Here is a 72,089-nt window from a genome sequence, read left to right as displayed (position 1 = left end):
CTAATGAAGTTATTAGACATCGGATTCATTAGACCTATAGACTATGTTGAATGGATTTGAAACATTGTACTAGTTTCAAAATCGGATGGAAGCATCAGAATATAATCGGATTTTAGAGATGACAACAAAGCCTGTCCAAAGGATGACTTTCCTTTGCCCAACATCGACATAATTGTGGACCTAACAACAGGCCATGCAATGCTATCATTAATGGACGGTTTCTCTGGCTATAATCAAATCAAGATAGCTCTAGAGGATCAAGATAAAATTGTGTTCACCTGTCCTTGGGGAGTGTATTGTTGGAACATCATGCCTTTTGGCTTGAAGAATGTTGGGGCAACTTATCAAAGAGAAATGACGATAATCTTTCATGATATGATGCATAACTTCATGGAGGACTATGTGGATGATTTACTGGCTAAGTCATTCACCCGGGTAGAACATCTGGGCGTATTAGATAAAATATTTCAAAGATTGGAGCAATTCCAAGTCAGGCTAAACCCTAAGAAGTGTGTCTTCGGGGTGAGATTAGGTAAACTATTAGGCTACATTGTGTCTGCAAAAGGCATTGAAGTAGATCCACCGAAGGTACAGGCCATCATGGAGATGCCACCTCCCAAGAACATTAGTCAACTCAAATCTCTACAAGGATGGCTACAATATATCAGGCGATTCATAGCCCAACTAGTAGATAAAAGTCTACCATTCAACCATTTGCTACATAAGAACATACCATTCCAATGGGAAGCCAAGTGTGCGGAATCATTCTATCAGCTCAAACAATATCTAACGAATCCACCAGTTCTAGTACCACCAATAGCAGGGAAGCCACTCATTCTCTACATATCAACAACATAAGTATCATTGGGGGCATTGTTAGCACAAGAAGATCAAGAGGGCAAGGAACGAGTTGTATATTACATCAACGGGACATTAAACATCTATGAGCTAAATTATACATTCATTGAGAAGGCTTGTTTAGCTGTGGTATTTTCCTCTCAAAGTTTCGTCATTGAATGCTAGCACAATCAAGCTAGTAGCAAAAATTGATCCTCTCAAGTAGTTACTCAACAAAGTAGCTCGTACAGTCCGACTGGCTAAATGGGTCATGATTCTCAGTGAATTTGATATTCAATACACAGAGCATCAGGCTATCAAGGGACGTGTAAATGCAGATCAATTAGTTGAAGCACCACTACCAGATAAACAACCAATGCAGGTGGAATTTCTAGACATGGATGTCCTTACTGTTGCACTCAAGCAATGGGCCCTTTGCTTTGATGGTTCCTATACCCAACATGGATCGGGTGTTGGTGTAGTACCCCTACTAGTTTGAACTCATTAGACTCATATTTTATTATTGGTTGTTTTTCAGTGGATACATTACCATGATATATTATTCAGATTTTTATAACATTATGTTTTAACTGGAGATGAGATGTATAATTTATTTGCAATATTTCAGTACTTGTGATTTATGGCATTTTATGGATTATTGCTATGTACTGACATTTTACTTTATCTATGCAACGTGTAATTATATGTTGTGTGTTTCCGAGTGTCTTGGATGCAAGGGGACGATTTTCCTTCACTCATTTCGGTGAGACAGGGAACGTCGCGACTCTCCTTCATCGGTGTGTATGTTGTGTTTTATATATTGTATATATATGCATGTGTGGTTCGGTGATGCAGGATATTGCAGGTACAAGTACTGGGTAGGTACGGGGTATCGTCTCCACCTGGCTTCACAGGTCTGAGTGTGCCTTATATTTTTCGATGGAAGTGGAGGAGATAGTAGTTGACCCTATTTTACTCAGTTACACTCGTATGAGTGTCGTCAGTTGGTCGTATTGTTAGTTTGTCCGGTCTTCGTATTTTGTCGTTTGATCTTTTTATGAGTATTTGCTTGAGTTTTGTTTAATTTAAGTGTTTTAGTGGATTTAATTAATTAATTAATTAAGTTTATGGAATTATCTCATAGTTGTATTGTTTATGCATTGAGATTATAAATTTAAAAAATTAAAAGAGATTATAAAATTAAGTTGCAAGCTGCATGCTATTAGAAATATATTTGTATTTAAATAAATAAAAAATTAGATTAATTGTATTTATTATTTTCTAAAAATTGTAATTAAATAAATGAATAAAAGGATTAATTGGAATTAAAATATTGTTTTAATTCTTTATTTAGAAAATTAATTAATGTGCATGAGAAAAGAAAAGAAAGAATAATGTTTTTTTTAATTATTGCATGTTAGCTTATCTTTTGTGATAAATTTAGAAAATAAAATAAAAATTACTATTATTCTAAATTTAGGTTTTTTGTGAAAAAGCTATTGAACTTAGAATTTTAGTTTAAATAGGGGAATAGGTCTTTATTTTAGTTACACAGGAACAGGTCAAGAATTTAGGTGAAGAAATTTATTGGAAGTTATTGAAGGGATTAGGGCTCTTCTACAGATTTCTTCCAGGGAAGCTATACCAGGTTGGATGAATTCTTAGTTGTGGGTTCTTAGTAAATATTTCTATTTTTTTTCTCTGATTGATGTGTGTGTGTAAAGTTATTGTTAAATACAAACCCTCTTCTGGTGAATTCAAGTTTTTGTTTTAAAATCCATGCCTGATGTGTATTTCTAATTTATGGGAAGTATGTAATTTTGAGAAAATTAAGAGAAATTATTATAGAAAATTTGTCAAGATTTTAGGATGCATGGAAATTGCAAGATTTTTGAGAAAGGGTATTTTCCTGAGAAATTATCCTCTCTTGTTTGATTTGTTTTGATATTTTTTCAAATAATGGTACCTATGTGGGAATTGTTGATCACTTTAGGAATAAATTTAATTTTGAATTAAATTTATGAGAGTATCTAATTTTAAAAATGTTTGAATAAAATTCTGTAAAAGAATTTTATTGAATTTGGGAATTTATTTTTATGCTGTTGAAATGGGTTTGATAAACTGTAATTTTATTTCTTTTTTTGGTTTAAAAAAAAAAATTAATAGAAAAAAAATTTATTTATAACAAAGTGGGGAGGCTATGCCTCTACCCACGTAGCTCTACCTTCAATAGTGGCTGCTGCCATAGGGCAGCAGCACTACCCAAGGGTAGCGGTTGCTGCCTTAGGACAACAGCACTACCCAAAGGTAGCGGTTGTTGCCATAGGACAACAGTGCTACCTAAGGGTAGCGTTCGCTGCCTATGGTAGCATTGCTACCTTGGGTAGCCTATCACATAGTTTAAACAAAACAAATAATTTAATTTTAATTTTTAATTTTATTTATTATTTAGTTTTTTTTAAATAAAAATAAATAATAATAAAATGATTATAATGTGTTAATATATATATATATGTATATATGTATGTATATATATATATATATATATATATATATATATATATATATATATATATATATATATATATATATATATATATATATATATATATATATATATATATATATATATATATATAGTTGTTTTATTTTTAATTGTCAATTTAAAGACTTTTGTTATATGAATAAAGAATTAGAATTTAGTAATTTTAGAAAAAAGCTTATAATTTTAAATTCAATATACATATTGGAAATACATTAGGAGATTAATACATATGTGAATTTATTTTACTTTATTGGACAAATGTCAAGTTTATGTATTAAATAGTTGTAAATTCTTGTTATCTGGAAATTCTTAAATTGCATGTTATTTATGCTTTTGGCTATTTTTAAGGAAAGATTGCCTGTAATAGGGTCTTGCGTATATTGTGTTCTCAGTCAAGCTTAATTTCATTGCAATTTTGGTTGATTTGTCATTGTGTCCTATGTTATTATTTCTCCTTGGTCAAGTGTTGTTGTAAAACCTTATTTGATATGAGTCATTGTGTGTTTTTGTCTAAATGGTCAATCTTGGGTTGGTATTTGTATCTTTCACCTATGCTTGTCAGGATTGTTTATGGTTGTCTATTTCACCATAGAGTTCTCGTAGAGAGAAACATTTCCTGTTAGTGTTCTATGAGAGAGTGGCTTTCGAGTGGGGGTCGTGCCCAAAGTGGATGACAGGATAACCCGTCGAAAGTTAGTTAAAAAGTGATAACCTAATAATTGATTAGGGGGTGGGTAGATTAAATATTAATTAAGATAAATGTACCTCGTGCATAGGTGAGTGCTAGTATAGGGCTCATAATGTTACGAGAAGGCCTGGAATGGCAAACTTACCACCTTGTCTTCACGAAAGGATTGGTAGGTTCCACATGAGACTTAGTTGGAACCGGAGGCTCAGGAGAGGTTACCAGGAGAAACCCAAGGATGGGGGCTAGGACCTATAGAGGTTGTACCATGGTAACCATCAAGCTATGCAATGACACTCTCTTCTTAGAGTCACTAGTGTTTTGTGAGTTGAGTCACATGGATGTTTGCATAGTCTTGTAGTCCTTTCGTACTTGTCTTACTTTGCTTGCTTGAGGGTTTTCTACTATCTCCTAGCATGGTGGGGTGGTTCCATTTTGGGATCACATGGTTGGGTGGTAGTGCCACTTCCCATCAGATGTTCTAGATTGTATCTTCAGGTGAGGAAAGGCTTCGCTAGTGTTTCTTGGTTTGTGGTTTATGTACCAGCTCTTGTTCGAGATCATTGTTCAGTTGAGACCTTGTGGTCATTGTATCAGACTTTTATGTAACCTTGATATTGTATCTTTGTAATTAGTGGCATTATTGGAAGCCATGTATTTATGGATATTGTAATATTATTATGTCAGTATAATGAATGTTATTATTGTGATCTTATGTTTAAATGGTTTATGGAAATTGGATACATTGGAATACTTTAATTTCTTTATTATGAAATTTGGATGTATGTGTAGTTTTAAACTTAAGCATTCAATTTATTTAATTAAATGGATTAACTGTGGTGTTAATATAATCTATGAATTAATCTTCATTGGTTACCCTTAGGAAAACATATGTTAGACTTCCATTGTGTTATTAAATGTGCAATGGTTATAGTTAGTGCACTTAATCTTTAAAAATAAAAAATAAAAATTGTTTCACCTTTTAGTTGCCTAGTTGTGTTGTTTTCCTTTAGGGTTCCTGGTGGGGCATTACAGTTGGCATCTTGTTCGTCACTTCCGAAGGACACACTATTCCAAGATCATATAGGCTCATGTTTCCATGCACCAATAACATCGCTAAGTATGAAGCCCTGGTCACAAGAATCAATATGGCAATGGAATGGAGAATTACGGAATTAAGAGTCTATGGAGATTCTCAACTGGTTATAAATCAAATCAACAATGAATATCAGACAAAGGATGACAAGTTGTTTCCATACAAAAGAATGGTGGATGACTTCAAACAGTACTTTGTACACATCACCTTCAAGAAAATACCAAGGTTGGACAACAGAGCGGCCGATGCAATGGCCACTATCGCTTCACTACTACAAATTCCAGAGAAATAGAGTCGTTATGAGTTCTTGGTAGAGCAACTGTTTTCCCCGGCCTGTGACAATTTTTCATCCCACGTCATCTATGCCTTAACGGGTTCAAACTCTCCTCTATACGAGACAATCTATGAATATCTTAAAACCAATACCCTACCACTTGACCTATCTTGTAATAAAAAACATAGCTTTATCCGGCAAGCCACTCGTTATACCTTAACCGTTGACACACTTTACCATCGAGGTCTAGATGGCACTCTTCTTCGTTGCCTTGATCATAATGAATCTGAATCTTCTTTACACGAGCTTCACGAGGGTATCTGTGGCATGCATTCAAGTGGTCCTACTCTCGCTAAAAAACTTCTGAGAACGGGATATATTGGCCGACAATGGAGAAAGACTCTTATCAATTTGCAAAGAAATGTCCTAAGTGCCAAATTCATGGCAATCTTATCCATACACCAGCAATCTTGGCCTTTCTGTCAGTGGGGACTTGATTTAGTAGGAAAAATCCATCTTTCCTCTTCAAATGGACACAAGTTCATTATCACTACAACAGAGTATTTCACAAAATGGATTGAAGCAGTCCCCTTGATCATAGTAACTGGAAAACAAATTGCCTCATTTATTCTCAATTATCTAATTTGCCGATATGGCATTCCAAGTTCGATCATCATAGACAACATCCCTTCAAAGATCAGGATGTGCGAGAACTATGTGAGCAATTCAAAATCCAACATCGCTTCTCTACACCTTACTACCCATAGGGGAATGGTCAAGCAGAAGCATCAAATAAAACAATCTTGAAAATCCTAAAGAAAACAGTAAATGATGCAGGTAAGGATTGGCATGTACAACTCAATCTGGCACTCTGGGCATACAGGACTAGCATTTGGACACCTATAGGGGCTACGCCATATTCATTGGTGTACAAATCAAAAGCAATTCTACCTCTTGAGGTATAAATTCCCTCACTAAGAGTATCTTTGAAAGACCTCATACCGGATGAGAAGTATCAAGTAAATAGACTGCATGAACTAGAGCTCCTAGATGAAAAACGACAACATGCCTATGATCATCTCAAAGCATACCAGAAGCGTATGTGCAAAAGCTACAACCATAGAGTCATCCCTAGGATTTTTAAAGTCGTTGATCTTGTACTCAAAGAAAATCCCAGAAATCAACAGGATCGCGAAAAGAAGGGGAAGTTTGAACCTAATTGGTTAGGTCCCTATGTCATCATATCAAACTATGGATCAAGCACCTATCAGCTAACAACTTCAGAAGGAGATGTGCTTGATGAACCAACCAACAAAATCCATTTCAAGAAATTCTACACTTGAGTGGTCTAATGCACAGAAAAAGTGAAAAAAAATTTTGAAAAATAAAAAATTCAAAAAAATACAAAAACAAAACAAAAAAAGTGCAATAAAAACAAGTGGTGAAAACCTAGCAACATACGCTATTTGTGAGATAAAAGATCCTCTATCTATCACTACTCATATCTTTTACATCCATCCAAAGTCAAAGCTAATGGCCATCGCCCAACACTTTTCACGCATTATCCCAGACATGCTTAGCATAGTCACTGTCCTTGATTATCTGAAGATTACTTCATCATATCCCACCATGGCTTGGTGATCACTATGTATATCCACATCAATAGATATCTATAGCTAGGGGCAGAATTCCTCTCAAATTTAACCATTCCAAACAACAAACAAACAAAGATCACAACACACTAAGGAAATCCTGTCAACAACAACTCATTAGGCAAGAAAACAAGACCATTATCCAAATACAACTTTAACATACACATGATGGATGATTTTATGAATTATAATTTGCTTACATCTAGCATGAAGTTTTGATTATTTTGTATCTTAAAATCTTTGAATCATTAGATCTCCTGAATTTCTCAACGATGCATCGAGCTAGAGAAAGGTAAGGGGGGAATCTGATATTTTTTTGGTTTTCTGTCTATGAGGCGATCACTTGTATGGTGCAAATTTGTCTTGAGACATGATTGAAAATATATCATTGAAGACATTGTTCCACTTTGCGCATACAAATGGTTAACTCTTGTTTGTTTTACGCAAGCAACACTGTGGTCGTCTTGGTTCAATTATACCTCGACGCTTGTGTTGTCTTGCAATATCAAAATCCATGTAAGTGTTACTCAGGTCATTATGGTTCAATTATACCATTATGCTTGTATAAACTTCCAACATATCAAAAGCTCAATGATGACAAACCAAAACAGAGCAAAAACGATTGACTAAATAGGAATGACAACGACAGAATGAAGGTGATAATTTAGTTGCATATCATCTTAATCTTGCATTTAATTGCATATCATCTTAAACTTGCATTTTAGTTGCATATCATTTTAAATTAGTATAATTTCATCATCAACATATCATACATCTCATTTTCAAGATACTTCTCACATCATTAGCATATCATACATCTCATTTTCAAGATACATCTCACATCATTATCATATCATACATCAAAGCAATCAAGATAACAAAGCATCATCATATTCTCATTTCATCATGGCTCATACATCATAATCAAAATCAAAAGCATTACTATCTAAGTATTATATCATCATCATAGAAACATCATATCAATGCATATCATAAATCATCATCCATAACACATCACATGTGAATCAGAGAAATCAGTGCCATATATATATCTCAAAAATGGTCGAAATGTACAAAGGGTCTCATGTCTGTCAAAATATAACAAAATGATCAAAATACAACAGAAACATGTCTCTCAGGTATGACTATCTCCTGAGGCTGACGGTCTTGAAGCATATGTCCCAGCTCTCGGATCTCCACCAAGTGGATCATGTCGAGGAGGCCCCGTAACACCTTTTCTCTTTGTCCTCATCTAACTACGAGCAGATCGACTGGCTACATAACTAGGAGCTCTATGCTCTCTAGGGACTAGCTCCTCATATAATTACCTGTAGTACTCAGCCTCCTTGGTTGTCTACCGTATCTCCCTTAGTGTATCCCACATTGGGGCACCACCTATCGCTCTCTCCAATCTCTCTGCAAGCTCATATGCCTCCATCCCCTCCTCATCCTCTATCTTTTCCTCTATCTCTCTCACCATCACCCCATCATCCTCTATCTCTCCCTCCACCTCCTCTATCTCCTCCTCCACCTCCTCCTCCATCACCTCCTCCATCATCCCCACCTCCATCTCCTACCTCCTTTCCCTCCTCGTCTCTCTGTCTAACTCCCCCTCACCTCTCTAGTTGCTCATCCTCATCATCATCAAAAGCAGGTAACATCTTTGTTGGATCTGATATCTATGCCATTGCATGTGCCATGAAGTATGTAAAGAACTCCTCTGTCATCCCAACATCAACAACCCCAGCTCCATAATCCCATATCTGGTCTGCCAATGTCATGTACTCCTCTACCGCCGCTACACTATACACCATGGGTCCCCACTCGGGCACATCTTGTCTTTGGTGAGCATATAAACATGCTCCCTGTGGCATCCACTGATGTCTCCCATATTGTCGATGAACACGGCTATGCAAAAATTGTTCAATGATAAAGGGTGTCCGCCCAATCAAATATCTCAACATATACACATAGGGCATCTCTAGCTTGTCCTCAGCCCACACCTCACAATCCATATATGGTTTCCAAATGATCGTATCAATATCATCCAATGCTCTCTATCAATGCTCTAGTTTTCCCAGCTTACACTAGACAACTATACATGTGTACCCATATGCATATGCTCGACCAACTAGCCCATCCCTATCTGCAAGTGGTATTGACACAAGAATGTGCTCCCAGGCCCACACCTGTAATAACGTCACCCCCGCTGACAAACTATTGTATCCTAGATACACCACCTGGTGAAGCTCTCTGTAAAGGTGGGATAACATATAGGACCCCCATGCAAACCTACGTCCCTATGTCACCATATCCTCCAAAATCAATCCCCATCCCACAACTAGTCCCTTCGACCTATGGTCGGGACACAAGAATCCACCAATAAAACCTGCTAGTACCGAAGGCAAGGGAGCATAATCTAGATCCATAAACTCCTGCCATGGGATCTCATATCCATATATCTGATCATCTTGGAAGATGCGATGGAGAGCCTCTGTCCCACCCTCAGTCTGCTCATACGACAACAAGGCCCCCACAATCGGAATCTGTAGAATGTGATAACAGTCCTCAAGTGTGACTATTATCTTGCCAGTAGCCAAATGGAAGGTGTTTGTGTCATTGTGCCACCTCTCTGCCAAAGCTGTCAACAAACCTTGGTTAACGATATACCGAGGCATGTCTTATAAGGACGATAAACCACATCTCTCAATCACATCCCTATCATCCTGTGACAATCACAGAAATCGCTCTCGTGATTGAAGTACACCAAGTTGTGCCTACAAAATAATAAGTGTCCATCATCAATTCCCACATCTATCCAATATATCCAATCAAAACAAAATCAACTTGAAACAACAAAGCATCAAATCAAGACCCATATCAAAAATCCAAGACCCATATCGAAAATCAAAGACCCATATCAAAAATCAAAGACCCATATCGACAATCTGACTCATATCGAGAAATCATATCAAAGACCCATAACGCAAGCAATTCAAAATCCATAATGCAAGCATCACATTAGGAATCATATCAGAAATCAAGAATTGGAGCTCATATCGAACATCAAATTCATATCGCAAGGCAAAAATCAAAGATCCACATCAAAAGAAAATCAGGATCCTCATTCAAACAATCAATCAGCTTGGCACTCCATATCGAAAGCAATTTCAGCAGACTCCAAATCATCATATCAAGACTCAGACATCATCACAACAGGGAAAACATTGGCTCGCAACCCATCTTGAGACCCTACGCGCTGACTTGTCTATCCTATGCGCTAAAACACCCTACGCGCTACACTAACTTACGGACGCGCTGCAAAATGCAACTTAAATGCTAACCTAGCTAGCTTAACCCTACGTGCTATTGTTCCTATCGTATGAGCTATAAAAAGACCCGTACGTGCTAAAATGACAAATTTCAAACTAAAAAATGAAAAATGTGATCAAAAAAAGAAAAATCAATAAAAAAATGTGGCAAAAATTAGATGACTTACAAGTGGGCCATACACGGCGGGCCTTCGGTATCGATGAACGTGCTCGAATCGATGCGAAGCATAGGGAACCGTCATTTTCGTCAGAGCTCAAGTGCCACAATCACAAGGAGACAAATGTGCAAATGATCAAAATAAAATCAATTTTTACCTTTTTATAGGGTAAAAGTCAACAAGGTTAGTAAGTGGGGCATGTCTTTTCCTCATTTTTCTCACTTTTAACCTTATCAACATCATATTCAGGAGATGAATCAATTCTTGCATTCAACATAGTCAAATAATTAAAAATGCAATTAATTCAAAAACGCTCATCAAATCAACAAAAAATTCAAAATCTTTGATTCATCTCCGGAGGGGGCATCATCAATATCGTTCATTAAATCTGGGGCATCATATCAACATCTCGACACATGACATCATATCGATCAAATTTTGACAGCATATTCGACAAATTTTCTTTGAATCAACATGTGCACACACCTCACTTCAAAGAGGGGCAAAATGTAGACGTATAAAAATGACCACTTTCCTAAGTGAATATTTAATATTCATTTCCACACCATTCCTCCATTTAATTAAATTCTTTACATTCATCTATTTGATTAAATGAATTACTCAATTTATTTAATTAAGTTCACCTAGGCCTTTTCATAACCTTTGATTAAATAATTCACTTTATTTAATTAATTCCCCTTTCTCCCCTTTTAATTAAATTTACATTTAATTAAATTGATTCTTGCAAGTAAATAAATCTAATTTATTTATTTAAATCCCTCACTTGTATTTATGCAAGTTGCATCTATTTTTGTTGAAATAAAGTAATTTATTTTAATTAAAATTCCCCTCCATCCACTTGCAAAATCCTACATCTTCCACTTGTCTCCTAAACCCCTTCTAGATTCTTCTAATCACTTCTAATTTAGCCTAATCCATCTCGTAAATATTGTCACATCCCTAAGCAAAGGGAAGTCTTTTCTCAAACCCTCAAAGTCTTCAATAACCATTAAAGGCTTTATGTCCTCAACAAATTAACCCTCAAAGTCTTCATAACTATTAATGGTTAACTCAACCTTCTTGAATGATTAGAGACTTTCTCTCTAACTCAACTCCATTTTAACCCAAGGGTCTCATCAAGCATTCATGGCTTTAACCTTGGTTATTCCTCTAACCCTTGCACAAGAGTTTACCCCTTGGGTAAAAGCTTTATCCAATGGATAACCCTAACCCTTACTTCCTAGGGTAACCATCATGTCTTCTAAAGCATTTAATGCTTCTTTCATCTCCTCTCAAGCAACCTCTTGTTGACAATTGTCACTATTTCATTGGTGAGAATTATGAACATGGATTGATTAACTTTCAATCCTAGCCCTTGTTAATATTATCCAATCTTGACCATCCATTGCCCTATTTTTCCTATAAATAGAGCTCTCATTCTCTCATTTTCAGATATCCAAGTTTCATGCATCTAATCTATAGTCATTTTATTAATCATTTAGCCTCTCTTTGATAAGGGTGAACTCACAATACTGGTTCCCACTTTTTGACCAACTTTGACACTTAGATGAACATTTTACGAAAAACCTTCACTTTTCGACACCTATAACTTTTAAACCCTTAAGAATTTGAAGATGAAGTAAACTATTGATTTGTAACATCTTTTTTGCAAATTCTAAATACAATTTTTTCAAATTTTTTTGAATAAAATTTTATTGATTTTTCCATCTCCCTCAAAAGTAGTTTTTTACAGCAAACAACATTTTTTAAGAACGATGTGCATCCCGGAACATATAAATTTTTTTCTATAAATGATAAAAACTTATCTCTTTTAAATTTTGGTTTGTAACATCAATACCCAGGGCATGCAGTTGGTTTGATAGTGATATGTTGAATATTTTTTATTTTGTTAAGTTTTGAAGTCTGACTAATTATAATTTAGATATAGGTGTAGGTTTGAACACATAACTTGTTCTATATATATCAAAATTCAGTTTTATTTTTTTTGTTAGAAAGAAGATATCAATACCTAGTGCATAGATATTTTTCAGATTTTTTTGAATTAGTTTACTATTTTTCCCAATGCATTGAACAAAGAAGTTCATGTTCGGTGAAAAACCTACATTCATAAAAAATAAAATAAAAATATATTAATGAAATTAAATATATAAAAAATTATACTATTTGGAAAGCTTATAATAAGGACTAAATCCTTAAGAAAAGAAAACTTCTAAATGAATTCATTTGACCCCTTAAAAGCTAATGTAAAATTGGTTTTTTATCAGCATTTGATAGATGCAAAGGAGACTCCATTGCAAGTATGATTTAGAAGTAGAGAGGTTCTATCCAAGAAATTTTGATCTAAGAGTCTTTGATCTAACTCTCTTCAATTAATTACTTCAAAGGGAACCTCTTAAATCTTAAATAATTATATTTTCTAAAAAATGTATGATTTCAACAAAAATTAGAATGTACCAAAAAGTGGGAACCAGCTTTGTGAGTTCACCCATAAAAATCATCTTAATAGCATTTAGAAGTAATTTTAAATATCATAGCATATCCATGTTAGACTAGTATATATTGTTAGGATAGGATTACTAATTTTTATCATAATATCATATTTATGCTAGTATAAATCATCATATATCATACAAATCTAGGAATGCATTCATGCTAAATTAATCAAACATCACTCATTCTTGGACTTGTCATTCCTAAGTCACATTTCTCAGTGATCTGAGAGCAAAGGAATTGACCTGAGGGATCCTGTGAGATAGAGAACAATGGAACACCCCTTGGGATGTTGAGCTATTCAATATATCTCCATAACTTGCACCAAGAGTCCCATTGGTGTGTGGATCTTTTTGAAACTGAATTTTACGTTTCTGTACCCCACATTTCCCGCACATAGTTTTGATTATTTGCAAGTATGATATGCCCCTTAGCAGGGAATGATCTCTTGGGAGGTATGTATCCTTTCCTTGAGAGGATTTGTTCCATTAGGACAACATATTTCTTGAAACTAATCACCATCAAAAAATATGTAATATTTCTCCTTGTTCTCCTCACTTGGGGGAAAGGATTTTCGTTCCTTTCCCTTGTATCATTATTTCCTTTAGGGGTTGCATTTTTCATATGTGATTACGATTTCTTACAATGGTATGCTTTTATGATTAATCCCCCTTGGGGAATGTATGATGCTTTTTCTCTCTTCCTTTCGAAGATTACCACTTCTTGAGACATGTATTTTACATTTACTAATGTCTTTTCTTGCATGTGTTCATGTAAGTTCATTGCACATTTGCTTATGTTTAATCTCTCTCTAGTAGATTGTGTAAGCTCTTCTCATTGTCCCTTAACTGGGGGGCAATGATCCTTCTCTCTCTTTCTCTAGGGATCCACTTTTTCCTATTAAGTGGATGGTGTGAGTTCTATTACTTGATGTCATTCCTTGTGCAAAATTGTTGGTTATTGGCTTAAGGATTCTCTCTTATACAAGGGTGAATTCACAAAGCTGGTTCCCACTTTTGCCAACAAATAAATTTGGTGAAAGTGGGAACTTTGATTTTCTAGGTGTTCGAGTGAAATAGTGGTATTCGCTCGAACTACCCCTGGGAGTTTGAGCAAACCACGTTGTGGACCTAGGTTCGCTCGAACCGTGGGTGACTTTGTACAGGCTGAAATCAAGCCTATTGGTTCGAATGAATGGGGGTTCGCTCGAACCATAAGGGGTTCGAGCGAACCCCATTCGCTCGAAGTACTGTTCATTCGAACCCTCCAATTTGAGGTTTCTCCCAAAAATTTTTAGAATTATGAAGAATTAATGACTTCGGAGCTCTGGTTCAAAGCACGAATGAAATAATCTTGATAACCCAAAAATATTAAATGGTATTACTCAGAGCAAGCTTTCCAACGAGTATAATTTTGTTATATTTTGAATTTATTATGTTCTTGTTTTTTTAATTTTATGGAAAATTGGTTTTTCATCGAACATGAACTTCTCTGTTCAACGCATTGGGAAAAATAAGAAACTAATTCAAAAAAATCTGAAAAATATCTATGCCCCTGGTATTGATGTCTTCTTTCTAACAAAAAAAAAAAAATTGAATTTCGATTTATATAGAACAAGTTATGTGTTCAAACGTAAACCTATGTCTGAATTATGACTAGTCAGACTTCAAAACTTTATAAAATGAAAAATATTGAACATATCACTATAAAACCAAATGCAAGCCCTGGATATTGATGTTACAAACCAAAATTCGAAAGAATTGAGTTTTTATCATTTATAGAAAAAATGTTATACGTTTTGGGAGGCACCTCACTCTTAAAAAATGTAGTTTGTTGTAAAAAACTACTTTTCGAGGGAGATGGAAAATTTAAAAAAAAATCCTTCAAAAAAATTTGAAAAAAATGTATATAGAATCTACAAACAAAATGCTAGAAATCACTAATTTACATCATCTTCAAATTTTTGATAGTTTAAAAGTTATAGTTCTTGAAAGTTGAAGATTATTTTAAAAATGTATATCTCAGTGTCAAAAGTGGCAAAAAAGTGGGAACCATTATTGTGAGTTCACCCACAAGAAGTGTTAATCCTTGAATACGACCTCTTTTACACTTGGTAATGTACATCTATAATAAATTCAACCATCCCTCTGGGGGATAAAAGTGATTCATCCCTCATCAAGAATCCCTTTCACCTAGAAATAGGAGGAAGGATCGCATTCTTGTTCTTTCCTTTTCTTGTTCTAGAAGATGTTATATTTGTCTAAGACAACACCTCTTGGGGGTAGATGTCTTTTTGAACAAATATCTCTTCTCCTCCAAGGATCACCTTTACACTTACATCAAGATATCTCTTTTAAACTATCTTATCCTTGCTTGAAGAGTATTCCCTCTCTTTCTTGGATTTATGACATTGTTGCATGGTGGATATCTTCTTTGTGATGAAGGTAGGTATCCTTGTTTTACTTTTCTTAAGATATCAACATTAGACTATGTTGACATCTTAAGGGGGGGCACCCACACTGCTCTTGTGTACTATACTCCTCTCATGCATTGAACAGTGGGACATTCTTGGAACCAAAGGGAAACCTCTTAGAGAAAGATGTCGTCACTTTTGTTACAGTGGGTCATTCTCAGAACCAAAGGGAAACCTCTTAGAGAAAGATGTCATCACTTTTTGTACAGTGGTTCATTCTCAGAACCAGAGCATGGTCCCTTAGAGTGAGATGTATTCACTTCTTCTTGTCTTGTACAATGAGACATTATTGGAACTAGGGGGAAACCTCTTAGAGAAAGATGTCATCACTTTTCTCTTGTACAGTGGGTCATTCTCAGAACCAGAGCATGGTCCCTTAGAGCGAGATGACGCCACTTTTCTCTTATGCAAGGTGATTATTCTCGGAACCAGAGCATGGTCTCTTAGAGTGAGATATCACACCTTTCTTGAAACTTGTACTATATATTCTATACAGGTTGTAGCATACTCGGGCATAGACTCCTATGAGGCACTTCAAACCTCACTTGCACACACGTGCATGAGGTTGAGTGAAACTAACGGAGTTCTCACTCTCTCTCTTTACATGGATCACCTAGGCAAGTTCTAGGGGCAAGATTTTCCATGTCCTTCTCTCCATGGATCACCTAGGCAGACTCTAGGGGCGAGATGTCCATGGTTTCTTTCTTCTCACCAATCACCAAAGTGTGTATTCATATTCTCTCTCTTCTTCCTCTCATGAACTCATAGTTTTACTATTGATAGTTCATGGATGATGTCAGCTTTTCTCTTTTATGTGGTCGCTCGTGTTCATGTGATGGCATTGGTTTTTGTATGTCCTGATTAATTGTTGAGACATCTGAGCTCAAGATCTCTTTGGCTAGTTAGTTTTTCGTCTTGTGTCTTGTTCTTGTTGTGTGTCTTTTTGTGCTTTGTTTTTGTTTTGTGTGCCTTGTGCCTTTTTGTTTTGTGTGCTCTTGCATATGTTGGCGTGAGTTAACACCCTAAGATTGGGGGATTTTTTCTCCTCAATGTTAGTGTAGTCACACAAATCTGTCCAGTTTAATTAAATGAATATTTGCTATTTATTTGATTAAAAATCCACTAGCCATCAGTTAATTAAATTAATATTTAATTAATTCATCTTCAAACATTCTCCTATTAATTAAATAAATTAATCAATTTATTTTAATTAATTCATTAAACCAAATTCACAATCAATTAAATGAATAAATCATATTTATTTCATTTAATCCCCTATTCCTCTTTTAAATAAGTTAAATCAAACATTTATTTAAATCATTATCCCCCCACTTGCATTTTCCTACAAATGCAACTTGCACACATTTATTGAAATAAATTAATTTATTTTAATTAAAAATCCTATTTTCCCTCACCCACCAAATCCACTTGCAAGCCTAAACTCCTTCTAGATTCTTCTAAACCCCTTCCTAATTAGCCTAATCCATCCCCTAATTATTGTCACATTCCTAAGTAACTTAGAGTCACTTCTCAAAGACTTCAAAGTCTTTGAAAAGCATTTAATGCTTTGTGTGTTCAACAATTTAACCTCCAAAGTCTTCCAAAACCACTAATGACTCTTACATGACCATTAATGGCTCTTACATAACCATTTATGGTTATTTCAACTTGCACTCATATGTCTCCTCAAGCATTTATTGTTGTGACCATATTTATCCCTCTTGCCTTTGCACAAGAGTTTATCCATTGGATAAAAGCTTTATTCTTTGAATAAAGAATTTATTCACTCAACCTAACCTTGACCTTAACTCCCAAAATCATGTCAAGCATTTAATGCTTATTCCCTCTCCTCTCAACCTATCTCACATTGACACTTGTCATCTCGGGATTGGGTTGAAAGCCTTCACATGGATTGAATATCATTCAATCCTGACCGTTGTTGAGATTAGTCAATCTCAACCATCCATTGCTCCATTTTTCTTATAAATAGAGCCCATTTCTTCATAATCCAGATCTTGAAAACTTGTATGCATTTAAGCTATAGGCATTTTGAGAGAGCATTTTAGCATAATCAACTAATAATATTGTCATTTTGGTTAAAATAAATCATTTTAGTATCAATAGCTTAGTATTAGCTTCTTTATTTACATTTAGAGCAAATACTTCAATCTCAAACCTCCATAAGCATCCATAGTGCAAAAAGCTGCTGAGAGCTACACTATTTTGGAACCTGGAGAGGAGAGGAACAAGGGAGAAGAAACTAAGAGCATGTTAGGAGGCATTTGAAGATACCTCATCATATTTACCTTCTTAGTTAGATATTTTATCATGCTTTTGATATCTCTTTTGATATGCTTGTGTAGGAAAGAATTTTGTTTGTGATTTCTGACACTAACAGTTTGCCTTTTCTTCTTGTTTGTGTCTTGATATCATGGACTAACCTTCCCTTTTTGCAGAGCATCAGTTAGTGATGTCTTATACTCCTTGTGGTTTGGCTCTGCATCTTCCATCTTCATCTCTATTTTCTTCTACTTTACCGGCAGTAGTGGTGTAATCCATACTCACGCTAAAGTGGGGGCTAAATGTAGTGTCCTAAAATTGTGACCCCTCCAATTTTAACTACATTTGGGGTCCTCACCTTGGCGAAAACATCTCCTTAACCAGGACCTACTTCTGCATTTCTAACCCTTCTCCTTTTCTCCTTTATGTCTTGTGGTTGCTCTGTACCCTGTCTGGGGCCCAAAATAGGGAAGGAAAGGGGTGTGGTGCCCCTATCCCTCCTAGGACAAGGGTGTGGCACCCCTGTCCCCATCTCCTAGGGTGATCCTATTTGTGGGTTGCTTGATCTCCTATGCACTTCTTGTCTTCGAGGTTTGTTATTCCTGTTTGTCGACCTTCGGTGGTTGAAAGTTAATCCTTGAGGCATGTATAAAAGGGAATTCAATACCCTCATTCAAAGAGTGGGGACAATAGAGTGATAGCGCATAGATGGATAGAGAGCATAAGGAGAAGATACAAGATTTCAAGGTCATCATCAAGCATTCAAATCTTCTTCATTCATCCATGGGAGCAACATTACAATATTAATTTGCAAGCATGTGTGTGCTAGGGTTTTATCATGTTACATGCCATTTCATACAACATTTGTGGTTACATTCAAGAAGCAAATCAATCATCAACAACAAGTTGCAGATCTACAAGGTATACATCTCCATTGTTTACATTCAAGCATTTGCAATTACTTTCTTTCTAGGTTGATTCCTCAACCAGAGTTTGACTGAGGCAAACCCCTATCCTCAACCCCCCTTTCTTCTCTTTTATGTATGTAGGTTGCAGGTGTGCAGCTATAATTGCAGGTTTGGGCTTCATTTGCAGAGACAAAAGAACCCTTTTCGTTTCACAAATTTTGTGGCAAATCATGTACATTCTTGCCACGGTCTCGACGAATTTTCTCCAAATTTGCAGGGCAGATCCGCATCAGTTTAATTAGCTCAGATCCAAATTTACAACATGATCACGAACTGGTAGCACCTCATTTCACTCATTTCCTCTCTCTTTTCCACATAGTCAACAAGTCAAGTTTCTCATTTACAAAAGAGGGTAAATTGCATTCCAACCACTTGCAATCCACTTAGTATTTAGATCCTTGCCTCTCTTGGATTTGGATCTAGTGGATTCAACCCCTCTTTTGAATGCAAATTTCTTCCCAAGTGAAAATCATCCTAGTGGCTTCCTTTCTCTCTCCTAGGTGGGGAGTCGCTAGGATCCAATTTTCCACTTTACACAGTGTAACGCCATTTGTTCGTACATCACCAAGACCTGAGTGACATGTTGTTGATGGGGGATGTTATTTGGTCGTCTTCCTTTGATTCGGGCTAACAACTAGTGGTCTTGCCAATTCGCTTGGTGACCTTACATTTTGGTAGGTTTTGCTCACTGGGGAAACTTTCTCTGATCCCTTCTATCTCTTGGATTTCGCTCCCTTATGGTTATCACTGAGAGTTACAGTGATAAAATATCATTGATGGGACAATAGCTGTCAGAATTACAAAAGAAGGATGAAGGTTATTGCCTTTCCAATTTACTTGACCCTTCTTGCTATTCACATTGGTGTGGCTTAACCCGATACACCTTCATGTAGCTTTGTCGGTGTGATTTCTACTCTCGGGATAACTTCTGGGATCTCACCCAAGCTTTATAACTCCTATTAATGTCAAACTCATCGGCCAAACTCTTCTCGATAGTCTTCCACTAGTGGATGTGTATCAACATTACATATAAAATCGGGTTGACCGCTTCACGCTCACTCTAACGAGGCTTATTACACCGATACAATTTGTCCGCCTATTTATCGGTATGTCTCTCTTTGATGACACTACAAGTTCTTTTTTCACAACATGATCTCCTATTGGTGTAACATGATGACATCTTCCTGAAAGGTGCCTATGATGCCAACTTGAAGAATAGTAGTTTGATCGGTATAACTTTGTGGGGTCTTGCCAACATATTGTTTTGAGGTGTTTTGCCAAAATGAAATGTTGGGCTTCGTTTATTGGACAAGTTGCTTGTATTTTTATAATTTTAAATGTATCTAGGTAGTACTACAAAGGTCTATGGGGACCAAAATGCATAATAATGGGGATTCTAAGCCTATATGACAACCTTACATAGGAAGATCATTTCATTTTTTCTAGGTGCTAACACAACCAATTTACATATATCCCATAGAATCAATCACATGTATACAACATAGAATGACATAAATGCCAAAAAAACACTAATGTACACAAGCACTCTAAGCATATTATACAAATTTGTTTGATTCACATTTGATGCAACACCAACATAAAAATATTATGTGCATATATTCATTGGCCACCCAATACAAGCTTAATATGAATAATCTTTATGTATATGTCATACAAATCAATCATATATATAACTTAATAATATAAATATCATTCTATTTACCACACAAGGTACACCATTCAAATTCAATTCACACATGATGTAAGCATAACATATTTCATATAAGCAAGGATGTGCATATAATTCAATTGCATACACAAGGTATAATTCACATTACTACACCAAACACACCATTCAACTTTAATAAGAATTAGTCCTAAGTATGCACTATGGAGAGTACTATTCTCAAAGCTCAATAACATACATATTATTCAACCAATTTACATTCCATAGAATCAATCACGTGTATAATATAAAATGACATAAATGCCAATACCAAAATTGTGCACACAAACATTTTAAGCACACCCTATATGTTTGATTCACACTTGATGTAGCACCAACATAAAAGCATTATGCACATATGCATATTGGGCATACAATACAACTTAAATTTGAATTATCCTCATGTATATGAGATACAAATCAATTTAATTAACTCAATGATAAATCTCATTCAATCCAAATGCACACAAGCGCGTGTTGTACACCATACAAATTTAATTCACATATGTGATGTAATAAAAAGTATGTTTATACAAATCAATTGCATACATGTCAACGCCTAATTCATATTATCTCACCATACAACTTCCATAATTTTATTTTTTTATTTTTTGTGTGTAAACAGCATGGATAGTTTGTCGACTTGAATTTCATCATTAGTATACTACCTGCAACATATTAGTTTCACAAAATACAAAGGAAATGCTACGGGAAATCCAAACTCAACCAATGAAACTATATGGAATTGATATTAAAATAAAAACCATATTACCTTCATGATTTAAGTCTCATTGTGTCCTAACTCCATTGTTCTTGGTTGCAGATGATTTGCTCTCAGACAAGCACTCGTAGCTTCCAAGATGGCATATGAAGAATGGACTGATAATTGATACTATGATATGTAATGCAAATGAATTAAAATTAAATGATTATGCTAAATGAGAAATGCTAAATTTCTAATTGCTTCAAGATAAAAATCATGGATGCATAAGTTTTACTCAAATTGTTAACTTGAAGACTAACGCTTTCTTAACTCAAACTCCTACTTTTATAGACCTTTGAGAGGATAAGATGATGTGTCTGAGATCAACGGTCATGATCAGATCTGCAAATTTGGATGGTTGTGAGCAAAGGTGAAGGTTGAGAGAAAGGGGGAAGGAGAAGACAAGTGTCACTCATCTCACCTTGACTCAGTTGCAGACTGAGGGAATCTAGGGATGGTTGGAGAAGATTTAGGCATGAGAGGACAAGTGGACTCAAGTCCTTCCTAAGATATAGGGATGTTAGAGAGAATATAGAAGAAAGTTAATAAATATGTGTACGTACACAATATTTCATTTATTTTGGAAGTTGGAGATAAGTGGCTAATAAATGTTTTATTTATTTTTAATTTTGTTGAATTAATTTAGCCACATGATGGATGCATTGGCAAAGAAAAGATGAAGTGGAGATGGACGGTGAGTTGGAAAAGAGATTAAATAATTGAAGAAATTATTTAATATTTGAGACTATAGGATAGAAGAATAACCATTAAATATTAGATATTTAATTGATTGATTTTAAGAATAATTAAATATTAGATATTTAATTAATTGATTAGAAGAAAAGGATAAATGAATTAATTAATAAAATATTTCATTTAAATTAATTAATATAAAGACATGAAATTAATTAAATAAATTAATCTTTTTAAATTAACTATTTAATAGAAGAATAATTATTAAATAAATATAAAATATTTATTTAATTGCTCATAGTCATTTTTATGTGTATACAGATAGTATTATGCATGAAACTCAAAGAAATACATAACATTCAACCATAATATAAGCTAGACCAATTACATTTCATAAGACATAATCACATGTATACCACTTAATGAGACAGATGCCACCAATACTAATGCACAAAAACACTCTAAGCACACCATACAATTTTGATTCATAATTAATACAATACCAACACAAAGCCTTGTGCACACATACATTTTAGGCACAAAATAAATTTTTAATATGAATTATCCTCACATGGCATACAAATCAATCACACATATTGAGTAAAAAATACAACCTTATTATGAATTATTGTTATTGTCATGTACATGACATACAAATTAATCACATATAGTAATGGCATAAAAAAAAATTCAGTCCTATTTCACATAAGCACTCTATGCGCACCATTCAAATTTGATTCACACTCAATGCAACACCAATACAAGACCTTATACACATATATGCATTAGGCACACAATAGTGCCTAATGTGAAAGTCATTATATGACTTGTTCTAATGTACATGACATACAAAGCATCAATTGTATATACTCATTAAAACTCAATGGCATACATAATATTCAACCACTTTACATTCCATAGAATCAATCTTATGTGTATGACTTAAAATGATAAATGTCGATACCAAAACTAATGCAACAAACATTCTAAGCACACCTTATAATTTTGATTCACACTCGATGCAACACCAACATAAAAGCATTAAGCACATATGCACATTGTGCATACAATACAACTTAAATTTGAATGATCATCATGTATATGGGATACAAATCAATCTAATTAAAACAATGTTATAAATTCCATTAAATCTTAATGCACATAAGCACACAATGTACACCATACAAATTTCATTCACATATATGATGCAATCAAAAGCATGTGTATACAAATCAATTATATGCATGCCAAAGCCTAATTAATATTAGCTCACTATATGTAACTTTAATAAAAAAATAGCTTTACATTCACACCATGGATTATTATGCATAAAACTCAAAGAAATACATTCAACAAAAATACAAACTAGACCAATTACATTTCATAAGAAATAATAAGTATACAAATTGTCATAACCCTCTTTTCTGACCTTGATTAGACTTGTTGTTATTATTAACATCATCATCTTCATCATCATCATCATCATCATCATCATCATCATCATCATTATTATTAATCTTATGAGTAATGTTTTTGAATAAGGGAAAATGGGTTTTGAAGGGACCCAAAACCCTGTACAAAGTAGGTTAAATAGGGGAACCTGAAACCCACATCTAAAGATATTCAGGAAAAAACACTAAACGAAACATAGCAAGGACAAGATAGAACATAGCCATGAAAGGGCATCGAAAAAGATTGACCCCTCCCAAAAAGAAAATTTGTCTGACAAATAATAAAGGCATATCAATAACCAAAAGGAGAAACAAACTAGGATTTCCCTTTGGATCCCTTCTTTTGGGATCTAAGGGTCATGTCAAAAGAGGGCGAAGACCTTTTAGAATGTTTTCTTTTAATTGAAATCCATCCGTCTTCAACCTTAGAAGCCTCAGCTTGCCATTCTAGTGAATCCAACGTACGAAACCCAGCGCCCAAGGAGGGGCCAACAAACATCAAAGAACCAGTAGGACCAATTGATCCAGGGCTAGGCACATCCCTGGAAGAAAAAAGGACAGCTCCAGCAGATGCATTTGAAGCTGAAACAAAACTAGAAACAAAAATAGGTATAGGGGCAACACCAATAGATGTACCATCCAGAATCCTATCACCCCCAGGTACAGGGGCAGAACCAACAATTTGTTAAATATCAGGGCCACCAGATGGCTCAGAAGGAATCATAGAAGGAACACCATTTGAAACATCAGTAGAAGGGGCATCACCATCAACAACATCCACTGAAGGAGTATCAGATCCCGTCCTAGGGACCAATAGGACAAATCCAACAGAAATCCACCGCATGCTCTTTAGAGCCATTGAAAGGAAGATCTTGCCCAACCGTCTAAGAAGAGCTCTTGAGTACCATATAATATTAAGAAGAGGCACCTTTCCACCATGAAGAGGGATTATTTACTTTAACTTTCTCTAAATCACATTTGGCCGCGAAATGCCCAGTCTGGAAGCATCTTCTACATCTGAAGGGAATCCCTTCATAATCCAAAGGTCGAATCCAGAAACCCTTGGTTGTTGAAAGTTTGATCTTTGCTGGTAGCCCCTTAGAAGCATCAATATCTACCAAAACATGAGCATAGGTGGAATGAAGGATATCGAACGACTCCACATCTACCATAAGAAAAACTCCCAAAGCCTCACCCATTTCCTCAAGGAGTTGGTCCACCCAAAGATGAAGTGGGAGGTTGGGGAGTCTAACCCAAATCAACATTTTACAAAAGGATTCAGATGAGGGATTAAAATCCTCATGCCAGGGTTTAATCATCAAAGGGAAACGATTCTCCCAAAAAAAGTGATCACATAGAATAATCTTTTTATCCATCATGTTATCAAACTTGGCGAAAAAAAACCCTTTGTCAAAGGAAAAATCTGAACTGAATCTAAAATGATGGGTTCCCAATGCTTAGAGATCCATTCATGGAGTCAAGGGAGACTGGGCCAAAAACCCCTAAACCGACATATAACTGCAGTAGAAGAAAGATCAGAGGCAACTTGATCAATCTCTTCAACCATCTTATCTTCTAGATTAATAGCAATAGACTGACAAAGAAGAAAAGGCTTAGTCTCAACATGAGTAGATCCCTTACCCCTTCAAAAAGCCATACGATCCGCATAAGATCCCCTAGAGACCCCAAAAGTTGAGCAATCTACACCCGAGACACATGTGGTTGAGTCAACGCAACAAGCAGATGTCAATGGAGGCACAACAGGCACATCATCACTAGCATGGGCCATTCCATTAGAGCTGCCAGAAACATCAATACCCCCCACCGAAGTGGAGGCACCTAGAGCAGGCACCTGCAAAGAGGCTGAGGGTATTGAGCAGGAAGACATGAAATTCTCCTTACCCAATTGATCCACATACAATCTCTTAGCAGCCCCACACTTAGCAGCCCCACTAATAGCACCGTTTGCATCCAATACCCCAGAAACTGTAGCAACACCACCACCATCAATCATAGGGCATGACACATCACCTAGCGCAGGACCAGGGACAACGCAGGCCGAAGGGCTTCCTCCAGGCGTCGTCCCTAGAATGCACGCCTCTGGGTGGGAGTTTACGAGCGACACCATTGTTGATCCACAAAATCGCTATCTTATGAGTAATGTTAGTTAGAGATGAAAAAAATTGAATAAGGATGGAATTAATTTAAAAAGAAGAATTAATAAGTGGTGACTTGCACGTGAGGCCATAAATTATTTGGGAAAATTATTTACTCTCTCAATATTCTAATTGAGCACATGGTATAGGAGAAAAGAGAAGATTCTAGAAACGAATTCAAATTCAAATTTTAAATGCATGGTCAAATGTAACCGCCACTATGACAAGTTGTAAGAAAAATGCCTTGCATGAAAGAATTTCAAAATTCAAATTTAATATGCATGTAACCCCCACTATGACAATTAATCATTTTGCATGGAATTATTTTGGGAAAATAGTATGAAAAACAATTAATTCTTTTGGTAGTGGAAATGGTTCTCTTTTTCTATATATTGACTACTAGATTTTCAAAAAGGGGGAGCTCATTGTTTTTTGTAAAATAGTCTTTGAATTCTTATGAAGTTAGTTTTCAATACTATGTTGTAGGTAGGAGAAAATTTTGTAGTGGTATTGCAGGATTTTAGAGGTCTTGGAGAAGATTTCTTTCACCGGGTTACAGGAAGGAGAATGAAAAAGGTTAGCTCGAGAAATGAGAGTTGATTTGAGAACAAGGATTTCACACATCTTGCAGATCCAGGTTCTCATATTCCTTTCTTTCTAGTTTGGTTTCAAAATGGGAAAAGAAGAGGATTTTTATTGTCATGCATGATGTTTTTAGGAAAGGGATTTTGATTTGTTTTATTAGAAAGAGGGTGGGATTAACAAAGTGGGAATTGCATTTCTCATACCTCTTCGAAAAGAAATTTGCTTCTCTATTCTACAGTTTGATTGAGAAAATATGTATGCATGTATTCTACTTGTTTCAAATTTATTTTCTATTTTCATGTGTGTGTGTGTGTCTATCTATATATATGTATCTATGTATGTATATCTATGTATCTATCTATATATGTATGTATGTATGTACATACATACATACATACATACATACATATATATATATATACACACACATACACAGACACACATACATGTATACATATATATGTGTGTGTGTGTGTCTTTGTATTTGTATGTATGTATATGTATATATACAAATACAATACATACATACATACAAATATATATATATATATATGTGTATGTATATATATGTGTATTCTTAAAGTTTAAAAAAGGAGGTGTATGAATATTTTTTTATATATACATTAAATAAAAAGTAAGTTTTAAATCTTTTAAATTCAAATTTTAAAAAGAGAATGGGCGGTACTGCCAGAATAGCTGCGGTTGTGGCTGCAGGGGTGGGGTAAAGGGACCCGTGAGATGTGGGGCCCGTCCCTCTTTTTATTATCCTTCTTTAATGCAAAAGGGAGTTCAATAATGAATTTATTTTTTGTTTAATAAATTTTGTTTCTAAAATTAATTAAATTTAATTATATTTTGGGGTTATTAGTTAAAAATCATTTTCTTTAAAATTAAAGTCCGGTTTCTAATTAAAATTTATTTACATTGTTTAAAACTAATTTACATTTAAACTATTAAAATAGTTGAAATAATTTATATCATTTATTTTCATTTTTTTTTTTTTTTTAAATTGATTATAGAGTTATCAACAGAAATTACAGTACGAAAAGGAATCTCAAGTTTTTCAACTCCGGAGGCATGCCTCACACGGAGAGAAAACAAAAACCGAGTATGCTAAGCAAAAGTTACATCAATACACCATACAGAGACAGTATTACAAAATGATAATTAACATATACAAAGGTTTAATGTAACAGGTCTTCATATTGTTCCATCCAAGCGGTCCATCCAAGCGATGCTTTTGTTGGCTTGAATTTGGGCTATCATTTTTATCTGATCATCGGTCGCATTCTTATTCTTGACGATTTCTTTGTGTAGTTTTTTCACTGTTTTGTTGAATAGGACCATATTGTTCATGTGGTTACGATAGTTGTAACCGTCTTTCATTTCAAAAACGAACATAGCGGAGTGACCCATCTTGAGGAATCTGCTCAATTTCTCCTTCTCGATCATCATAGTGATACAGACCTGCGAAGAAATTTTCAAAAGGGTGAGTTTTAAGAATAACTCAGTAAGAGATCTATGCACGCCTTGAAACCTTTCTTCATTCCTGCACTTCCATAATTGCCACAAGATGTTAGACGAGATAATAAACCATAAAATATTAGAATCATTTTTGAGACCATGAATATATCCAGTCAATATTTCTAAAATATCAATGTACTTGGGAAAAGTTACTCCACACAGAGCCCACACCTTCTGAGCAAATTTACATTCAAAGAAAATATGCCTGTAAGATTCCTGTCTGTTACAAAGCTTACAGAGATCATTAGGGACCAAGTAACTGCTGATAGGAAGCCTATTGATCAAAATAAGCCATTTAAAACATTTGATCTTGGGATCGATGTAGGATTTCCAGTTTCGATAAAAAAATTTATTCCATTGCTTCGTATCCAGTGAGGTATACCAGCAAGTATTGACATGCTTAATAATCTCCTGATTGTTATTCATGGTATTGTACACATTTTTAGCTTTTGTTTTCCACAGCACAGTTCCATCCGGCCATTTACTGTTTATAAATCTATGCGAGTCTATGAGACATATTGAAGGTATATTGGTGCAAGCTCTAGTAATCATGTTATATGTTTTTTTATGAGCAGCAGGAAGATTGTACTTGATTCTTAATTCATCCCACTTAATCAGACAGTCATTCTCAAATAAATCGATGAAGGTGGAAATACCTAATCTATTCCAAATTTTAGCCGAGCATCCTTGAGTCAGGGCAAGCGGCTTCCCCTGGAGAAACAGATTCCACCAGATGGACCTCTCACCATGAAGAAGGTTACCTGTGTAGAAGAGGTTATCCGTAATATAATGTCTCGAATCCTCCCAAGCTTTCCATATGGTTTTAAAAACAGCAGATCCATGTACAATAGAGGTAAATTTACCGAATAAAATATCAGCAAATGGGAGATTTTTCCAAGATTTAGCCTTCTTGGGGTAGCCTCTTAAAATATTGTTTCGGATAAGCACCTTCCATGGTTCTTCACCATCAACACAGTGAGAGACCCATTTGGTGGCCAGAGCGATGCCTTGGAGTTTGAGGTCCTTCAGACCTAATCCCCCAAAATTTTTATCAGTTCTGCACCAATCCCATTTTACCGCGTGAAGTTTTTTGTTGCCTTTACCATCAGACCATAGGAAGTTCCTAATGGCCTTCTGAATTTCCACAATTTGGTAATTGTTAAACATCCATGCCGAGGCATAGTAAATGTTATAAGATGATAGAATTTTTTGACAAACTTGGAGTCTACCAGCGAGCGACAGAGTTTTGTTGTACCAGCTATTGAGTTTTTTTGTGATTTTTGACTTGATCCAGAGCCACATGTCCTTAAGCGAAGGTTCAACAGCAAAGGGGATACCCAGGTAACAGACTATATTGTTGGGGCCTCCCCACAGAAAACCATATTGCATAAACCAATCCGGAGGATGTTCGACCCAGCCAAGATAGATACACTTGGCCTGAGACAGTTTAGCTCCGGAGATTGAGCAAAAGAGATCAAGTTTTTTTTTAAGGTGACAAAAGTTTAAATCTTCCAATTTAACAAATAAACTGGTATCATCGGCGAATTGACATATGTTCAGCTCTTCATTATTGGGCAATGTGATACCTTTGACAGCCGGGGAGAGAGTATTGTCAGTGATGATGAAAGATAAAGCTTCAGAGGCAATCACAAAGAGAGCAGGGGCAAGTGGACAGCCCTATCTTATAGATCTGGTCAAGGACAAGGGATCAAAGAGAGACCCATTTATATCAATTTGAGCCATAGCATCTTTTAGTAGAATCTTGATAAAATTGCAGAACAGGACAGGGAAACCAAAAGCCATAAGCATAATGTCAATAAAGCTCCATTCTATTCTATCATACGCTTTCTCGAAATCTAGGAGAAGTATCACAGCATCCTGATTGGAAGACTTCGCCCAGTTCATAGCTTCCCAACTGGTTATAAGGTTTTCCAGGATATATCTTCATATTTGACGATTAAAATTTATTTTATTAGTTAAAAATAATAAAAATTTGTTATAAAAAAAATTATTCATATTTTGAAGTTATTAATAATTAAAAATTGTTTTAATTAAAGTGAAAATATATTTTAGGGTCTAAAGGTTTTTTTGTACAGAAATAAGAAATAATAATAAAATGAGATAGAAATAATATATGCAGCAAACAAATTAGAACAAAAACAAAAAAACAGAAGAACAGGCAATGACGGTGATCAGTAGGATTTTGGTATCTAGTTTATACAGAATATGACTCCATAATGGAGGATTAACGTGTGGCAGGATAGGTTTATTTTAGTGGAGATTTATTTTGTTAAGCTATTTCTGTGATATGGAAGGTAGATGCATAGTTGCAAAGGAAGGAAATTTCAGTATTATATAAGATAATAATTATGCAGTTCCAAAAAGTCATAGAATAAGAAAGAAAGAAACAACCCAAATATACAATAAAAATGTACAGCTATTCAAATTGAGATTTAATAAATATTTAAACGGTTTATAATGTAAATTTGAAATTATCTATGCTAGATGAAAAAAAAAATATACAAATTGACTATTAATTAAATAACGAGAAGAAATAGTTACAGCATAAGATGCATCTGTACAAGGTGAAATAAGTTTCCATATAATATTGAATTTCTATATAACATAAAAAGGATTTTATATTGCTGCAATAAAAGAAATCGGTAAAATTTCACTTGAGAAAATTAGTGGTATTATGATTCAAAATAAAGAAATATGTGTATTGTTTGGAAATTATTTTGGAGAATAAATGAATTTAATTATTTATTTTAAATATAATAGTTATATAGATTGTGTAAATTAGGGAAATAATAAAAAATAATCATATAAGAAAATTGAGTGTATTAGTTGGATTATTAGTAGTTGCCATCATGTTTAAATGGTTATTAAAAAAAAAAAAAATTAGACCAATGAAAACAAAATATTTTCTTTTGTTTTATATTTTTCAACTTTTTTCTATAATATAGATGCATGTTTTTTAACTTTAAATTATTTTTCTTGTAAATGATCGGATTTTTGGAAACATGACTCGGTTAGGATATCAGCTATTGATTTTTATGTTTGTTTTTTATCACAAGTTTTCTTTGTTATACACAGGTTTTGGGGTTACCTCTGTTATTTTCCAGAGCAGTTCTATTTTTGTACCTCTACAGGGAATACAAAATGTAAGCATTACATTAGCATTTTCATTTTTTGTTATACCTTCTTTGAAGCTTGCAAGAATCTGAACATTGTTTAGGGTTTCTTCCAATGTCAACCTTTCTTATTACCGCCCAGTTGTTTAGGGTTTCTTCCAATGTCAACCTTTCTTATTACCACCCAGTTGTTTAGGGTTTCTCCAAACCAGATAAAGGAACAATACAATACTATCCGCTTCAAGCATTGAGATTTTAAAAATAGGAGTTCAAATTGAGAGCTTGACACTTTAAGGCTCCAGCATTGAGGAGGTTTATGTGAAATAATACTGTTTTTCCATATGTTTTTCTTTTTAATTTGGTAATTCTAGTTCTTACTATTAATGTTATATCATATGATCTTCATCCTTTTTCCTAGTTTTAACTAATTTACAATTTCAAATTCTAGTTATAATTAATAAATATTGTTAATAAATGCATCTAATTGAAATTTAATTGATATGTTTACATTTATATATTTTAATTACATAATTCTTATGTTCACTATTTTGTATACAAATTAATAATGCATCACCTCAAATGAGTATTAGTTACATTAAACAAATACAAATTTTGTTAAAACCCAAATTAAAACTTTTGCCTTACCAATATTTCACTAAATTTCAAACAATAAAATAAAACATACTAGTTACAATAAATAAATATTTCTAATGGTTATAACAAATATTATTATTAAACTAAAAATTATTAAGGCAAGTACTCACCATTATGTGGCACTTGTTTCTATTGTGTAGAAAAGGTTGTTTTATTATTTTGATCAAAGTAATATTAGTGCTACTATTAAAAAAATAAAAATATAAGTTAAATAAAAATATTAGAGGACTTGATATGAGGTTTAATTTTCTTTTTTCTTTATTATAATGTAGATACTAATATTTATTTCATGAAATTAAGAGAATATTAACATAGATATAGAGCAATAATATTTTTAGAGTGTTAATAATAATTTTCATGGTTAAAATCGTACCTAAGTAAATAAATTAACATAGAATGGATTATCTAATAAGTTTTATGTTAGTATGTGGATTATTAAATGTTTATGCAAGATATTTTATAGGATTGTTCTTTATATTTGAGTAATCACGTCTCAATGTGTAATTATATTATTTAAATGATTAATACAAATTGCATATTGTTTGGAGAATGATATTTGATTTAATTAACATGTAAGTACCCTGAAGTAGGGGGGTTGTAGTGTAGCATCTAGTGTAACATAAAATAGAAAATTGTAAAAGGCTGATTTTATTTTGTAAAAGGGATTAATAATAAATTCAATTCAAGTAAATTTGGGAGAAAAATGCTCAATTCTAAGAATTTGAAAATTGATATGGTTATCATTTACAGGGAAATATCTAAAAAGTAAAGTTAATGTTACTTCAAGTGGAAGGAATAGTTAGTTTATCTCCTTATAATCTTGCAAAGGATTTGGCATTACTTAAAGAGCAACTAGAGGTAGATTGATTAGAATTATTAGGGAGCCTTATTTATATTGGTTAATTAACAAGTAATTAGACTCTCTTCTAATCTTATCTTCAAATAATTAGTAATTAGAAATATTGTGGTTATCAAGCTTATTGTTAAATAGTTCTTTTCCCTTTCAAACAAGTAAGTATTGAATTCATTTCTAAAGTATTGTTGTTTGATAATTTAATGTTCTTCAAGCCATTAGTATCTTTCAAGTAAATAGTTTTTATTTCAAAGCAAATAGTACCTTACAAGTAATTCAAATCATTTTTATAAGCTATTTCTTACAAGTAATCTTTCAAGAAATTAGTATTTTCATGTATTTAGTTCAAATTTTAGAGTTTCAGTTATTATCTTAGTTTTCTTTCAAGATAATACTATTCCAAAAATAGTTGATTCATGTATTTAGTTCAAATTTTAGAGTTTTAATTATTATCTTAGTTTTCTTTCAAGATAACACTATTCCAAAAATAGTTGATTCATGTATTTAGTTCAAATTTTAGAGTTTTAATTATTATCTTAGTTTTCTTTCAAGATAATACTATTCCAAAAATAGTTGATATGTTCCTTTCAATTTCATACAATTTATACCTTAGTTTTAAATTTCAAGCAATAATTTCATGTATATAACAATTTCTTTTTCATAGTTGTATCAGTATATTGCTTGGCTTAAGATTCATGAATTCAAAGTTAAATTCCTAGTTAGACAACTAAACAAGGATTTGAAACCAAAAACCTTAGCAGTGTTCGATATCTATGGTGCCTCTAAGTCACGCTTACGAGTAATGTCATCGTGTTGAACTACTGCACTTAACACCTAATAAAGTTGCAACAACGACGTTTGTGGCATCATCCCTGTAAACCGACAAGGAGAAATAAGGGTCATTTGGAAGTAAAATCCAAGGGGTAGGTAATCCCTCTTGGATCGATAATCTAAAAAGATAAAGTTTAAAATGAATTTTACATCCACTTAGTTAAACCTTAGAAAAACCCCATTAGGGTTGGGTTGTGTATGATGTTTTAGAATTTATTTATCTTGATGAATTTTTTGGCGGATGATAATGGGTCAAGGGTGACACATATGATATGAAATAGGACTTAGATGTTTTAGGCCACAAGCAAAGGGCCACCTTGAGCCTTTTTGCTATAAAGCTACCATCGTGGGTAGCAACAGCAGAGAAACTGTCAGGGACATTGACCCTAGAAAGGGTTGCATACTCACCAGGCACTTTACATTAAACCATAGTTAGAAACCAGAACTAAATACTTTACGCCTTGATCTTGTGCCAAAACAAGTATGTGGGCAATTTAGGGATGGAGTTGTCCCTTGTACTCAGGCGTTCGGGGATGGGGATTAGGATTTGGTTATGGGTGAGTAGTTGGTTCTCGAAGCTCCTTGATCTTTTAATCAAATGGTGCAAATACTAATTGAGATGTTAAAATTAATTCAATGCATACTCAGAAGGAATCTCGTATGGATTCGCTTGACTTCTCGAAACTTAAGGTCGAATTTTGAGGTGGAACTCAAGCTTGTTTATGTAATTATTTTTTTACTCCTAAGGACAACGACCTTGGTGCACTGCTAGTAGGGGAGTGTAGTCTTTAGAGAGTGGCTCAAGACATGGATGGTCCTGATGAGCCTAAAGTCTCTGGCCAAAGAATATCCTATTCTTATGAATAGATGCCTATCCCAGATTGGATAGATGGAACCTCTTGTCCCGTATGAACAAATTCCTAACCCGTATGGATAGATGCCTAACTCGTATGGTTAGATGCCTAGTCCCACATGGATAGATGCCTAAACCATATCGTTAGATGCCCATTCCAGTTGGATGGATGCCCATCCCATTTGGATAGATGTTCCTGAGTATGTGATTGAATAAAACACAATTAAAAATAAGTAAGAATAAGAAATCCATATTTATATATCAAAAAAATAAAAATCAGTTGGGATTTTTGGATTAAGTTAAGTGGGTTATCACACAAATCAACTGCATACATGTCAAATCATAATTCATATTAGCTCACCATACAAATCAACTTAATGACACAAATGCCACCAATACTAATGCATAAAAACAATCTAAGCACACCATACAATTTTGATTCATAATTAATACAACACCAACGCAAAGCCTTATGCACATACATGTTAGGCAAGCAATAAAAATTTAATACAAATTATCTCCATGTACATGGCATACAAATCAATCACATATGTTGAAAAAACGATCCAACCTTAATATGAATTATTGTCATGTACATGGCATACAAATCAATCACATATAACTTAATGGCATGACAAACGTTTAATCCTATTGCACACAAATACTAGTGCACAAAAGCAATCTACATACATCATACAAGATTGATTCACACTCAATGCAACACCAACACAAGGCCTTATGCACATATATAAATTAAGAAGAAGTATCCTCATGTACAAGGCATAAAAGTCAATCAATGATACAAATACCATTCAATCCTAATGCACATAAGCACACAAGGTGCACCATATAAATCAAATTCATAGATGTAAAGTAATTTAACATAAATTGCATACAATGATGTGTATACAAATCAATTGCATACATGTCAACGCTTAATTCACATTCGCACACTATACAACTTTAATAAAAAAATGTCTCTATGCATGCACCATGGAGAGTAATGTGTACAAAATGATATTCAACCATAATATGAACTAGTGTGAATCAATCACAAGTATACAACTTAGTAACATAAATGCCACCAATATTGATGTGTACAAGCACTCTAAGCACACCATACAATTTTGAATCACACATATGGATCAATAAAGTTTGCATTTATAACATAATCATACTAAATAATGTATATAGAAGCCTCTTACCCACTTCAAGCCTCTTACCCACTTCAAATCCAATATTCACACAAAATACCAACACATAAAATACAACTAACACATTAAATTCTACCAATGGTCTAAGCACACTATACAATCTTTCTTCAAATATTCACATAAAATGCTACCAACACATAAACTAGAACTAAGATATTAAATTCTACCAATGCTCTATATAATCACACCATAAGTATTTTCTCAAATTTCACTTCAAATCCAATACTCACATAAAATACTACCAATACATAATAACAAGGCCATAAATAATACCAATACTCTAAACACACCATAAATATTTCTTCAAAACTTACTTCAAATCCAATATTCATGTAAAATACTATCAATAAATATTACAAAATTCATTAATTACTACCAACACAAAATATTCACAAGATCATTAATGCTATACCAACACATTCAATATTTACATCATAAATGCTACCAATAATCTAAACACACCAAATACAAATTTTCCTCAAAACTCACTTTATATCCACTTAAAAGGATTAAAAATAAAAAATTAATTAATTATTCGAATCGTGTCATCTATTTTCCTAATTATTCATTTTTTTAACATATCTTATTATATTAGAAGGAATGGAACTATTTCCAAATATGAGTAGTTTATGGTGTAGTTCGAAATTTTACTTTCATTTGACAATTAGAAAAATAATAATAATAATAATAAAGTTGACAATATATTAATTAATTAACTTTTAAAAAAATTGAAATAATATTAAAAATATGAACTAATTATGAAATAAAAATGATGTGAAATTTGATGGGTATTTTAATGTTTAAGTAATAATTTTCATTGGAAATAAATAAATTGTTTTTATTCATTTTTATCACGTGCATTTAATGAACATAAAACTTATTGTTATTTAAATAAACTCCAACAATTATATATTTGATAAATTTTTTAAAAATGAAAAAATGTAAGTTAATATAAGTTAAGAGATGGAAATCTTCTCAAGTCTAAAATTAACTTTGTACAACTCAAGTAGAATCTTACATATTGTACCAATTTTCATAACCCAAATAAACCTCTAACGTTTCTCACTACTCCAAGCTCATATTCATTTTTTAAATAGATAAATATAGATTTCAGAGATGGAAAACTTAAAAAGATTAAGTTTTTACTTATATAATCTAGATAAATTTGTACACATTGAAAATAATCTTTCATTTAAACAATGCTATGCTATCTTCATGTTGCTGGACTGGAATTCCAAAGGAAATAATTTTCTTGTTGGTATACAGCTGAGCTCTATTCGTCTTTCAATTGCATGTCCACAATATGAAAGATATTGTCAGATTAGATTTTAAGTGTGGCATTACAAGTGAGAAGAACAACTTACAATCAATCTAAATGGGAATTTATTTGCAGAAATTAGTTGAAGAAGAACAACTTACAATCAATCTAAATGGGAATTTATTTGCAGAAATTAGTTGAAGAGGCTTCTTGAGTAAATAGAAAAGTGAAATTCCCAAGACTTTGGCAAATGTTTCAAATTTCATTTAGTGAATGACTGGACAAGCATCTAAAGGAAACAAAGCATGGTATAGCGAGTGAGAATTTGGAGGTTGCACAAGAAAAACTAGGCATTGATCCTTACAATTATGTTTTTGTAGTGTATGCTATTTTATTGGATTTATTAAGTTGAAAAAGATTTTGATTTACAAAGTTTACAAAACGGAAACTACAGCCACAACAAGAGCTACACATTAAAGGTTGTTTTGCGAAATGTTTAAAAGAAACCAATTAAAAACAATTACGCTACCAGAACTGAAACAACACTTAGTCAAACACAGCAAAACAGGGCACAAAGGCCTGTAGTACCAAAGGTGGACAAAAATCTCCATATAATGATAACTGGACGCTAATGTTTGTGAAGAATATGCAACAATTTATGTTTCGAATCTAGGAGTATGATTATTTCCACAATTTATTTGTTATCATTGTAGGTCTTGGTCAGGACCTTTCAACATTATTCAAAGTCAAAAAAATAGACAGTTTTGTATGTAGGAGATCTTTCATATGCAGATTAACTATCCATTGCTCGACAAGAGGAGATGGAGGAAGTTGGGGATAAATTTGTATAAAAAAAGAAAAAAGTGCAGCTTACTAATCTTGGATATAGACAATAGGAAATATGATATTGATTTTGCTCCTGAAATTGAAAATATACTCCCCTGTATCAGTGGCTTAAGGAAGAGCCTCCAGAAGTTAACAAATCAGAAACTTCGTTACACGGGCCATGGTACGATAGAGATAATTACCACTCCATGGAAGAAAAAACCATGCAAGCCCAATTTGAATTGTTGTTTACATGATAACAAGTTGACATTATTTTTGCAGATCATATTTATGCCAATGAAAAATTTAAGGTGGGTATCAAATGTACCTTAATATAACGAATGGGGAGTGCACATCTGTGATTATTACATCTTCTCTAGAGTACATTATATAAGTGATGAAGATACTAGATATCACCTTCGTCTTATAAGAAGAGAATGTAGTAACAATCAAAGATTGATTCCTCACTTCAGACTGGAGCAAGTCAACTTTTCAAAAACACAAAGATCGGTGTAAATTTTCTAAAGAATCAACGCTTTTCCATGACAAAAAAACTTAGTGGGTGGGCTTTGAATGTGCTTGGTTCGACATGCTTGAACCCAGTCAGCCATTCACAAGCTGTAATTTTTAGAGAAAAGAAAACTCATATGCAAGACAATCCTAAAGATACCATTTGCTGATCTGAACGATAATTAATCTCTACCTGAAATTGTTGATGAGGAGGTTGATTGATGCCTATATAGTGAGGAAAAAGTTCATTTCAAAAGTATAATCTGGAGAAAAATGAATGAGGAGTATCTTGAGGAATAGGCAACAAACCAAGGAAAAGATATACAAAATCAATTAGCAGCTGGAAATATGAAGAGAACCTGTTCTATGTTGTGGGTGGATGAGGATTCTACTGACTTCCAAAAATTCAAAAAGACAAGCCTTTCAAGGTGATAGTGAGTGAAGGAAATGCAATCGATTTCCAAGAAGTGAGAATTGACCCAAACATGGAAGATGAGTTGAAAGGTGATGAATTTGACATTGAAGGGCCTCATGGATTGGATAATGAACACTTCCAACCATACAAGCTGCAGTATGAGTATGAAACTGAATATAAACATGGAAGATGAGTTGAAAGGTGATGAATTTGACATTGAAGGGCCTCATGGATTGGATAATGAACACTTCCAACCATACAAGCTGCAGTATGAGTATGAAACTGAATATAAACATGATAGTAAAGGGTATTGATTGTATGTCACTAGTTGAAAATTCAATTTAAATCTTAGATGGCCTTTATAGTCTCTGTACAGGAAAAACAGTCCATTTTCCTTTGACACAGGTTTGTTCCGAAATTCAGTAGGAAAGCATCCAGATTTATGGTTTTACATCTCTATATAATTTATTCTAAAATGTCTAGTTAAGGTGTACCATAGTCCTTGCTAGATTTAAATGAAATATGTTTATTGAGAAAACCTTCAAGGTTTTGAATAAATGCAAGTGACAAGTGTGAGCTGAATTCCATTGCCCTTGCTAACATTCTCACGACCTATAAAGGTTTACCACTAATAATGAGTAAGGAGAACATTGTATACTAGACACAAGAGGCCACAAGCTGTGGCAGTATTCGCGTTTCCAAGTCCGTTGGCATCAACACCATATACTCAGATTCCAAGGGATGAGGGAGAACACACCATTGTAGAGTACCTTTCATAGATTGCCTTGGGCCTTGGGGAAATCTATATATGTACTCTCATTATGTTATCAATGAGTATTTATTGGAGGCATATATGCAAGTCATGCTCGCAAGCTACTAAACAGGATTGTTAAGTGCATATTTGTTTATAAAATTATAAGCTGAATGAGGAAGGGAAATGAGAAGAAGAAAATGACCTCTTGAACCAAAAAGTAAACAAAAGTATTTTAGTTTAATTACTTCACATGCAATCCTGTTATTTTTTTTTTACTACAAGAGAGGTCGTATGGGTAATGCCTGGAAGCTTGTAACAAGATGTTGCATATTGGGATATCTCTTGATATGTTTACTTAAATGTTCTTATCCAAGAATTTTGCAAGCCTGGGGATTGTATGAAGCAAAGTAGAACTTGATTGAAAAAATGGTAAAAGGCTTCCCTACTCAACAGAAGAATTGGTGGTATCTCTTTTGACAAACCAGAAATGTTATCAGTAGTATTACTAAACCCATATTTGGATTTATGTTGTCTCGGTGTTCATGCCAAATTCTAGTGCAGCCATTGGATATTTTCAAGTTCTAACATGCAAGATAATGATGGAGGGATTTCGAAGCTGCATGAAAAATTTGAAGATACACACATTTATGAAGATATTTATCTCTGTAGTAGCATCTTTGCAGGATTATAAAAGCAAGACAAACTTAAAGTGCCCAGAAAGAACAACATAAGAAATTGGAAAAAAATACAAATCAATTATATCTAGTGGGATTTTTTTAAAGCTTTCTGGTCTAGGATAGAAGAGAAGGATCTAGCTAAAGATTATCTAGACAGGATGCATTTTAGTCCTGCAGTGAAATCAAGATTTAAAGGGTAGTGATAAAGCAGGTAATGCAAATTGTTCTTTTGTTACATTTAGTGAACCAAACTTAAAACATATTAAAGATGGAGATGACTCTAGCCCAATGGACTAGTCTTAACTAAAGATTCTAGAGTCCTTTGCATTCGGCTAGGGAATGCAACCCCATCAAAGCTAGTTGTTGTCCACTAATTTGAGCATGAGAATTTTTAAACATTTTCCCCATTTCTCACACTCCCAACTTGAGATTTCTAGGTAAAGAAGCTACCAGAGGCACCAAATCTTTGGTAGAACACATAAAAGTAGCCATTATATAGAGTACAACATTTGGACAATTAGCTGTAAAGGCAATGTCTACGGGTCTATACTGTTTGAGCACAAGATTGACTAAGGAATGGTCCAAAAAACATAAACTCTATATGTACATGGATGGGTGGAATCACAATCCTAAACTCATGGATAAAAGATTATATCATTTCTATGTGCTATCAGATAATGTGCCTGCAATCTCTACGGTGGTGAACTCAAAAGTTGAGAATACTGAATATCTTGAGCAGCTTGTCTTCCATGTGGTCACCTATGAAGTCAATCATGGTGCCATGTAGGCTTGGTTTGCTATGAACAACTAAAAGGGAAAAACAACATAAGTGCAGTATGTAGATGAATTTACTTGTCTCAAATTTCAATGCATCATATAATAACAGATGTGAAGAATGTAGACGAATTTACTTGGCTCAATACATCATTAGCTCTCCTGTGCTGAAGCAACTATGAGATGTGGAAAGTAATAGTTATTAATTTTAAGGTTCTCGGGATATGAAGAGTGTTGTTAAGTTTTAGAACCAAAGTACCTTTCAATGTTGAACCATTTAAGTTTCTACATTCGTGAAGCATACCCTACTCTTGGAAAAGCGGTCTTCCTAGATGATGATGTTATGAGTCAAAAAGACTCCACAAGACTTTTCTCCATAGACTTGCATGGAAGTGGGACTGGTGTAGTTGAAACCTGCCTTGAGACATTTCACTGGTGCCATAAATATCTCAATTTCTCTGGCACCAAAATTCATTCTCACTTCAATGCAGATGTTTCTAGGTGGGCCTTTGGGATATGCAAGAAAGTTAATGTTACAATCTAATATCAATATTGGAAGCAACAGAAAGTTGATTGAATTCTCTGGAGGTTAGGCACTTTTCCTTCAGGCTTGATTACATTCTACGGTCTAACTGAACCACTTAATCCACGGTGGCATCTACTAAGATTAGGCTATTATTCAAACATTGATATGTAGCTGATAGACAATGAAATTGTTGTGCATTACAATGGGAATATGAAACCATGGTTAAAATTAGCAATGAACTGGTACAAACCTATCTAGGAAAAGTAGAAAATTATTCAAATCGAGCCATGGCAACAATTTTGTCTAGTCCATGAAGATGGAGTTCAAGAGTTCAAGAATTCAGAAGCTTCCCAGATAATGAAAATTCTATATAAATTAACACAGAGTTTCTAGTGCAAGCAGAAGCAAGCATGCACCATAGTCTTAGCGGTGGAAGACCACTAAATCCTACATGACTATGTTAGGTTTCATTCATTGCTAGGAGTTTGATTCCACTCATACCTAATTATCAAGGTTATCGGGAGACAGAGGTACTTGGAGACGCTGGAGACTGGTACCGGTACTGGTATGACTAAATTTCAAAAATACGAAATGGGGATACTTTGAGACACCAATTTTTTAAAATAAAATTTAATATTTCTAGAAAATATCATGACATAGAACTTTGAAAACAAGAACAGTGGTAAAGTTTAACGTTAAATTTAAAATTGAACATAAAATGAAATTAAAATTGCTTATAATAATGGTACCATAGCCAATCTAACTGGCCTGTGCATCGGGGAGTTTCCAGAGACGCATCTGATACGCATCTCAGGGGGTAGGAGACCAGTCTCCTGATAACATTGCTATTTATACTTATTCAATAAGTCCTCACAAAACCCAATAGTACTATGAGATTAAATAAGTTACAACTCCCCATATACACAGACAATGCCAAGGAACAGAAAAATACAGAGGCAGTAATGAAAAGAAGTTAAAACTGAGAGGATATGAGCAACACAGATATGGTATACAATGTCTCTAAGACCTTATGAAAACCAATAGTATCTATGAGATTGAATAGGTTAAATACAATTTCACAAGACTTCTGCAGTTTAAATGCCATTTACAGTAATTCTCTCTCTATATTGTTGCTTGCATATATTATCTACCATTACCCAATCACAGGAAAGAAAAAATTCTAAAATAATTGTCGATCACAAGAAAGAAAAAATATCAAATAATTTTGAAGTTAGGAATCATACTCAACTACAGGAAAGAAAAAATGTCAATAACTTTCAACTTAGGAATCATACGCACACACAGACATAATGTGGATTGGCGAGGTAGAAAGGGACCATAGCATTTGAAAAAAGCTACGGCCAATCTTTGATTTGAACCCAAAATGATGTGCAGCATATAGACCATAACAAGTGAGACAAAGCATATGAATTGTTTGACAAAATGTCATAATGAGTGCATGAGGGATTTAAAAGAAAAACTACAAAATGAAAGTTTACGTAGGATTGTAATGATCTGCACATTGGAGCTCATGGATTCTTTTAGCGTCAAAATCTGACCCTCACTCCAATTAGGTCCAATATTAAGAAGAGAATACACAGAATATTATAACGCAATAAATTCTAGGCAACGGCAAGAGACTCAACCTACCATTCTTAATCTCAATTTCAATTCATTTAGAAAATGAGATCAAGATAAAAGAAGACAACTAGAATATGCGACTAAGATAAAACACAGTTTTTAATGTAAAGAATGGCTAGTCAGTGAAAAGAAAATAATAGCAGATAGACGTACCTGACTGAAGACCAAGCGCAGAGCCTTCCCCGCTGGTCTTTTCATTCAAACCAAAATCCATTGCTCTGTCTCTGCCTTTTGTTTTCCCTCTTCCTCTGTTCTGCATCTTCCTATGTAAAATAAAAAACTAACCAAAAAAAAGGAAACAAATCATCTGACTGACCAAACCAGCATGCATGTGTACAAAACCCTTATCAGAAAACATGAAAACAAACATAAAACCCCAATAAAAGACCAAAAAAGAAAAACAATGGCAGAAGAGGAAGTGATGAGAGCGCCCGACTGGGAGTCTACCATTTATAAGAGCTAGAAAAAATGTGTTTTTATAAACGGTCATGTGTTTTTTAAAACGGCCATGCTTTTTTTTAATAGTCATGCTTTATTTAACAGAAACTTTTATGCTAACGGATAGCCATTTCCTCCTGGAGTGTAGTATCAGAGCCGTTGCAACACACTCCATACATGGATGAACCCAAAAAATACGAAGGGTAAAATTTATCGGAAATTTTTCATTTACTATTTTATATGAATAAGATTTTATTATATAAATTGAAAATTAATTTTAAATATAATTTAGGTTAACTTCAAATAAATAGCATACAACATAAACTATTTTGGATAAAATTAATGATAGTTCATATTAATAATTTAAAAATAAAAGCTAGTTTTAAGAAAACAATTGAAAAAGAATGGTGTTGATAGCTAATAATCTAATGGTGATGTTATCTAGTAGAATCAATTTGTTACATTATTTGAAAAATGATAAATTTGGCATGGTCATTATTCTTAAGTTTGCACAAATCTAGAAAATATATTTTGGTGGATCTCATGGATCTAGGATATGCCACTGTAATTGATTACATCTACAAGATTGAAGAAAAATGAAAAAAATATGAGAGAAAAATGGAAAATGGAGAGAAGGCCGATTAAAATATGAATGTACCATGAGTGAGAGTGTTACGGACAACATAGGAAGTTACCTCTATAGGCAAAGAATCACAAAGAGAAAGTTTAATAATGTTTGAGAAATCTAAAGAATGATGATGGCATAAAAGAAAATCAATAATAGATAGTTTGAGGAGCCTAAACCAATGAATTGGTATTAAATTTGCCAAACCTTGTGAAGCACCATCCTCATGATGATTTTTGCGTAAAATTGATCCTAAGTGATATAGTGGATGGCTATATTGTAAGACATGCATAAAAGTTATGTTGACATCTATAATCTAATTCATATATGTTGAATAAATCAAAATTCATTAATGATGATGCTCATCATTTGTGTCACCTCCCCCATGTCAACCACTTCAATAGTAGATGACTATGCGAAAAATTGACAAACAAACAAAAAGAATCGATTTGAAAAAAAAATGAAATAGGGCAAAAAGAGGATAAAGAGTCGTGGTGTAGGTACGGGTGTCATGGAAGGGGAATGATGAAGCTTATTATGCCTTTATTGAGTATGGTGTCATCATATCCTCATTAAAGATGTTTTTAGGATACAAACAAGAATGAGAGGAGAGAGGGAATCATTGTGATTACCCTAGTAGACACATATGTAGAAGTGTCATAGTAGGGAGAGTGCACAAAGGTTGGATGAAAAGGGGATCAAATAAATGCAATTTAATGGAATCCCATGAGGGGATGATAGCTTGAAATGGATTTGTTGAAAATGCTTTAGAAAATTTAAAGCAAAACACAAGTAGAAGGTGTAAAAAGACCAAACTACATAGTTTTTTGCTATGTCCTCTTTTCTACACCACAGTGAGAGCTTCTAAAAAAATTATAGACATTCATCAAGCCAAAAGGATGGAGAAATTTTAGGAGATGGCATAGAGAGGGAGGATGGGAAATGCAAAGGAGAAATCATACTCTCCTATGAGGAAAGTTCAATGTTTAAGGAAGACAAGATAGACACAAAATGGATTCATTAAAAAGGCTTTAGGAAATTTTGAGCAAATGTCATTGACCTAGGTGTAAATACAAATTTCAAAGCCATTGCTAAGCATCCTCCTCCCTTTTTCTTCAACTAGATCTCATGAACAAGCTATGGGCTTCCATCTCTTGAGAAATTTGTCATGTAGGGAACAAAGAATCTCCATTGCTAAGGCAATGTATATGATAGTCACCATTATTCCCCATTTTATGAATGGGTGGTTCTATGACTGCATTGCATCCATGGTGAAGGTCATGTTTATGCCCTTGCAATATCATTCACCAACAACTTACTATATAGTTGTAAAGCGGAAAAATAGAACCCTAGTCGTTCTCCCCTCCCCAACTCCAAAGAGAGAGAAGGGAGAGTCACTAGGGTTGATGGTTTTCACTTAGGGGAGACTTTACATTCAAAAGAGGGGTTGAAACCCACAAGATCCAATCCCACGCAATGCAAGATTGGATTCTATATGAGTTTCAAGGGTTGTGATAGCAAGGATACCCTCTTTTGTAAAGAATGTGGATAGAATGATTAAGCTAGGAATGCATAGAAAGTAAGAAAGATTCGCTTATAAGATGAGATAGGGATATGATATGAAGCTGCGGACCTGGAATTAGCAGTAAAATGTCGAGACGGTGCTGTCCTACAAATTTGAGCAAAAGTTGACGGGACGATGGCGCCCGGCGTGCACACGGTCCTCCGAAAAATCGGCGAAACGAAGGGGGATCTGTTCGTCTCTGCACAAGGATTCCAGATCTTCAATTTCAGTCGCGTACCTGCAACCTACACACAGAAAAGCGAAGATGATTGGGGGGTTAGGGATTAGGGGTTTGCCCTTAGGTCAAACCCCGGTTTTGGAATTAACCAAGAAATGAGAAATGCTTGTAAATGTAATGTAAAACAAGTACTAATACCTTGTTGTAAGGATGTTTGTATCCTTATATGCGAAGGTATAGATGTTGTTGTATGTTGTATGTTGTGTGTTGTAGTATGTGATCTCCTCTTCAATGGTTGAATCCTTGTCTTGAATGCAACACCTAGCCTTGAATGGAGACTTAGAATGATCAATTGCTTGAAGGAATGCTTGAATGCTTGAATGCTTGAATGTCGTTTCCGCCTTTTTTTCCCTCCTCCTCTAAAATGAGAGAGGAAAAGTAGTTTATAAACTTGCCAATTAGGGTTAAAAGACTGATTTTCCTGACCTTAGGTTGACCAGGAAATGTTATTTTCCAATTTGCAAACAAAAAGGCCCGAAGTCCCATAGGAGACCGGGCCCAAAATAGGGCCAGGGACTAGGGCGCTGGGCGCCATGGTCCTGGGGGACCAGGGCGCTGGGCGCCCTGGTCCTGAAGGACCAGGGTGCTGGGCGCCCTGGTCCTGAAGGACCAGGGTGCTGGGCGCTCTGGTCCCACCTCCCGGGACAGCAGGGTGCAAGGAGGATCAGGCTAGGGTGCTGAGAAATGCAGTTTTTGATGTCATGAGCAAGTTTCGGGGTCTCCATTCAAGTTCCGTGTTGTATCACCATCGTGAAGACCCAAATGCGGTCGAAATTGCAAGTGTCACAATTTTAAGACGCTACATTTAGCCCCCACTTTAGCGGGAGTATAAGCGTATGCTCATACTTCCGGTAAAGTACAAGGAAACAACATTGAAAAACTTTCACCACGTCAAGGAGGCAAGATACACCAAGCCCCCAATGGACTAAGGATCTTACGACTTCGATTGACAAAGTAAAAGGGAAGATCACAAGGGAGAACCATGACTGTCAGTAGTAAGGTTCCCTCACTATGAGTCATGCGAGAAAGATATCAAAAATTTTCAAGGCAAAGCTAAATTTGTCAAGAAATTTTCAAGTATCTTGAAAAGATATGGACGGGATGTATGCCCCCCTACGTTAAAGCAATCGCACACGCCTCACCGGGGGTGATTGCTTTAAGGTAGTGATACATATAAGAAATGAGAAAGGAGCACGTTATCACAAGGATTTAGCCCCCAAGTGTGAGATAAGCCCAAGGATAATAGATACAAAACACAAAGCACAAGGTGACTTCGCTTTCCTCGGGGTCAGTATGCTGTATGATAATTCATGTATATCATATGTATGTATGCATAATTGTTCTTCATTCCCCAATCAAGGAAGGTCACCTAGAAGAAGGGAACACATGTGTCTTTTGAGTCAACATGAGAGAGATCGAGAGATCTCAATGCTTTGCATCGTCCTCAAGTAGACAACACTAAGTACAACAAATAGAAGAATGAGAATAACATATAGAAGAAGTAACAAAAGAGAGGGGGAGAGAATCTGCTATGCTAATGAAACTAGTCTAGCACGTCATCTACCCCCCGATCTTGCTGATCAATGTTTCGGGAAGGTAGGGAACACGCTAAAGGAGGAACATCCAACACAGCAGATGGAGCTATCACAAGGTCCAAACAAGGGCTATGTTCATATCCCAAGCCACGGTGTTCTTGTCTAGGAGCTAGGATAAGTGCTTTAGAAAATTCATTAGATAAATGGTTATCAATATCAACAAGTTCATATTCACTATCAGGAGAAGTAGCATTTTCATCATGAATAACATTTTCATCTATATCATCATCAAGATTTATAAAAATAGGATCTTTAACTCGCACAGGATCAAGATCATCATGCATCTTATGTTTAGGAGATTTCGGCTCAATCGTCGGCTAAGGAGAAAATGGAATAATGCTTGTTGAAGGTGTTTTTGGGGATTGCAAAGTTTGAGAAGCAGGTGCCTGAGCTCTAAGACGACGCTTTCGTCAGCGTTCACGTGCAGAACGATTTTGTCTAGTCTTAGTAGGGAGTTGCGAAGATTGAGGAGGAGGAATGTTCTCATCCTTATCACTTGGGTGTTTAGGTTGTGGTCTCTTAGGTTGAAAAATAGGAGAAGAGGAAGGTCTCTTCTCTCCATAAGAGGAAGGAGGAGGAACTGCTCCATATAAGGGAGGAATATTTGGTTTAGGAAGGAGACCAAGTCCATCATGACGAGGAGGTATAGGTCTACCTTTAGAAGGTTTAGTCACATCCATAGGAATGGGTTGGGAATCGTCTTGAGGAAAGACATTGGTTTTATCTTTCAAAGGAAGAACTTCCTTCTCAAGAACGATAGGAATGTCAAGTTTGGGTGTTCTAGGTTCACTTAGAGATAGGATCATATCTTTTTTCCACTTTTGATAAGATTTGAAAAGATGATCACTTCGCGGAGGAAGAGATTGGAATTGTTTAGGCCAAAAACAATCAATAGGAACGCTAGAAGTTCTTTCAGCTGGTTTAAAGAGACTATGATTGACAGTAACAACTTCACCATTATGGGGAAATTTCAAGCACTTGTGAATAGGAGAAGCAATAGCTTTCATGGAAGATAGCCAAGGATAGCCTACCTTCACACGAAATTGTTCAGATGATGGAATAATAGCAAAGTCCACATCAAGGGATTTGTTATGGACCTCAATAGGTAATGTAATAGAACCAATTGCAGGAGAAGAAAATGCATCAAATAGTTTCACAACCACATCTGTTTTGTCATAGATCACTTGATTCAATTGCAAAGTAAAAAGAAATTCTTCAGTAATAACATTAACCATGCACGAAGGATCAATAAGCACTCCACAGCAAGGTGTGTTCTTGACTTTTGCAACTATATATAAAGGACCATCAGGTGCCCTGATAGTTTCACTAGAATCAAAGGTGACGGAAGGTTCCTTAGGGATTTTCTGTTGCTCTACAAAGTTAATCACATTAGGAGTCATAGACACAAGATCATCAGGTGAGACAGAGGAATCAGTAGTATCAATCGCATTAGAGGTATGAGAAGGCAATGGATCAGTGAAAATCTGAAGATTTTGGTTAGGAGGAGCTACAGATGTGTTGCCTTTATCATTCACTCCAGAAACAGAGATAGTATTATTATCAATCAAATCTTGAATTTTACCTTTTAAAGCAAAACATTTTTCAGTATCATACCCAGGTTGACGATGAAATTGACAAAAAGATTTGTTATCAAAATAGGGTGAAGTAATCTTTGCAGGATCAATTTGCCTTATAGGAGGAAGAGTAAGCACATTTTGTTCCAATAACTTATTCATAATACTATGCAATGATTCATTCAAAGGAGTAAACTTTCTTTCTTTCTTGAAAAACTTAGAAATAGGAGACACACCTGATGCTGCATTCACATTGTTGTTGATAATGTTTTCATTGAATTTAATGGACTCTCTGTTCGGTTTAAACTTCCCAAATGGTTGTTGACTACTATCACCCTTATCACTCGGAGCCATAGGATGTGATTGTTCCATTTGACTCACAGTCAGTTGATAATTGTGAAGAGTTGCGCACAACTGTTGGAAAGAAGTAAACTCAGAAAACAGGAGTTTTTCTCTAATGTCTTTTTGTAAATTAGAAATAAAAATACTTTGAATATCATTGTCAGGCACTGGAAAGGAAATTTGAGCATACAAATGCTTATATCTACCAATGAAATCAGTCACTTTTTCTTTAACACCTTGTTTACAATGCATTAAATCAATCAAAGTAACTTTAGGACTTATATTGTTTTGAAATTGTTGAATAAAAGCATTTGCAAGTTGTTCGAAAGAAGTAATAGAATAGGAAGGCAACGAGCAATACCATTGTAGGGCTTTGTCTCTTAATGTTCTAGTAAACAATTTTGCAAGCAACCTTTGGTCATAAGCAAAATCAGTACATATTGTTTGAAAGGTCTTAACATGTGTTAGAGGATCACCCTTACCATTATAAAGCTCCAAATGCAGAATTTCAACATGTTTAGGGGGGATAGCTCGAACAATATCAAGAGAAAGTGGGCTCGCAACATCAAATGTGGGCACACTAAACTTAGATTGATTCATAGAGGCAATTTGTTGCTGTAAAGAAGAGACAGTTTGTGCAAGATTGTTAATGGTCGCTTCAGTCGAAGAGTTCATATTAGACATGTTAGATTGTGATGGAGGTGTTATGTTATTGAAAGAAGGTAGAGAGTAAGGTGGTGGGACACTATGATAGTTAGTCATAGGAGATGACTGGAAAGGAGGAACACTACAAGGAGGAATGGAAGGGTTAAATGAATTGCCCCCTTGTGTCATGTTCATTTGTGAAGATATAAGAGGAACACTCATTGAAGGAATGAATGAAGAAGTTGGATTGAATGAAGGAAGAGGGTTAATTGAAGAAGAGGGATTGCCCCCATGACTGGTGATCATAGGAGAAATGTCTTGTGTTGAAGTAGTCATTATGTTTGATGTAAAAGTAGGTATACTAGTAATAGGAGTCGTCAAAGGAATAGAATGATTGTCTTGAGTAGGAGGTTGTGTATAACCTAAGGTTTCGGCACAACTTTTCATAGGCATCACATTTGAATCCACAATGTGTGCAATACCACGCAAAATATCAATTCCATTCTTATCACTTTGAAGCATACGTTTTAGACCCTCAATTAAAGGAAGAGCTTGACTATCAGGGTATTCTTGAGACATCCACTGTCGAAAATCGTCAAATTGGTTATCCAATTTTGAAATTTGTTCTACAGAAACCTCATGGAGAGCTTCTTCATCATTAAGAGGATTAGAGGAATTACCCATGTCCTTGTTAAAAAGGCCATTCAAATTAGGTTCCATCTCCTCAGTAATTAAACCTTGGAAAGACTTAATTCTAAGGCTTCGTCTAACGGGAATAGTGTAAGTAGGGCTTATTGTTGTAAAACTCATGCACTAAAGAGAGAGAGAAGATTTTGAATTTTAGAGGTAGCAAATTTCAGTAAAGCCAGCCAATCTTCCAGATTTAAGCTGTTAAATACAATCAGGACAATCTCCCTAAATTTCAGAAAAAATGTCCGGGACCATGGCGCTCGGGGTGCACACGGTCCTCGCAACTTTTTTTGAAATTTGCAGGGATGAAAGTTATGATGATTTTACAGCTAACCTGAAAAAATTGAGTGATTTTACGATCTGTAGATAGGCCAAATTAAAGTTGCAATTTCAAAATTGAACCCTACCAAGATTGTCGAAAAATGCAAAATTTGAATTTTGAAAAAGAGAGGGAAACTGAAATTTTGAATTTTATGATTTTAGAGGGAATACCAAAAGCAATGCAAGTTTTGAAATTTGAAAGTTGACTCAATTTCACGCAAAAATTCAATTTTGAAAGCGGAAATCAAAGTTGTTGTAATTAAGCAGTTAATTTCAAAAGTCGCAAATTGCAAAAACTTGAATAAATCATTGAAATTTCGAATGAATGATAACACACTTTTCAGATTTAGGACTGTAAGAAACACAATTTTGATACAGATTTCGATTTCAACAATTTTTTGAATGATTAGAAGCCTCAATCCAAGCAATCGCTAGACCAACTTTGACTTTAATTTTGAAGGTGTTAAAATTGATAAAATCAGCCAAAATTTTGGATTTTAGCAGAAAAATACAGTAAGATCTAGCTCCCGAAATTTCGAAAAAAATGTCGGGGACGATGGCCCTCGGAGTGCACACGGTCCTCGCAACTTTTTTCCAAATTTTCAGGGATGAAAGATATTGTGATTTTATTGCGGACTCCAAAGTTACAGCCGATTTGGAAATGTTTTGATCAGTGAAATTGTCGGACAAAGGTTGAATCAAGAGGGTTTCAAAAATTAGGGTTTTGACACTTAACCACTTAATTTTCAAAATTAAAGCACAAATATGAATTGATAATTTGTAATAGAAGGGCAGATCTGAAACAAGCATCAATAATTAAACATTTCACAAGTTTAATTACTTAAAAAGAAAATTTAGGGTTTTTATGCAATTAACCTCTAAAATTTCGCAAAAGATCAAACATGGAAATGTAACCAAGGAATCCAATTTTCAGATCTAACTATGAATAATCAGAAAGGATGTTCACGTCAGGTTCACCAAAATGTAAAGCGGAAAAATCGAACCCTAGTCGTTCTCCCCTCCCCAACTCCAAAGAGAGAGAAGGGAGAGTCACTAGGGTTGATGGTTTTCACTTAGGGGAGACTTTACATTCAAAAGAGGGGTTGAAACCCACAAGATCCAATCCCACGCAATGCAAGATTGGATTCTATATGAGTTTCAAGGGTTGTGATAGCAAGGATACCCTCTTTTGTAAAGAATGTGGATAGAATGATTAAGCTAGGAATGCATAGAAAGTGAGAAAGATTCGCTTATAAGATGAGATAGGGATATGATATAAAGCTGCGGACCTGGAATTAGCAGTAAAATCTCGAGATGGTGTTGTCCTGCAAATTTGAGCAAAAGTTGATGGGATGATGGCGCCCGGCGTGCACACGGTCCTCCGAAAAATCCGCGAAACGAAGGGGGATCTGTTCGTCTCTGCACAAGGATTCCAGATCTTCAATTTTAGTCGCGTACCTACAACCTACACACAGAAAAGCGAAGACGATTGGGGGGTTAGGGATTAGGGGTTTGCCCTTAGGTCAAACCCCGGTTTTGGAATTAACCAAGAAATGAGAAATGCTTGTAAATGTAATGTAAAACAAGTACTAATACCTTGTTGTAAGGATGTTTGTATCCTTATATGCGAAGGTATAGATGTTGTTGTATGTTGTATGTTGTGTGTTGTAGTATGTGATCTCCTCTTCAATGGTTGAATCCTTGTCTTGAATGCAACACCTAGCCTTGAATGGAGACTTAGAATGATCAATTGCTTGAAGGAATGCTTGAATGCTTGAATTTCGTTTCCGCCTTTTTTTCCCTCCTCCTCTAAAATGAGAGAGGAAAAGTAGTTTATATACTTGCCAATTAGGGTTAAAAGACTGATTTTCCCGACCTTAGGCCGACCAGGAAATGTTATTTTCCAATTTGCAAACAAAAAGGCCCGAAGTCCCATAGGAGACCGGGCCCAAAATAGGGCCAGGGACCAGGGCGCTGGGCGCCATGGTCCTGGGGGACCAGGGTGCTGGGCGCTCTGGTCCCACCTCCCGGGACAGCAGGGTGCAAGGAGGATCAGACCAGGGTGCTGAGAAATGCAGTTTTTGATGTCATGAGCAAGTTTCGGGGTCTCCATTCAGGTTCCGTGTTGTATCGCCATCGTGAAGACCCAAATGCGGTCGAAATTGCAAGTGTCGCAATTTTAGGACGCTACAATAGTATCTCTAAGGTCCAAAAATATCCCTATTAGAAGCATCCAAGTTTTTTAACAAAAATAGTTATGAGAGATTAGGAAGTAAATTTATACCATGATAAGAGGTTATTGCACATGTTTTTTTGTTTTAAATTAGCTCTCTTCCTATAGATATATCTGCAAATTGTACTATTGCATTTATGAAGTATTGGATTAGTGGGTTATACTACATTTATGAATGGTGATTCATCCACTAACCTTGAAAGAGTACCAACTAATAAAGGTGAATCTTTTGTTAAAACTATTGTCCAAGAAATTGAAGATAAGAATCAACTTGTTAAGAATCTGCAAATACCTAAAAGTCTATCAGCCTCTTCTAATTTGGAAATTGATATTAATCAAAGAAATGTTAGCAATGATAATGTTGACCACCTTAACAAATCTACTTCAGTCTTGGATGAACATTTAGATTAATTATCATCATAGTCTTTAGACTTGATATGAATTGTAAAAATGCCTCAAATATAATTTGAATTAAAATAGTTGTAGCTCATATGTTGAACACTACGACCTTATACCTTAGATCATTGATCAATATAAAAGGGTATAGGTAAGCCTCAAGACCTAGTGAGGTTTATCCTTTTGAGAAAGAAGGATGAGATTAACTTGGTCATGATGTGGCTATGAATGTGTTATGGAAACCTACCCACATGTATTTAATGATGATATTGAGTTAATCCATCATGATTTTATGGTGTGAACGATTCTTATTAAGTTTGAATAGCCTATTTTTTTTAAATATGTATTGGAGTTTCTTATCATCACCTTTTGCAACTATGGATTATTTAATAATAAGAATTATTTATTATAGTTGGGTATTTTTCCTTTATGTCAATTTAGTGGATAAATGTATGACAAGTATTATGATTGATAATATACAGGGGTATGTGCACCAAGTTGTGGTACCAAAGGGGGTCTTAAGATGCCACATTTTTCTAAAATCAGCAAAGTCTGAACTTCAATGACAAATCGAACATAGTTACACTCTAAATTTGAAGATGCAACAATAACAAGAGTTAGAGTGCTTCGAGTCTACTTTCTAAACTACTAATTTGTTTTGAAAATGATGGAGATTAAGGGCTTCGAAAAGGGGGGCCACAAAAAGTGGTCCTATTTTTATGAAAAAACAATATAACATAGTGTTTGTTGTGGTCTCCCTAAAATGTTATATTTTTTTTTTGAATTTTTAAAATCTCTTTGGTGAGAAATTATCTAACACCTTGCAGTTTATGTCAGATTTTTTGGGTAATTTTTTAATGAGTATATGATTTTTTACTAATTTTCGAAGTGGACACATACTGAAAAATAGAAATTTGAGCATGCTCCCACTAAAATAATTGAAAACTAATAAAAAATTAAAAAAAAAATTTAGGTTGTGTAGAATGGAGTCTAGTTTCTAAAAAAGTAAGTTTCTTCAAAATCCAAAGAACATGTAAAAAACTATACCCAAAATAGTGCATGTTGGTTTTTGACCAAAAAAGGAGATACTAATAAATGAAATTAAAGTTGAAAGCCTCAACTGAATCAAAATGTGAAAAAAATTACATGCTTGGATTTCTAAGAGAGAGTTTAAGGTCGCTATGGTCTTTTTTTTTAGTTTCATTGAAACATGTGCAAACTTGATGGAGAGCACGACCAAAAATATGTGAATTTTATAATTTTTTAATAAAAACACATCTCAGGCCTAAAATGGCCGTCCAACCCTTTAGGTTGGATGCCCAAGTACAATCCAACCTAAAGGGTTGGTGGTTTCCAATGCAAACAATTTGGCGAGTGCTAAATATTGCACTCGCCAATGCCAAAAAAATGACTTTTCACATTTGGCACCTGCCAAATTTAGCGCTCGCCAAAAGTGAAGTCATTTTTTTGCAATTGGAAAGCACCAAATTTGGTGCATGCCAAATGCTTTGCATTTTCCAATTTGAAGGTTTTGTGAATGTGCAAATTTCCAATATGGGAACAAGTTGTACCCACCCCTAAAGGAGAATATATATATGAAATATAACATTTAAGTATAACATAAAATATAACATTTATAAAGTTATATTTCATGTATATATTGGCAAGATGTTTGAGAGTGGTTTCAGCTCTATAGGAGTTATAATGTAGATTCTATTTTTTAGAGGATCATATAAAATTTCCAACTTAGTCAAATTTCAGTAATCAACATGCTCCAATTAGCATTATTTAGCTCTATATTTCACTCTCTTTATCTTCCCTCTCTTGTCTCTCTTACTTCTCTCTCCCCTCTCTAGGTATATCCCACCCTCTCTACTTTTCATTCCTTTCTTACCACCATTTCTATCCTTGACTCCCTCCCTCTCTCTTCTTCTCTCTCACTCTCTTATTGTTTCTCTCCCCTTCCTCTCAATTCTCTTGGTCACTACCTATTGCTTTGGTTCTATCTCTCCCCATATCTAGGGTTCTCCCTCCCTCCCTATTCACCTCACTAACTCTCCCTCCCTATATTATTACCCACCTCTCTCTCCCCCTCTATGTTTCTCACCTATCTAATTCTCCACCCTCTAGTTCTCTCCCTCTCTCTACACCTTTCTCTCCCTTCCTCTTAAACATATCTATTAATGAAATCTCTCCCTCTCTTCTTTCTCTCTCCAAACCTATATATCCCCTCATTCACTGGGCCTCTCACTCCCTCCATGTTTACCTCTTCATCCATCCCCTCTTACTCATCTCTTCGTTCTTCTATCTCTTCTCTTCTATCTCTTCGCTTCTCCCTCCCTCCCCTCTCTAGGTCTCTCCATTCCTTTCTTCCCCTCTCCCTCTCTATCTTCGTCCCCCACTCTTGTCTTCTCTCTCCCTCTCTTATTATCTATCTCCATTGTCTAGGTCATCACCTCTCCATCACACCCTTTCTAGGTTTCTCCCTCCCTTCCTCTCTACTTATCTACCTTTGCATATAGGTCTCGTTACCCACCTCTCTTTATCCCCCTCTATCTATCTCACTCATCTCTCTCCATCTAGGTCTCTCACATATCTATATGTCTCCTCTATAGTTCTCTCCCTCCCCCTTAACCCTATCATGAGGGCTTCACTTAGTAAACCTAGGTTATATCATGTGCATTCATGGCATACTAAAGAATCCCCCCATTTTCAAAAAATATTGCCCTAAAATCATTTTTCTTCACCCCCTCCCAATACATAGCTCAAATTAAAAACCCCCCTATTTTCACTAGATATTGTATTTTTCATAGCCTGAATTAAAAACCCCCCTATTTTCACCAGATAGGCAATATATTATTGTCGATTTTAGGGATATTATAACCCCAAATATGAATGCACGTGATATAATATTGCCTAGCCAGTGAAGCCCCCATGAACCCTATCCCTTTATGAACCCCCTCCTCTTCTCTTCCTCCCCCAACCTCTTTATCTCCTCCTTCCATATGTCTCTCACTCCCTTCATTTCTACCTCTCCATCCATCCCCTCTTACTCCTCTCTTTTTTCTTTTGTCTCTCCTCTTCTATATCCCTCCCCTATCTAGGTATATCTCAATCCCTTTCTTCCCATCTTCCTCTCTTCCTTCCTTTCAACATATCTACCTCTACATCATGTCTCATTACTCACCTCTCTCTATCCCCATATATATCTCACTCCCCCACTTTGTTATTCTCTCTTCCTTCCTCTCCACCTATATACCTCTACATCATGCCTCATTACTCACCTCTCTCTATCCCCCTCTATCTATCTCAACCCTCTCTCTTGTCATCTAGGTCTCTCATCTCTCTTTCCCCATATAGTTCTCTCACATATCTATGTTTCCCCTCTCTAGTTCTCTCCCTCTCTCTTCCCCTCTATCTCCCTCCCCCTTTACCCATATTTATTTTTTAACTCTCTCCCTCTCTTTTGTTTCTCCCCCCACCTCTCTATCTTCTCCTTCCCTAGGTCTTTCATTCCCTCCATGTCCACCTCTCCCTCAATCCCCTCATACTCATCTCTCTCTTTATTCTTTCATCTCTTCTCTTATCCCTTCCTCACATTTCTAGGTATCTCCCTTATTTTCTTCCCCTCTCCTTCTCTATCTCCCTCTCCCTCCTTGTCCCCATCTCTCTCTCTCTCTCCCTTTTCTACTAATTATTATTCTCTCTTTATCGTCTTCATCATTAGTTTTCCATCACACCCTCTCTACCCCTCTTTAGGTTTCTCCCTCTTTCCCTCTTTGCCTCTCTACATCTCCATCCATATCTCATTACCAACCTCTCTCTATCCTCCTCCATCTATCTCAAGCCTCTTTCCCCCTCTAGGTATATTATATCTCTATCTAACCCCTCTCAATTTTACTCCCTCCCTTTCCACTTCTCTCCCTACCTACTTACCCCTCTCTCTCTCTCTCTTCTTGAACTTATGTATCATTTTATTCTCTTTCTCCCTCTCTCCTCTCTAGGTCTCTCACTCCATGTATACCTCTCCCTCTCCCCCTCCTTAGCCCTATATTTCTCTTTGTTCTCTCTCCCTCCTCTTCTCTCTCATTCTTCTAAGTCATCAACTCTCCTCTTCTATCCCCCTTTATCTATCTCACCCCTCTCTTCCCATATAGATTTCTAATCTTTCTCTAGCCCTCTAGGTATCTCATCTCTTTATGTGTACCCTCTGTAGTTATCTCCCTCCCTCATTACCACTCTCCCTTTCTATAATCTCTTATTCTCTGATTCTTTGTCATCTCTCACCTCTCTATATCCTTCCTAGGCCTATCATTTCTTCCACCCTATTCCCTAAAACTTATACCATAAATAATTTATATACCCTAAACCCTATATTAGATAGATAGATAGAGAGAGAGAGAGAGAGAGAGAGAGGATGAAGGGAGATAAAGACATGGAAGGAGTGAGGGACCTTGAGAAGGAGTAGATAGAGATGTGATGGGAGAGAGAGAGAGAGAGATAGAGTGTTCATTAAGGGAGAGGGGTAAGGGGGGATGAGTTAGATAGCTATAGGGGGAGAGAGGTGAGAGACCTAGATAGGGAGAGAGAAAAGTGACATCAATAGAGGGGGATGCAAAGAGATGGGTAATGATATAAGGATGGGGAATCAAAAAGGTAGAGAGGGAGGAAGGGAGAAACTTAAAGAGAATAGGATATATATATATATATATATATATATATATATATATATATATAGAGAGAGAGAGAGAGAGAGAGAGAGAGAGAGAGAGAGAGAGAGAGAGAGAGAGAGAGAGGTATCAATACAACCAATACCCTCAACCCTATGTACCCTAAACTATGTACCATCAACCATGTACCCTATACCCTAAACCTTATATCCTACAACCTATTATCTAAATACTATACAAGGGAGGGAGAGGTGATGACCAGAGACGGGAGGGAGAGAGGAAAAAATAAAGACTAAGAGAGAGATAAGAAGAGAGGGAGAGGTGGGTAGGGAGTGATTGAGAGACCTAGATAGGGAAGAGGTAGATAGGTGAGGGAGGGAGAGAAAATAAAATAAGAGAGAAATAGGGGTAAGGGGGTAGAGAGGAAAGAATTATAGAGGAGAGAGATATAGAGGTGAGAGATCTAGAGCCTAGGAAGAGAGAGGTGATATACCTAGGGTAGAAAGATAGAGGTGAGGGAGATAGAGGGGGAGAGATAGGTGGGTAATGAGACAAAGAGGGAGAGGTAGAGAGGTAAAGATGGAGGGAAGGTGAAACATAAGGATGGAGAGAGAGGTTGGGAGGGAGAGGTAGTGATCAAGATAATAAAGAGAGAGTGGAGAGAAATAATAGGAGGAGAAGAGAGATGGACGGAGGGAAAGATAAATATGGAGATAAGGAGGGAAGGTGAGAAAGAAAGAGAGAGTACATAGGAGAGACCAAGAGAGGGGAGAGAGGAGAAATATAGAGAAGAGAGGGAGAGTAATAGGTCTAGATTTTACGGGAGATAAAAAGGCTAGGGGAGAGAGAAGTGAAGGAGAGAGTTCATATAGGGAGAAACCTAGAAAGGGGAGAGAGGGAGGGAGAGAGAGAGGCTAGGAGGGAGAGGTGACAACCTAGACAATGGAGAGAGGGAATAGAGAGAGAGAGAGAGAGAGAGTAGGGGAGGAAGATATATGAGGGTAAAGAAGGGGGAGATAGAGAGGGAGGGGGAGACCTAGGGAGGGGAGAGAGAGGTGATAAAGAGAGATAGAGATAGAGGGAAGTATCAATACGACCACTACCCTCAACCCTATGTCCCTTAAACTATGTACCATCAATATTGTACCCTATACCCTAAACCTTATATCCTACAACCTATTATCTAAATCATATATAGGGGAGGGAGAGGTGATGACCTGGAGAGGGGAGGGAGAGAGAAGATGAGAGAGGGAAGAATAAAGAGAAAGAGAGAGATAAGAAGAGAGGAAAGAGGTAAATAGGTGAGGGAGAGAGAAGAAAATAAGAGAGATAAATTCACAAAGAGGGAAAGAGGGGTAAGGAGGTGGAGAGGAAACAATTAGAGAGGAGAGAGATATAGAGGTGAGAGATCTAGAGACTAGGAAGAGATATGTGATAGACCTAGGATGGAAAGATAGAGGTGAGGGAGATAGAGGGGGAGAGAGAGGTGGGTAATGAGACAAAGAGGGAGAAGTAGAGAGGTAAAGATGGAGAGAAGGAGAAAAATAGGTATGTAGAGATTGGTTGGGAGGGGTAGGTAGTGATCAAGAGAACAAAGAGTGGAGAGAAACAATAGGAGGAGAAGAGAGATGTAGGGAGGGAAGGATGGATATGGATATAAGGAGGTAAGGTGAGAGAGAGATGGAGAGAGTATAGGAGAGACCTAGAGAGGGGAGAGACCGAAGAAATGGATAGAAGAGAGGGAGAGTAATAGGTCTAGATTTTATGGGAGATAAAGAGGTCATGAGAGAGATAAGCAAAGGAGAGACTTTATAAAGGGAGATGGGTAAGGAGTGATGGAGAGAGAGAGAGGTGGAGAGGGAGGGACAGAACTAGAGAGGGGATAGATAGAGAGATGAGATATCTAGAGGGTGAGAGAGAGGTTAAATAACTAGATGGGAGAAAGAGGGGAGAGATAGATAGAGGGGCATAGAGATAGGTGCCTAATGAGACATGGATGGAGAGCTATAGAGGTGGAGAGAGAATGAGGGATAAACCCATAAATTTGAGGGAGGGATGGAGGGAGGGAGGGAGAGAGGGTAGGAGGCAGAGGGGATGACCTAGACAATGGAGAGAGAGAGAATAGATAGAAGAGAAAAGAGATGAGTAAGAGGGGATGGATGCAGAGGTAGACATGGAGGGAGTTACAAACCTAGGGAATGAGGAGATATATAGATTTGGAGAGAAGGAGAGAAAAGAAGGGGAGATTTTATAAATGGATAGGGGTAAGGGGGAGGGAGAGAAAGGTGGAGATGGAGGGAGAGAACTAGAGGGTGGACAATTAGATAGGTGAGAAACCTAGAGGGGGAGAGAGAGGTGGGTGATAATATAGGGAGGGAGAGGTATTGAGGTGAATAGGGAGGGAGGGGGAGCCCTAGATATGGGGAGTGAGAGGATAGAAGGGATAGGTAGTGACCATAAGAATGGAGAGGGATGGAACAAAAATTATAAGAGAATGAGAGAGAAGAAAAGAGAGGGAGGGAGTCAAGGATAGAAATGGGGTTAAGGAAGGAATGAAAGGTAGAGAGGGTGGGATATACCTAGCAAGGGGAGAGACAAGTGAGAGAGACAAGAGAGGGAGAGAGATAGGTCTAGAGTTTGGGGAAGCTAAAGAGAGTGAGATACATAGCTAAAGAATGCTAATAGGAGCATGCTGATTATAGAAATTTGACATGTTGATTATTGAAATTTGACTATCTGACATTTTATATGATCCTCTAAAAATTAGAATCTACATTATAACTCCTATAGAGCTAAAAAAACTCTCAAACATCTTGCCAATATATACATGAAATATAACTTAAAGTATAAAAAAGGAAAAAGACATATTGAAATGTGACTTATGCTTAAATTTGCACATTCACAAAACCTTCAAATTGGACAATGCAGGTGGTTGCCAAATGCAAAAAATTGACTTTTTCAGATTTGGTGAGCGCCAAATGTGAAAATTGAAAATTTTGAATTTGGTGAGTGCCAAATAGGTGAGTGTCATATTTGGCACTCGCCAAATGGTTTGCATTGGAGAATACCAACCCTTTGGGTTGGATTTGCCTTGGGAATCCAGCCCAAAGGTTTGGATGACCTTTCCATGCCAATGACACGTTTTTATGAAAAGATAAAAAGTGGCACCTTTTTGGTACCACAACTTTGTGCATTTACCCACAAATGCTATATACTCATAGGTAAGACAATGTTTAATATTAATAGTGGGTTGATTTCTATTTAATAATAATGTGTTCCCAAATAAAAATTGAATTAAATGAATGGACTTGATTACTTTATAAGTTGGTATCTATTTATGTATATGTGTTTGAATAGAGTCCAACTCATGTGGATCAATGTGTTGCTCGTGTGTCAAAAATTTGGCCTTGAGAGCTATAAGACTTGATGTATATGTTTATGGATCACTTTATGTGGCATATGATTAGGTCAACTTTAATAGTATTTGTGAATCTTAGATAAATCAAGATTACAATTACTTGGAAATAAGATGAATCCACATGTCAGAATTGAGTCTAATATAGGTGCATGTTGCTAGTTGTCATTAGTATTATGCAAGTGAAAACATCAAGAATTATTGTATCTTATGGATTAGCTAGCTTTCACTAGTAGCATAGAAGTAAAGGATACGAATGGATATTCATAATTTGATCATGACATGGTTTAGATAGATATCACTAGTACCATGTGAGTGAGATATTAAGAGCTATCTAGTGTATCTTACAATCTAGTTGGTTGCCACTAGTATGAAAAAGGTGATGGATGCCTTCATATGATAGGATTTAGTTGGATTTTTCCACTACCACGCAAGTTATGGATGCTAAGAGATACCTTAACCAAGTTGGACCAATTTTCACCAATGGCACAGAGGTGATGAATTTTAGTATTCAATGACTTGAAAGGTTTAGTGGGCTAAGGAAATCTTATTAGTGGCCTTATTTGATGTGCATTGTTGCAGTTATGGCTTATCTAATTATGATTGTACTAATAAAAAAATCACATATGTATTTCTCCATTTCTAGTTTCATGTTGGACCATAATCATTCTCTTCTACCAATTTGTTCTTTGACCATATACTGCCATGTTAGGTACTTACACAATTTTTGACATATTTCTTCCTATACTTATAGCCTCTTATTGGACCATAATCATTCTTGTCTATCAATTAGATCATTTTCTATTTACCCAACTTCCTATGGGTTTAAAATGACCTCAACCTGTCTTCCTCCACTAAAGGCTATTCTTGTTTTCCTTTAAAAAGGAACTTTTTTTACATATCTACAACTATTGTCATAATTTCTTAGTTGTATCCTTGTTTATGAGGATGTCTTTCTTTCCTATCTCTACATGATGTATATAAATCTTCAATGAGTTGGTCACAACAGGTATAATCTTAGTTTGAACTAGGTCCTTTTTTGTTGCATACTCCTTTATACTAGCAACAATAATAGATAATAAGCTATAAGAAGCAAACATTTTCTCAAGTATTATCATTTATTCTACAAGTAAAAATATTTTTATTTTTCTCTTTTATTGAATTGTGAGACTTTTAAGGCACACCTCTTTCTTCTTATTTGTTGCGTTCTCTACAATCAGTATGATTTTATCAAATATAGGGCTCTCAAATATTTGTATCTCTACAATTTCTTTATATCTAATGTGAATTTTTTCTACAGTGACATCCTAGGCACCCACTAGTGATAGACTATATTCTTCTTCATTGCAGTCTTATAAAAATTCTCTTCTATGGTAATCATCAATATTTGTTTCCTTCTTTGAGGTAACACAATTCAACATATTCATCAACTCATCCTCATCTTCTTTATCGTATTCATCCAACTCACTCTTAAATTCTTTCTAAAGTGCATTTAAGGGCCTTTCATCCACTATCAATCATGCCAAATCAAATGATTTAATGTTTCCCTATTCTAGTAATTCCATCCTTTGATTGATACTCAAATATATGGATTTTCCTCTCCAAAAGCAACTCTTTCTTACAAGATGAGTAATTATTCTCACTAGTTTTCTTCATCTTCTCACAACTCTTTAATATTTTTGTTAACTATTTTTTTTGTTTTTCCATTATTGCTTGTTTCATACTACAATATCCACCATAGTTCCTCTAAATCAAACCCCATTTTTGCAACTTCCTTGCTTATCTTTTATTTACATTTGCCTCTCCTTTTATCTTATTTTTCTTTATACCTTCATTATCCTTGTATTCACGTTATGAAATAACTCCACATTTGAATCCATAGCAATAATCATAACTATCAATAATAATTAAGGCTATCTCACAAACTCTCTATTCGTAGCCCATTTGGATGCTCTAATACAAAATTGATGTAAACTCTTATTACCATTTTTTTTTTTTGTTTATAATGTAGAAATTCCTTTTATGCTTATGTTTTACTACCTATACAACTTATAATTCAAAATAGAATTATAATTAAAAACAATGGATAGGGAAGAAGACATAACCAAGAAGATAAAGTATTTTTATTTTTTTTAATTAATAAGTGCTATCAAAAGGGGATAGCTCCCATACATTCAGTTATCCAGAGACTACATAGATAACTTAGTTGACATAGAAACTACTCAGAAATTTATTCCAGATAATGGAGGATAACTGCAAGTCTTTCCCAGATATCCACCACATGAACCGTCGCAGCCGCAATAAGCCAGTTATCTGTTGAGTTCAACATTCTCCTAAACGGACAGGTTTCGATTCATGACTCCCACTCTAAAAACATCCCAGGCCTCTAAAATGAAATTCCCCTTCTATTCTCTAGTAGGGCCCCGCCCCTCTCCCCCCTCTCTATAATGGGGCTTAACTAACTTCTTCACCCTCGGTTGGCCATCCTAACTCTGTGGGCTAGCCTTCCTAAACTTCACCGGGCACTCCCTAACCTTATAGGTAGAAGGAATAGACAATCGATCGGGGCGGAATGCTTGGGGGATGAGGAGTCGGATAAGAAAGGCGGCGGAATCTCTCTTATACACTACTACTCTAGGATATTAGATTGAGTGTATTTCATATTCTACTGCCTCAACTCATAGCTTGGTTAGATGGTGAGGTTAGGTGTTCAAGTTAGATTATTCAGGGATTACGTTAGGTTATTCAATCACCTTCTCTTGGTGGGCTACCCTGTAACCAATGGTGGGAAACCCTTATTGCACCTCGAACTAGACCACTGTAACCTCGACCACCAACCCGAAAGCGACCTAGGAACCCGTTCTTCCTATTTTAATTACCAACCCCTATATCACTTGCATCTTGGGGAAACTTCCCTGAGATTAAGGGGGAACTCACCTGATATTGAAAGAACAAAAGGCTGCCAAGGCGACACCCTTAGAATAGTAGGGGCAACCCTTATCTTTATATATTTGACTTACCTGATATTTCTATGAGATTGAAATAAGTAACACCGAGGAACAGGGTGGGAATAATTAAGGGGCTGAAAAGGCTTCAATTTCAATAGGAAGAACCAACGGGAGGAACACTAGCTCACTGAAACCTTTGAAACCACCAATTGAACTTTCCCTATTCCGAACTTGTACTTATATCAACTATGATTTTGACCTTAGGCGGTGGGTAAACTGGCTCCACTTTAGCGTTGATGGCCCTCTGCCCTCTGTCTCTCCTCGTGTATGGGTGTGGCGTGTGCTCCTGGAGGATATGAAACTTGCTATGGCTTTTCAATTGGGACTTAAATGGACTAGGGCTCTGTATCTGGGATTGACTCTGAACCAACTGTAAGGGATCCGAGAGTGATGGCCCTATTTTTTGCTCTGCACCTATCAGATCTGGGACAAGCCTTTGCCCTGGAAGGTATGCCGCGGGCTCTCAAAATGAATCCGCTCCGGCTGCTTTTGGATTTATGTATCGAACTGCTTCTCAATAAAGAAAATCCACTGCTTATGTCTCTACTTATTCTGGTCATGAAGCCATCTTTGCATAACCATAACTAGTTTTCGCTTGGTCAAATCCACTTGGACCGAGATAGAGTTCTGCGACTAATACGAGTCAATTCCCTCCCTAAGCCCCTTCACCTCTCCTACACACTCGAAATATGATTCCTACACACCCTACACGAATAATGATTGATAACCTGTGCACCCGATCCCCCATCATATGAAATGCCACGCGATCGGATGCCTTTACGGGTTCCCCTGCTACTGATGCGATAATGTTCAAGTGAAGGTAGCAGGATATATTATACCCCTCAATTTCCCCCCTAAAGTAGTACCGCTTCGCCGGAAGGTCCCTGTATGAACCCGGGCCGCCAAGGTAAGAGAAAGAGTCTGTGGGTGGGGTCAGGTAAAAGGCATCCAAGTATCCATCCATAAGGTAAGTAGATATGCATTGGTTAAAGTAATCTATGTAGTCCTTCTTATCATGTTGAATGTAGCGATACGGTAAGCCATACTAGTAGTAGTTGATGTAGTAATCAGTAATGTGTGAGTGGTAGTGCCCTTCCCTGTGAGGGTAGAAGTCAGCCTTGTTGTTACTACCAAATCCACCCTCCTCTATGTCATAGTTTCTACCGTACCAAGTTACTCTGCTTTGAGTTTCCTGATCGATAGTGACAATGTTTAGTATTCGAATTGCACTGGATCCTCATCATCAATCAATATCCAATAATCAAACATCAGTCAATATCCAATAGTCAATCACTACACAAGAAGAAGTTTCATTCAGTCAATATTCACTTTTAGTCAATCACTACAGAAATAAGCTGAATTCCAGCCAAATACCACCACCAAATAGACTAAAGCACTAGAAATGTGATTCGTTCCTTAAGCCAATGAAGACGATTCGCCCCGTATGATTCCCAATTCAACTAGGAAGAATTAGCACTTGTTTCGTTATAGACGATGCATTCTACTCAATTTGGCTACAAGAAACGACCTTAAATCGATTCTTTCTGTTCGCTACGCAGAGATGGTATACATCTTTATGTAGGCAATGCACCATTGATTGCAGAAAGATGCCAACGCAACATGAATCCGTAGCGGGGGGGAGGGAACTATATTGCTTATTCTAGCAGGCTGATTAATCAAGAGGTAGATGCCGTTTAGTTATATCGGTTTTTTCAATTATTGTTGTTGGTTGGGCCCCCGGCTGCGGCATTTCATTGGCGGGAATATATATATATATATATATTATTGTGGGGGGCCCCGATAAATCTAAGTTCCAACCCCAGGGTCGAGCCTATTATGTACGTATCAACAACTCCACCTACAATACAATACCACCCAATATCATATGGTTTTTCTCGTTCCATAAAATACAATATCTAAGTGGCATCGCCCGCATCTTTCCTATAGTTGGTTGGATATTGGTTCGGGCATAACCCTATAGCTATAGACCCCCTCCCACCTATCTATAGATCCCATCCGCTACTGATAAGCAACTAACTAACTCTAGATGAAAGGCATGAACTACGACGTAGAGATGTCACCCAACCAAGCACGAGCCCGCGGGGTGGGTGGGAGGCTTATCTGTTCCCCACAGCTGCCCATGATTGTTGGCGTCATGGAATCACGTCAGTGTCTATGCTCCCAAGACCAGCTTTGGAATTGGTGGTGCCTCCGCCTTACCCCTGCCTACTCAGATGCTGGCGGCTTTCCGCTCCCCACTACTACTACCTCTGCTCTCACCTATGCCCCTGCTGGATCATTTACAAATTCCGGGCCCATTGGCATCAGCTTGGTCAACTGAATCAATTGGTTCAACTGGCGAAGATGCTGATAGTATTGCTCCTACCCATGACTATGCCTCTGATGCTACTGCCCCTCTATCTATGGTTGGTTCTGCTACTGGATGATCCGCATATGGATATGGAATGGGCGGCGGGCGGCTATTATGGCTCCCCAATGAATGGATCCAAAACTGGTGACGGGTAAACGAGGTAAACTTCCTATGCTCCTACCGCTATCCCTGCCCCAGCTTCTGGCTCTGCTGGAACATGAACAAGGTGTAAACTGCGTAACCGTTGCTTGAACCACTACGGGTTTACTAGCATCATCGACCGATCGAAACACATCAATAATAGAAAAGAGGGGGGGTTTGGTTTTTGAAATAGAGGAAAATATTTCCACATACATATAGGAGATAGATGCGCAACCATGCATGCGGAAAGTAGGTGGTACAAGTCGAGGAGTTGGAACAGGCTTGTATTATTCAATCGACTAAGGGACTGGATTGACTCATCTGGAGCTGACTGATGCAGAGCTTACTCATCGCTTAATAATTTGTTCTCCAACCGGGCGGACCCCACCGAATTTTCGTTGTGGGCGGGGGGTATAGTGCTTCTTGAGGCGACGGACCCAGGTAGAACCTTTCTGTGAGTTGGTCACCTTCCATGAGCGAGGTAATAGCACGCACCATGTCTAATGCCTCGAAGCCGCCATAAGCAGGAGCCCTACTATTCTAAGGGGCCCTACCTCTTTGATATTGTTGGGGGGCCGGGGGAGAAAGGCAGGGAAGATTGCAGATCCGGATCTAACAAAGGCTGAAGCAGTAACAGCTTGAGCGGATCCAATTATAGGTGCATATCCAGTCCCGGAACCCGCCTCATTGACCCATAACCTATTGATTCTCGATCCGGTAGGCCCGCCCCAGATATCTAGAGCGTTTGAAGCAGACACTGGATTTCGGTATTGATCCAAGGAGCGAACTGTTGCTATCTCTACTTGTTGCTCCCTTGCTGCCATCCTTGTTCCCGTCCCACTTCGTACACCCCAGCCTCCCTACCCCCTAGTCTTGCCCACCTCTCTGCCTCATGACACTGACCCTTCTGCCCCCCGACACCTTACTCTCCTGCCCCTGTTTGTCGAACGACTGGTTCAGATGCAAGGGATAAACGCTGGGTTAACTGCTACTGATTCCTTTGCTTCTACTGAAGAAGCTTCCTCGGAGGTCGAGGGAGGGCGGGTCTGTCTAAGGTGGAATGCAACTATGGGGTGGTCGCCCGACACTGGATCTTTATCTGTACGAGGTGCGAGGGGATCTCCATCATATGGACCTATAACATATTCTTAGAACGGAACTACAGGGACTCTTGAACAGCAACGTTTTAAGCCCCGAGCGAAGGGACAAGCAAAGGGCCTTAACAACGGGTGGTGCTGTTCCAATCGGTACTCTAGCCAGGTGAACTACCATAGTCTCTGCTTCTCCCGGTAGTGATGAGACCGCTCTGCCACTGATGCTTCCACTCGATCAACGTTCTAGCTGCCTCTGTCACTCAAACCCTTGTCTGGAACGTGCATCTGCTCAATGATGGCCCGGGGGGGTAAGGGGTTGAACCGCGCACAAAAGTAGCCCTACTATTCTAAAGCCCCCTACTATTCTGGGCCTACGTCCCCACACTCATTTCACGAAGTATGAGGGCCTATAGAATGGTAGGGGGGTGGGTGGGAAACTAACTAGAGTTGTTCCGATAGCCCAATTATAGTAGTAATTGCGAGATTCTATACGACGTAATATGCCCACAATATTCATCTACCGGGCCGGCTGTTGTTATTGTAGGGCCTCGGGCAAACCTTCCAATTGAAAATAAGAATATCTTGTTTCCGCAATTCTATGATTATCGGTAATTTGCGATAGCGGTTAACCGATTCTATACGTAACATGGGGGTGGGAGCCTAAACTTATATGGGAAGGGGGGAGGAATTAATTATTGAGTTAGTGCCGGGGTGCCACTACCCTACTATTCGCCAGAAGACTGGGGTGGGGGGGGGGAATTATCGATAGGTAGTGTGGGGGGGCAGAATTCTCGATAGGTAGGCCTCTTTATCTACGTTACATGCTCAGCCTCACATCCGCCGAAGGGCCGCCTCACATCGATCTCTATCTCCCAACCTCCCTTTTAGATGGATTAGGTCAGTGGGGTCCTTCCGACAAGGATGGATGGAACTCGGTAGTCCCCCAACCGAATAGTAGGGCCTTCCTTATTTATACTACCTGTCCTCAACTCAACTTTCTATTCGGTTACCTTCCTCAACAACTAGCTATTCTTTCCGGGCAACCGGACACTCAACATTAACGATATAGAGGGGGGGAGGGGCCATGCGACCTTCCTTCCGCCGTAGGGGCCCAACTAGATAGTAGGGCTCTCCGGCTTTAATCTTTCTCTCCGGGCACCTTGACCTTCCTGCTTCTCTAGCCTGCATCTTGAACTGCTTAACTTGCCTGGCTTCACTTGCTCAAACTAGTCCATCCCACACCCCCTCTGCTCAGTCCTCAACGGCATCTAGCTCCTTCCTCCTGGCCCGCCATATAATAGTAGGGGCATCTCTCTTGCCCGGGGAAATGGATGGTTTCTCGCTAGTGGGAATCGTCTAACTTACAGTATAGCTCTTGATGGGAGAGATGGTCGTCCCGCCACCGAGGGTGCTTGCTCAGCATGTTCCGTATATAATCTGGCTATTATTCTCCGTGTACAGGATGGCCCACGGTAAACAACCGCCAACCCCTACTATTCTAAAGGGAAAGCAGTTCCCCTACTATTCTATGGTCATTGGTTGGCGTTGCGAATAGATTCTATACGTAACATGCCCGACTGCTAGTATGGTTCTAAGAGTGCGGATAAGAGTGCGGATCAGAGAAGGATGGACGAAGGAAGGAGGGAATACTCTTTGAACTGGAAGGAAAGCCCTACCCCCTACTATGGCAAAAGGGAATGGGCAACCCTCGACATTCTATGGGCCAGCAAAGGATGGATGATTTCTCTTTATGGAAGGTTCGGGTAGGGGCGAGTTCGCAAATGCCATAGCCCATAGAATAGTAGGGGGCGGGGCCGGCAATAGATAGAACCTTCCTACTAGAATCCCTCCCACTGCACCGGTTACTATATTTGCGTGTGTGGGGTTGGCCCTCCCACTCAATGCCATCAGCTTGCTAGCCTATAGAATGGTAGGGGGCTGGCATAGCCCCTACTATTCGGCAGTTCATGTGGGTGGGAGGAGTTCATCAGGGCGATAAGTAGCAAGAGCTGTAGAAAGGGTTATGAATCGACCTGGGCCACTTATCTATTGGTGGTTACGAGTCAATAGAATCTGGTCCTTGAGCTGCTATTCCCGCCCTCGTCCATGCATCGCTTCTGGGAACACTCCCAAATGCATGAGTGGAGCACCAGTGCCAACAAACCCCCTACCGAGTGCATCCTTTCCATAGTCGACGAACCGCTTCCCAATGTAGACCCGATTCGGACGCCGGTCGGTCGATCGATCATGTAGCGATACCCCAACTACGTGCACATGGGATTCAATTCTCCAGAGCCGTGGTATCGGAACCCGACAACGTATTCTTTGATCCCGATGAACACATGCTTCCTTCTCGCATCACCCGGGCGGGCCCCCGGATGGGTTCCCCCCTGCATCCCATCACTCCCTGCTCGTCCAGGGCCCAGGGGCTACCCGGTCTTCTGTGCCATGGGGCCCCGTGAACACACCAGGATCCCTCCGCTTGAACCCGCCCCATGGGTCCTCCGAGCCGCCCCCTAACCCAAGGATATATGGATTTGTCAACAATGGGCGGACGGGCATATGACTAGCAAAGTTGCCCCTGACTGTGCCTTTGCCACTGAAGCATTGATGATGGTTCCGGATATGAATCTGCTGCGACCCATATCCCTGCTCCTGCTAGATAAACCGCTTTTGCTACCTATTGCCGGAACTTTACCCTTAGAATAGTATAGTAGGGCCATATTATATACGTGTAGGGGCCACCCTGTTCATTCACATGCCCAATCGTGATAGCCTATAGATAGTAGGGGGCCCTATCCGGGGGGGCATGTTACGTATAGAATCGAGTGCAACAATTCTATAGCCCCCTACTAGTTGAATTGTAGGGTGGGTGAATTATTATTGGGGGGGGCCCCTACTATTCTATGGCGGGTGGGGGGAGGCCCCTACTATCCTGACGGGTAGGGGTGAGCACACATCGGCTGGGGGGGGAGCACACACACATCGGCTGGGGGAAATCAATATTATAGGGGGGGTAGATTAGCCCTACTATTCTATGCGGGGGCCCCTCCATTTGATAGGACGTGAACGAATCAAGCCCTATTAATTCTTAGGCTATCTCTAGTTGGGGTGGGAGGCCCTTCCTTTATAGTTCCCTTTTCTCATAAGCCCAAGCTCGCCAACCGAACCACCTCCCCGCGGATCTGTTCGGACCCTCCAAAAGGATCCATTGTGCAAGAACTCTCCCCATCGATTAAGCAGAGAAATATGCATTTGTTTTCTATTCTTTACGATGCACTATTTGCACGTGACGAGAAAGACGTTCGGCTCAACACATCCCTCATAGGCGGCTGCTCAAGCCGACAAATCACCTTTTTCTCCCAAGGTCTAGGCATTGCAGATAGGTCGGTTCACGAAGTCCTCAATGGCCTCCTCGTCCTCAGAATCAGATCTCTCCTCCTGGGGTTCGAGAATATGTTGAGCGGGGTTAAAATAATAGCCAAGGATGCTCATCCACCCACCCAAATCCATATCCAGAATGGCGCTAGCTATGGCCTGCCCATCCACCGCTCTCACAAAGCCATCAATTTTATGGATGCAGACTTCTTTAGAATCCAAAACATCTACCATGGGGTAAATCATTGCTTCATATACAAAACCATTGCACCGATGTCTCTTGTCACATAAAATGCCAATCACCAGTCTCTACACTGCATGATCCCATGTCCTCTCATCCGTGTGGAAGATCCTTCGACATTATTACAAAAATTGACTCTTCCTCACACAAACAATTCAAGCCAAAATGGTGCACCATCCTCGCAATCCCACCCCTCAATTGCTTCAGTAAAGTAATTCTCTAGCCAAATATTTATAACCAAATGATTTGAAAGTCGGGCACAATATAGCAAGAATCTAGAGAACGTCTCCATAATCTTACCATCTTCAGTATGCAGGATTCACATCCTTGTCAATTAGAGAGCTCTGTCAAATGTAGGAAACAACTTATTCCTTGTGCCTTAAAACTAAGCACCACATCATACCAAATCCATCCTCGAATCCATGGTAATTCTCGAACATGTGCAGCCGCCTCCGTTTTGTCAAATCTCTTCTCGGGCTACA

General features: G+C 36.8%; 1 pseudogene; it reads left to right on the top strand.

The window, feature by feature from the left end:
• The first annotated feature begins 27,910 nt into the window (after nt 1-27,910).
• On the top strand, nt 27,911-41,425 carry LOC131061697 (hexosyltransferase GAUT11-like; annotated as a pseudogene).
• The last annotated feature ends 30,664 nt before the right edge of the window (nt 41,426-72,089 follow it).

This window comes from Cryptomeria japonica, chromosome 8 (genome assembly GCF_030272615.1).
Source record: "Cryptomeria japonica chromosome 8, Sugi_1.0, whole genome shotgun sequence".
Lineage (NCBI taxonomy): Eukaryota > Viridiplantae > Streptophyta > Pinopsida > Cupressales > Cupressaceae > Cryptomeria > Cryptomeria japonica.
The sequence above is the reverse complement of the archived record's forward strand: the minus strand, read 5'-3'. Positions and strand labels throughout refer to the sequence as shown.